Consider the following 72089-nt stretch of genomic DNA (forward strand, 5'->3'; position numbering starts at 1 on the left):
CATATTCATGGGTTAAGGTCTGCTTTAATCTTTACTCTAAAATATTTTTCTTTAAAGAGATGAAAGGTATCTACTAAAAAATGTTTTTATAAAATCAAGGCTGAGAAGAGTTATGAAAAATTGCAAATTCAAAATGCAAACAATTTGTGAAGATAGATAATTTGAATTTTTACATGATATTAATCTGGCTTTGACTGGATTTATGATTATCATCCCCTGCCAACCTGGATCTTAAAAAAATAGATTACAGTAACCCTGAAGAATATAAAATGATAAACACTTGCAGCGTATTTATCCTTTCATTGCCAATATAATTGTATTTCATAAACAGTGTAATAGCAGCATTTGTACTTAGGGTACTTGTATTTCCATTTAGGGGAGCTGGAACTCTTCTCTATAAATTAAGTTTACTTGAGGCCTGGATGGAGAAAGACATCACAACATGGATAAAAATCAGTGTTCACAAGTTATAGATATTGGCAGCTAGGTTGAATAAATCACAGAATTAGTGGTGGCTCGTGTTTTTTTTTGGGGGGGGGGGGCGGCAATCAACAAATCCCCCCTGCCAGCTGACTCATCCAGTGAAGCCCCCCAGGGCGCGGCCAGGGACACGGACCCACACGGACACACACAGACACCCCAACCCCCCCTCACCCAGCACCCCTACCCGCTGTCTGCCCGGCACTTACCCCATCTTAGTGGCGGGTCAGGCAGCGGGTGAATGGCAGCAAGATATGTCCCGGGAGCGGCTCTGTTTCCTCTCATAGAGACGCCATGCATCTTACATGGTACATAGTTACATAGTAGGTGAGGTTGGAAAAAGAAACAAGTCCATCAAGTCCAACCTATTAGTGTGATTATTTGTCAGTATTACATTGTATTTCCCTGTATGTTGCGGTCGCTCAGGTGCTTATCTAATAGTCTTTTGAAACTATCGATGCCCCCCGCTGAAGCCAACGCCTGTGGAAGGGAATTCCACATCCTTGCCGCACTTACAGTAAAGAACCCTCTACGCAGTTTAAGGTTAAACCTCTTTTCTTCAAATTTTCAAGAGTGGTCACGTATCTTATTAAAATCCTTTCCGCAAAAAATGTATCCCTATTGTGGGGTCACCAGTATGGTATTTGTAAATTGAAATTATATCCCCCTCTCAAGCATCTCTTCTCCAGAGAGAATAAGTTCAGTGCTCGCAACCATTCTTCATAACTAATATCCTCCAGACCCTTTATTAGCTTTGTTGCCCTTCTTTGTTCTCGCTCCATTTCCAGTACATCCTTCCTGAGGAGTGGCGCCCACAACTGGAAAGCATACTCCAGGTAAGGCTGGACCAAAGTCTTGTGGAGTGGGGTAATTATCGCTTTATCCCTGGAGTTAATCCCCTTTTTAATGCATGCCATTATTATTTTTGCTTTGTTAGCAGCAGCAGCTTGGCATTGCATGCCATTGCTGAGCCTATCATCTACTAGGACCCCCAGGTCCTTTTCCATCCTAGATTCCCCCAGAGGTTCACGTCCCTAGTGAATAGATTGCATTTATTTATGCCACCCATTTATTCACATTAAACCTCATTTGCCATGTAGTTGCCCACCCCATTAATTTGTTCAGATCTTCTTGCAAGGTTTCCACTTTCTGCAGAGAAGGTATTGCCCTGCTTAGCTTAGTGTCATCGCTTAGTGTCATCCACAAATATAGAGATTGAGAAGTTTACCCCATCCTCCAGGTCATTTATGATCAATTAAACAGGATTGAACTCGCCCTTTGAGACAGTTTTTAATCCAGTACTCACCCTATGGTCCATGCCAATGCCTTACTTTGTACAGTAAATGTTTATGGGGAACACGTCTATGGCCCTTCCCTTATCTGGATGGCAGTTCACCTACTCATAGAAAGTTAATAGATTGGTTTGGCAAGAATTATTCTTCATAAATCCATGCTGATTACTGCTAATGATACTGTTTTCATTACTAAAATCTTGTATATCTTATCATCCCCTCCAAGAGCTTGCATACTATTGATGTTAGGCTATCTGGTCTGTAATGCCAAGGGATGTATTTTGGCCCTTTTAAAATATTGGTGCTACATTGGCTTTTCTCCAAGCAGCTGCTACCATTCCAGTCAGTAGACTGTCAGTAAAAATTAGGAACAATTGTTTGGCAATTACTTGACTGAGCTCCCTAAATACCCTCGGGTGCAAGCCATCTAGTCCCGATGATTTATTAATGTTAAGTTTCCCAAGTCTATTTCTAATTCTGTCCCCTGTTAGCCATGAGGGTGCTTCCTGTGATGTGTCATGAGGACAAACACTGCAACTTTGGTTACTGAAGCCCCCCGATTCCATTGTAAAGACTGAGAAGAAAAAAAAAATTCAATGCCTTTGCCATCTCTCCATCCTTTATAACCAGATGTCCTTCCTCATTCTTTATTGGGCCAATATGGTCTGTCCTACCTTTTTTACCGTTCATATACTTGTTTGCTCTTCTCTGCTATGTGTCTTTCGTGTTACAGTCATGGGGGTCTAGTCCAGTCTTGGGGGGGTCCATCCCCCCACTGCCGCTCTGGGGGGTGGGGTCTGGTCCTCTGCCCGCTGCTCCCTCTCACTCCACGCTGTACCCAGCAAAGACTTCCATGACAAAAAAACTCTGCAACAGCACCACCATCTCTTCTCTCCACCTTGCAAGGCGTCCAATAGGATAGCCTGTGTTGTCAGCCAATTGGGTGATGGGTACCAGACCCACCTCCCAATTGGCCGGGAGGAGGATCAGTGTTGCAACAGCGAATATTTATTCGTTGTTGCAACACACCTCGGTGGGCTCAGAGTGCCCGGTGACCCAAAAGGGGCTGAACACATGAATTGGGGGGCGGCTTCAGCGGCCGTGGATAGATTCATGCTATGCATGAATCTATCCACTGCATATAGGGGGTGGAGAGGAGAGAGGGGACGGCGCCTGGGCACCCCTAATGGACAGGCTGCCACTGCACAGTATGGCATTAGCAGTAGAGTATGTCAGCAGGTGCCACATTTAAAAGTAGCAGAGTCATATGGCTTGTTGGCTTAGAGGTGTTTGTAGCGCAACCCCTGTAGGAGCTGCTGGATAGCATGGGTCTTCTCTTCTTTGCCTTGACTTTCTCAAGAACCTCAGCCCCACTGACACACCAGGATGTGTGTACAAACTATACTGCAAGAGCACATTTATGGCGGCAATGCAAGTCCTTGACCAATTGGGTATGCACTGCTCAAAATAAAAACAAGATGGTAGCGGAGGGGGCAGTAAAAAAAAAAAGGGGGATTTGCAAAATACTTATTACGGGAGGTGCAGTCCTTTGGGATGTTCTTCTGCCGACTATCATTGGGGCCCTTTAGGAGTGTCTTTGCTTCCCAGATAACCTGTATAGGTACAGTATAGATATGGTATAGTCTCGGCACAGGTGCAAGGTAAATGTTGTGCACTGTGCGATGTAAAGATTAAGGGCCAGATTCTCAGTGGAGATACGACGGCGTATCTCCAGATACGACGGCGTATCTCCAGATACGCCGTCGTATCTCTGCGTTGCGCCGTCGTATCTATGCGCCTGATTCTTAGAATCAGTTACGCATAGATATCTGTTAGATCCGACAGGCGTAAGTCTCTTACGCCGTCGGATCGTAACTGCATATTTACGCTGGCCGCTAGGTGGCGCTTCCGTCGAATTCCCGAACATACGCCCGGCCAACGCAGTAAAGTTACGCCGTTTACGTTAGGCTTTTCCCGGTGTATAGTTACCCCTGCTATATGGTGGCGTAAGTGCGGCGTAACAATGTTAAGTATGGCCGTCGTTCCCGCGTCGAAATTTGAAAAAGTTACGTCGTTTGCGTAAGTCGTCCGTGAATAGGGCTGGACGTCATTTACGTTCACGTCGAAACCAATGATGTCCTTGTGGCGTACTTTGGAGCAATGCACACTGCATGCGCCGTTCGGGAAAAACGTCAATCACGTCGGGTCACAGTACATTTACATAAAACACGCCCACCTGATCCGAATTTGAATTAGGCAGGCTTACGCCGGCCCATTTACCCTACGCCGCCGCAACTTACGGAGCAAGTGCTTTGAGAATACAGCACTTGCCTGTCTAAGTTGCGGCGGCGTAACGTAAATCGTATACGTTACGCCGCCGCAAAGATACGCGGTTCTATGTGAATCTAGCCCTAAGTCTAGGTTTTGAATAAGTGCAGTATGGGTGCAGTATACATTGGGTATGCTTGGTGTCCTAGTCACAGTGGCTCAGTCCCTGCTACCAGTATCAGCAATGGGCGATTTGCCCTCTCCCAAGTCCCTGGGATGCTGCGGTGACCTTCTGCTGTAGAAGAGGGGGGCACTTTTGGTCTCTTCCCGAAAGCCTCCAGTGATTAACGGTGGAAAGCAGGGAGTGAGAGGATGATCCAGTCTCTCTGCTACAGTGGTGGTGCAGGCTCTGTGGAATGGGCGGGTGCTGCTCTGCCATAGGTGTCCTCACTCAGGCTTGGATCATTGCTGGTACGATCACCCACTGGCAGGTGAATATCTAGACAGAGGTGCTCTCTCTCTCTAACTTCCTCAGTGCCAAGAGGAAGAGATTTCTTGGCAGTTTATTAAAAATCATCTCTCCACTTTTTCTACGACACAGTGCCTATTGGGATCTTTAGTGTAACCATTACAGTGTAGCCATTATACAGTATGGCTGTGGTCTCAAACTATGGCCTTGCTTATCTTTAGCTAAGATGGTGCAGCATAAAATATAAAATAATATAATATTATCACAGTAACGGGAGCAAGGCAAATTAAGAGCAATGTTGTTGTTGTCTAGCACCTGGCTACATGTGCTTAAGGAGAAATGCCTTATTATATTGAGACAGATCTCCTGGATCCTTCTGTGGGCAATCACAGAATTTAAAGGTCTCCAAAGTAATAGCGAGTAACTGTGGAAACTTGGCAAAAGGAGAAGTTAATTGTGCTACCAAAATAGAGGTTCATGTGACCAAAGTTGAAGTTGGCTCAGAAGTGTGGTTGTGGAGAGATATCTTACTGCCTAAAGCCCCATCTCCAAGATCATGGCATGCACGCTGACAGAAATGTGAGTAACTATGCAAACTTAGAAAAAGGAGGGGTTATTTGAGTTACCGAAGTAAACAGCTTCACCTGAGACGAGGAACATATTTTTTCTAAATGCTTCCTGTGGAAACAGTTATGTTGTATTCTTTAATACATATTAAAGGTCTACACAAAATTGAGGCATCAGACTTTTATATTGTCTAAAGAAATGGTGTAATAGATGTATTAATTTCCTGACACAATTTCAGGATTAAACCCATTCTGCCGCTTGTCCAAATTATAAAGTGAGAGCATGCAAACCAGAGAGAGATTTCACATCCTCACCTTTCTCAGCTCAGTCCCAACAGAGAGCCCAAACCCATTTATTGGTCTTTTTATAAACAATATGACATCACACACACAAGCACATTTGATAGGTTCACATTATACATTTTACTCCCAGTTTACCCTCCCACTCACCCACCCCCTCTGTGACGTCTGTAGCACATGGCACATATTGCTAAAGTCCAGGAGCCATCTTGATTTCAGACGTTGGCAGGGGCCATGGGAGCAAGGAGATGGAAGTCCATGTTTGGGCATGCTGCCCACATCATCCAGTGTAAAAAAGTTCATTCAGCTCTGCTAGTTTTCTTCCAAGCGTCACACAAGCTTTCAGGAGGTCTGAGTGAACAGAAGGGGAGGGGAAGGCTTTCCTGTTACAATTGAGGAATTTAGAAGGGAGGAGGGATGGAGTGAAGAAGGTCTGAACACATTTGTAACATGAGGGGAAAATGGAGGATGACAGAATCTGCTCTTAATAATAACCCTTTGTATTTTCAATGCTGAGTTCATTACTTATATACAATATCTGATATAAAATCCTCAAGGAAAATAAGCAGTATTGATCGTTCCCATACATACATATGCATAATGCGTATAAAAACAAATAAACAGTATAAGGAATATAGGAAAGAGAAACATTTCAGTGATTCTAGTCATAAAAAGAATTAGCCTAATTTGAAAATAGGGATTTTAGAATCATCCACCACAATGGTCTACACACTAATGCCGCGTACACACCATCACTTTATGTGATGAAAAAAACCAACGTTTTTAAAAACGTCAATTTAAATGACCGTGTGTGGGGGAAAACGTCGTTTTATGTCTTGTGAAAAACGACAAAAAAAATTGAAGCATGCTTCAATTTTTTGTGTTGTTTTTCAAAACATTGTTTTTTGTTTCACAAAAAATCACCGTGTGTAGCAAAAACGACGTTTAAAACAACGTTTTTAAACCAGTGCATGCCCAGAAGTTAGTTATGAAGCGAGCTTTAATGGAAAAAAGTGCTGAACGTAACCTCGCTTTGCTAGAGCATTGTGAAAAAACGATGGCAACGTCGTTTTTGAAAATTGAAGTTTCCAAAGCGTCGTTTTTTACTTCACAAAAAAATGACATTTTTTTTCATCACATAAAGTGATGGTGTGTACGCGGCATTATCCCCAACATACACATATTTTTCAAAGGAAAGTCCAGCTATGGCAGGTTTTTATTATTATTATTATCATACTATAGGATTTATATAGCGCCACCAGTTTGTGTATATAGGTGAGTGAGTCTGGAAGCAGCATTCGTGATGGACTGAATAGCCTATTTAATTATAAGCTAATGAGGAGGGAGTTGCAGTAGCCAATGCAAGAGATAACCAGGGAGTGGATTAGAAGTTTTGTGGTGTCATTGATTAAGAAGGGGAGTATTCTGGAGATGTTGCGGAGGTTGAGGAGGCAAGCTTCGTATTTTTTCTCTATACAGATTTTCTTTAAACATTTTAGAATAGATGAAAAACAGGGTATTTGGGGAATTTTCAAGGTCATATTCTTATAACTTGTAAATGCCAATATTTTAGAATATATTTTCAAATGTTTTAATCATTTTAGACATTTTCATGCCTTCTTTGAGTTTCTAGATCAATAGAAACTTTACTTTATTTAATGTGATGTTGAGCTTTTGCTGATAGAAAGCGGAGCTAATGAAGCAGTTCACAGGGCTAATGAACTCTCAGTCCTCTAATGAACCTAATACCTGTTTTTCTATCAGAAAATAAGGAGAATGTGTTATTTTGAACAGGGAAAATGGTTTCACAATTTATTGAAAGCCCTAGTGATATGAAATGTTGTATCTTAGTCATCATTAATTGTTTGAAGATCAGGTTTAATAATAAATCCTTTATATGATGACACTATAGGGTTTATAATAAAAGTACCTCATTCTTACCAAATATACAGAATGCATATATAGATGCATATATAGCATTCAGATGCTTAAACAGCAGTTTGGGTTTAGCAAGTTCAGGGTGAGTGCAAAAAGTTTTTTTTATCTATTTCCTTAATATTAAATTGGCCAAAGGGAGAACAGGATTGTGCGTCACAGTGGCAATGAGGCCTGGGCTGTGCCCAGGGCTGGCCCTACCATGGGTCCCGCTGGGTCCATTGGACCCAGGCGACACTTTGAGGGGCAACAAATTGACACCCAAGATTTTCTTTACAGCAGTTTTGTGTGTCATTCAGGGGCGGACTGGACTCCGCTACCCTGTAAAAAGGCCGCCATGCTGCCCTCAACACACATACTCACAGTCTAACACCAGCTGGTAAACACCCGTGCATACATGAACTGTGTGTGATGCACAGGAGACAGAGAGCAATAAAAGATCCCTTCCCCACTGGCCCCCGGAAGGAGCCCATGTTCGGGCGCAGCTTGTGAGGCTTGCATTTCAATTGGGTGGAACTGGAGGAGGGGGTGAAGCCGGCCTCATGCCAGCCCGGCTTCTTCTGCTTTGGTGCATGCGTGAGGCTAGGCACTGAAGACTGTGGGAGCACTGAGAGATAGCAACAGAGAGGTAATATATAACATAAGCTAGTTCTTTGTGACAGGACACAAAGGGTGTCCATCATTTTTTCTAGTAGTGGCTGCTGATTTGCTGGATGGCCAAATGTTGCATAACCTGTCATGCTTGAGAAAATACTATCCTACCCTGCCCCTGTCTATATACTTCCCTGGCCTATCTATATACTACCCTAGCCTGTCTATATACTACCCTAGCCTGCCCCTATACTGCCCTAGCCTGTCCATTTACTAACCTAGCCTGTCTATTTAATACCCTAGCCTGCCCCTTATACTGCTCTAGCCGCCCCTTGGAAATTAACTCAATGATATGTCATATAATTTTGCATATAGACAAGGTGCTGTTGCATGTAAATCTGACTTCTTGATAAATTGAATTTGAGTTTTAATTATTATTATTATATAAATAAATGGATGTTGGGGTCTTTTGGTGGGCATGATTGTTTTATTGGGGAGGGCAGCATTTCATTCTTGGACCCAGGCAGCACAATGTCTTGGGCAAGCCCTGGCTGTGCCCCAACCACCCCTTAAAGGGGTCACTGGCCAAAACTACACAAGCTATCACCTAGGTGGGCTGGACTGCTTGGTTCTTGGCCATTAAAAGCGTCATAGGTACTGGAAGTCGACCGCAACTCCTCCATTGTCACGCTGGGTCTCTATTATGAACGATACCATGAGAATGGAGGAGATGCTGGCTCTTGACAACGACACTTTTGATAAGTATACAATGCTATGGCTCGTCTGGCTCCACTTCTCTTCCTCTGACACCCTGGCGAACATGTTGTCCACCCAACCATGATCACCCCTGACTGCCTACGTCTGTGTCACCCCCTTAAGATAAACTAGGTCCCCCCTCCCACCTTATTCACATTGTTTCTCCCATTTGCCCCCTCAGCAACTCTCACACTCCCCCATGATCCCCCTCTGGTTTTCTTTCCTCTCTCCTCCTTTCCTTATATTCTCTCTCTCTCTCTTCTCTCCTTCCCCCTTCCTCTCCGCCCTCTCATGCCCCTGATTCTTACCCCCCCCCCTATTTTTGTGGGTTTTTTTTTTGTTTTTTTTTTGTTTGTTTTTTCGGCCTTGGTTCTTTTTTGTCCTATGTGTCATTTTTTTTTCTGTTGATTTTATTGTTTCCTTCTTGGAGACTCTGGTTACAATGTTGTCACCTACCAAGAGGCCATTTTGGCCGCTCACAATTTTTTGTTTCGGGTTCCTGTCATAATTGTTCCTGTTGAGTTATATGCTGGTGGGAGTCCTGCTGTGGGCAATAGCCATTGGGCTGACTCTCCACCACTACGTATTCATGACTGTACCCTGACTGTGACACCTTATGCTGTTCATGTATAACTTGTTAAAATTCTAATAAATATATTTTCAACTCTAAAAGCGTCATAGGTGTTTCATACCATCAAAGACTGCAGTACGTTTATTGCTCTTTCCCCTTAGTGGCCCCCAGAGGGTGCGCGCACCACCGGCCACATGCAATCACGTGCAGTCGTGCACGATTGCCAGCACAGGGATTTGTGTGTGTAAACACACAAATCCCTGTGCTGTCAGGGCAGAGGGGACATCTTGTTTCTTCCTACTAAGTAAGAACAGCAATATGTCTCCTGACCTAGTAAGTTAGATCACCATACCACTTAGAACACACAAGGGAACACACATTTAACCCCTTAATTGCCACCTAGTGTTAACCCCTTCCCTACCAGTGACATTTACACAGTAATCAGTACATTTTTATAGCACTGATCGCTGTATAAATGTCAATGGTCCAAAAATGTGTCCGATTTGTTCGCCACAATGTCACAATACTGCTAAAAAGATCAAAATTGTCACTCTTTTTTTTTTTATAGCACAAAACAATTAAACCGCAGAGGTGATCAAATGACTGTTTCCTACTGCGCATGCGCGAGACGCACAGTGCTTTGTGAATAGCTGGCTGTCTTCTGGGACACACACATGTCCCAGAAGACAGTGTGCCATATTCCCCAGAAGACAACGCGAGGAGCACGAAAAATAAGTTATCCACGGTATAGGAAGTGGCAGATTAGCAAGACTGCCTAGCAACATCCATTTCTGGTAAGTAAAAAAACATTTTTTTCTTCAATTTGTTTTATGTATTTTAAGGAGTCTTTTTATGTTTTTTTTTTTGTTTTTTTTTAGGATGAACCTCCGCTTTAAGTGGTTTAGCTGGCCAATTGGGTCAAAATAATGCCTCTATGGCCAGACCATATTCTGCTCTGCAAAATACAAATGATCCATGTGATATAGTATAGTATAGTGATATTGTAGACAGCTACAAGGTTCAGGTCTGGCCACTGACCTGCAATACAATAGAAGTTAGATATACCTGTGCTCAAAGCCCAATAGCTTCTATATGAATTGTATATAATCCATCAGGTGTGATCACATCTTAACACTAAAAATTCGGGAGGAACCTTTTGCATTTTGCAGAGCAGAGTAGGGAATGGTCATAGAGAGATTCCTTTGATGCAGTTGGCCAGCTTAAACATGTTTTGCAATATATTTGAAATAAAAATCCTTGTTTTTATTTCATTTTTTAAGTTTGCTAGAAACTGTAAATAGCAGTGTGCGGAGGGTTCACCCAGAATTTTTTATGTTAACATGTGGTCACATCCCTTTAACACTTGAATTATATACATGTAAAATCTATCGGGATTTGAGCACAGGTACATCTTACTTCTATTGCATTGCTGGTCAGTGGCCAGACCTGAACCTTGTAGCTCTCCTACAACTTGGAACTATATCCACTGGAGCATTTGCATTTTGCAGAGCAGAGTAGGACTGGCTATAGAGGGATTATTTTGATGCAATTGGCCAGCTCAAACATGTATTGGAATATACTGTATGTGAACAAAAAATAAATTCTTGCAACGTTTGCTGCAAAGGGTTGTATGCAGAGGGTTGTTCCAAAATGTTTAGTGTTAACCTGTGGTCATGACCCTTTAGTACCTGCTAAGTTACAAAATATACATGTAGAAGCTATTGGGATTTGAGCACAGGTATCTCTTACTTCTGTATGATTCCTTACAGGAAACATTTCAACTATTTTATTAGTCTAATGAGTTAGCTTTCAAGGTGGTAAAGTCTACTTTTTCCGTCAGATTTGCTAAGGCAATTTTGTACAGAAATTAGCCAACAAGTTCCTGAAAGCATTCAACCTTATGTTTTTGTCACTTTTCTCACTTTGAATAGGAAAGGTATCAAAAAGACTAATTGATTTTTATTTCAATGTGTTATTTCTTCAGAGTGAAAATATTCGATTAAGCTCCACAATGGATTGACTACTGAGTTGTAATTTTCCTAAGATTTTGCTTTAAGGGCAGCACTATCTCTTTGTACCCAAGAAGTGCTAGAATTAAACTGACATATTTCTCTTTGCTGTCATTAACTTGAGGGTATATTAGTAAAAGAGACTTTTTATTCTGTTCCACATAATCTGTATTCACTTGGTGCACGAATTCAAAGAATAGCTGTCACAAACCCAGTCAATGCAATCCAAACATGAAATGAAAAAAAATAAAAAATACACAGATGTTATGTTTCAGTGAGTGAATTTTGGTGTTCTCTCCTTTCTCTAGGGTTAAAAGTTGGTATCAAATAAACAGAGAGGACTATTAAAAGTTATATCTAAAAAGATAGATTTGAGAAACAATATATTGGACATAGTATGTAGAGCTAAAATGTAATAATAAGTAACGAAACGCGTAGGCGTGGCCTAGCTTGTGACGTCATCACGCACTATCCGGAGACATACGGCGATGGAGTGCTGAGCAGACGGAGGAAAACATAGAGGAGACGCCACTCCAAACAAACCCCCCCCCCCCCTATTTTATCTACATGCTGTTTGATGCTCTACTCATTGTAAGTGTGCATTTTTTACCTCATTAAACCCTGTACATTATATGGATTTACACTATGTGGCTCTTTATTGTTTCTCATTGCATGGGAGCCTGAAGGGATTACATTTGGTGGTACGCACTTAGCTCATGAGACCTATTCCAGCATCTGAGTCAGTCTTTTGGGAGGACTTTTAAATATCCCTGGGCCCTATAAGACCTCTGCAATACTGGTCTTACCATCTGGTAAGGAGACTACATCTATATTTTTATCGGGTGTCTTCTACGGTGGAGGATTTCTACTTTCAAATATCACTTGGAAAAGAGGATAGGATCTGGCTGGTCTAGACTGGGAATTTTTTTTTTATATTAACACAAGCACCTCATCCCAAATTTATATATGGGAAAGTAGAGCAATGGCGGGACTATGGCGGTGCATACAATAATAAAGCAAAATAGAGAAATAATATAAATTTTAATAATTTATTAAAAAAGAACAGAATAGCATCAGGCTACATAGCACACTACAGACCCAACATGGGCCCACTAGGCAACTCAATAACCTGATCGATAATACAATGTTAATTTAAAAATTCCCGTAATAGACAACCAATACTGTAACAGAGATCGCAACCCGGTTGGCAAACCCTATATATTTCGCCCGGTCAGGCTTCTTCAGGGGTGGTTGAGATCAGGGTTTCGATTCTGATGATGACATACAGAGAAATAAAAAGTTTACAAACATTCAGAAAAATATTAAACATACATAAATAATAAAGTCGCTCTGCCAGTGTATATCACATAATGCCAACCTGCTGGTCCGTAGTGGGAGTAAAAAGACAACAGGGTGCATGTACGCCCTGGTTCCATCACATGCCTGAAGAGTCAGGCCGGATGAGCACAAGTTGACAGCCACAAGGATATCTTAGGCAGGGAAAAATGGGGAGCTGCTGCAGATGGAGGTCACACATTCCCCAACCATCGGAGAGGCAAGGGGCGGCACCTAAGGACAGAGTGACCAGCTGTGAAGAAGAATAGTAATATCAGTATCTGTTAAGGAAGTACTTAACAAAGGATAAATGTACAAAGTAATAAGTGGAATGTACACTCACAGTGCTTAAATAAGCGGATATAGCATCTGTGGAGGGATCCACCTACACTTGAGGCAAATGGCTTATCAGATCTATGAGAAGCTGATCCAAAAAATAATGTCAAAAACTTGGAAAAAAGAACTTGGAAAAAAGAAACAGCCAGGAAAAAGAAATAAAGCAGACAGTTTTCTTATATATATAAATTTAAATGTAGCGATCCTGGGGACCTTCAGCATACAGCTGGTCCATATTAGGATAGAAAAGGTCCACTCATAAAGAGAGAATTTGCCAATAGATAGCAGCAAGCCAGAAGATTATATATAGTATACTTTTGAACAGGGGAAAAACATTTAGTAAAGGGCAAGAGAATTACTATTAAACATCAGAAGGACACACTAAGAATATATATGAAAGACAGAGGTATAGTTCAGGCATTGTGTAATAGGCAGCTTTCACGCTGGCAAAGAAGTACCTGGTCAATCAGTGTCAGCAGCATAGGTTGGCTCCACAGGAGTGTACAGCACACTGACGCTCCACAGCAGAGCAGGGTCCTGATATACCCCTAAACCCCTCCCACACGTCCGCGCGTCAGAGGGGGCACGGTTGGACGTGGGCGGACACAAAGTGTCAGTGCGCAGGCGCCCGTACTGGCGCTGGACATAAGCCTACAATCCCCAGCAACCCCTGGGTTGGAAAGCGAGGAAAGCCGAAGAATCGGCCAATCACAGCGCGCCGGGGGAGGGACAACGCCGCAAAGCGGGGCATCCCAAAGGCACAAAGGAAGGACCAATGGCCGAGGGCGGTGAGGGGCCGAGCCGCCGATGGAATGGGCAGGGAGCCAGCGATCAGGGGGAAAAAGAACACTGACATAAAACAGGCTCACAAAGTGAAGCCCTTGGGTGTCCGAATGGAAGGGGAAAAAATGTGGGGGACCAAACAGCCGCAGCAGCATCACGATGGACAGGTCCTGCAGAGTGGTATAAAGATATCCATGTGGCAGGAAAGTACACAACTTGGTATATAAGGATATTGACCCATACATTAACAAAAGGCAGGGACAAAGAAAAACCAGCAAGGATAAAGGCAGGGTGGCAAAGGCACATACACAATGGCAGAGCGATTCACATCAAAGTTCTCACAAACAAGCAATGTATACATGGTCAGAATAGTAGTCAAGGTACGACATAATTATTATAGCATAAGGCACTTATATAGTAAGTATCGTTTGTACAAATGTATTAATTAACAAAAAAAAAAACTCCTCTCTTTACCGTAAGCCATCTGCAGGCAATACTATTCTGCATGCCTCCAGTGGCCATCCTCAGTCGCTTGTAAAAAGTATACCCTACAGCCAGTACATTAGATTAAAAAGGAATTGTGTCCTCAATAAAGATTATGAAATAGCTGCTAGAAACCTATACTCTCGTCTGAAGGATAGAGGTTACAGTCACAATACCCTGAAGAAGGCCTATAATCGAGCCGCTAGTATTGACCGCAGGGATTTGATTTTTCCCCCTAGAAGGGTCAACTCCCTGCAACCAATACGCCTGCTTACTCAATACTCTACTTGCCATGTACAGTTTAAGGAAATTTTGGATAGGTATTGGCCGTTGCTATTGGCTGACAATACCGTAAGCAAATTTATTAAGGATCGACCTGAAGTCACTTACCGCAGAGCACCATCTTTACGGGACAAACTTGTCCAGAGTCATCATAATCCCTTAGAAAATTCAGCATACACGATCAATGGCACTTTTTCATGCAAGGGATGCCATATGTGCCCCTTTATCTTGAGTGGATCTATAGTCGTGTTGCCTGGTGGACGCACCCACACCATTCGGCATCGGGTCACATGCCAAACCGTCGGCGTGGTATATCTGGCCAAATGTATGTGTGGGTGCTTCTACGTGGGCAAGACGAAAAGACCATTCTATAAGCGTATATCGGACCATATAGGACCTATACGAAAAAAGGTGTCTACCACTGCCATTAGCCGGCATGTGGGACATGAGCACAATTTTGAGCCTACTATGGTCAAATTCACTGCCCTGGAACATGTGCCCACACATGTCAGGGGTGGGGGCATTGATCGCAGTCTTCTGCAACTTGAAACCAAATGGATACAAACTCTGAATGCCACCCAATACCCAGGGCTGAACGAATATATCAGCTTCAAATCTTTCTTATAAGGGCTATCTATTTTATGTTCCTCAGTTCCATCGTCCCTGGGCTCCATCGATTGGGTCGCCACGCTGTCTTCAAACGACCGCCTGGGGTGCCCCAGCATGAAATACATGATGCCTGTCACTCTGCATCATTTGTCTGTATTGTCTCCCTTTCCCCTCCCTTTTGGTATCTTTATGGTCTTCCTGACATGCTCTTCCTTTTGCTCCCCCCTTTCTCCCTTTTTTTCCTTTTTTATCTTTTTTCTTCTTTATTCTGCCTTCTTCCTCTGTCCCCCTCTCTCTCCCCCCCCCTTTCCTTTCCTTCTTCATGTGTGCTCCCCTTTTCTCCCCTTCCCTTGTATGTCTTATCTCTCCTCTTCTTTTTTCTTTCTGTCTGCTTTCCACCTTTGGCTATTTTGGCATTTTGTTAATTAATACATTTGTACAAACGATACTTACTATATAAGTGCCTTATGCTATAATAATTATGTCGTACCTTGACTACTATTCTGACCATGTATACATTGCTTGTTTGTGAGAACTTTGATGTGAATCGCTCTGCCATTGTGTATGTGCCTTTGCCACCCTGCCTTTATCCTTGTTGGTTTTTCTTTGTCCCTGCCTTTTGTTAATGTATGGGTCAATATCCTTATATACCAAGTTGTGTACTTTCCTGCCACATGGATATCTTTATACCACTCTGCAGGACCTGTCCATCGTGATGCTGCTGCGGCTGTTTGGTCCCCCACATTTTTTCCCCTTCCATTCGGACACCCAAGGGCTTCACTTTGTGAGCCCGTTTTATGTCAGTGTTCTTTTTCCCCCCTGATCACTGGCTCCCTGCCTATTCCATCGGCGGCTCGGCCCCTCCCCGCCCTCGGCCATTGGTCCTTCCTTTGTGCCTTTGGGATGCCCCGCTTTGCGGCGTTGTCCCTCCCCCGGCGCGCTGTGATTGGCCGATTCTTCGGCTTTCCTCGCTTTCCAACCCAGGGGTTGCTGGGGATTGTAGGCTTATGTCCAGCGCCAGTACGGGCGCCTGCGCACTGACACTTTGTGTCCGCCCACGTCCGACCGCGCCCCCTCTGACGCGCGGACGTGTGGGAGGGGTTTAGGGGTATATCAGGACCCTGCTCTGCTGTGGAGCGTCAGTGTGCTGTACACTCCTGTGGAGCCAACCTATGCTGCTGACACTGATTGACCAGGTACTTCTTTGCCAGCGTGAAAGCTGCCTATTACACAATGCCTGAACTATACCTCTGTCTTTCATATATATTCTTAGTGTGTCCTTCTGATGTTTAATAGTAATTCTCTTGCCCTTTACTAAATGTCTTTCCCCTGTTCAAAAGTATACTATATATAATCTTCTGGCTTGCTGCTATCTATTGGCAAATTCTCTCTTTATGAGTGGACCTTTTCTATCCTAATATGGACCAGCTGTATGCTGAAGGTCCCCAGGATCGCTACATTTAAATTTATATATATAAGAAAACTGTCTGCTTTATTTCTTTTTCCTGGCTGTTTCTTTTTTCCAAGTTCTTTTTTCCAAGTTTTTGACATTATTTTTTGGATCAGCTTCTCATAGATCTGATAAGCCATTTGCCTCAAGTGTAGGTGGATCCCTCCACAGATGCTATATCCGCTTATTTAAGCACTGTGAGTGTACATTCCACTTATTACTTTGTACATTTATCCTTTGTTAAGTACTTCCTTAACAGATACTGATATTACTATTCTTCTTCACAGCTGGTCACTCTGTCCTTAGGTGCCGCCCCTTGCCTCTCCGATGGTTGGGGAATGTGTGACCTCCATCTGCAGCAGCTCCCCATTTTTCCCTGCCTAAGATATCCTTGTGGCTGTCAACTTGTGCTCATCCGGCCTGACTCTTCAGGCATGTGATGGAACCAGGGCGTACATGCACCCTGTTGTCTTTTTACTCCCACTACGGACCAGCAGGTTGGCATTATGTGATATACACTGGCAGAGCGACTTTATTATTTATGTATGTTTAATATTTTTCTGAATGTTTGTAAACTTTTTATTTCTCTGTATGTCATCATCAGAATCGAAACCCTGATCTCAACCACCCCTGAAGAAGCCTGACCGGGCAAAATATATAGGGTTTGCCAACCGGGTTGCGATCTCTGTTACAGTATTGGTTGTCTGTTACGGGAATTTTTAAATTAACATTGTATTATCGATCAGGTTATTGAGTTGCCTAGTGGGCCCATGTTGGGTCTGTAGTGTGCTATGTAGCCTAATGCTATTCTGTTCTTTTTTAATAAATTATTAAAATTTATATTATTTCTCTATTTTGCTTTATTATTGTATGCACCGCCATAGTCCCGCCATTGCTCTACTTTCCCATTTCAAATATCACTGTTTACATACGAATTGTGGACTCAATTGATTCTTTGAGTCTTTCTATGGACTTTTATTGAACTTTTGTTCTTTCATTCACTTATTATTTATCTTTTTGGTGATCATATATACACTTAGCGCTGTACCTTTTTGTATTTTTTAATAATAAGTAACAGTTGAAAGAAAGCTTTTGACAGGGTAGACTGGGGGCTCATGATTCAAACGCTAGAAGATATAGGCATTGGTCCGAGGATGGTGAGGCGGATTAAAACGCTTTACCATCATCCGTACGCCAGGATCAAAATCAATGGGTCCCTATCTACTCCCTTAGAGATGAGGAATGGGACCAGGCAGGGGTGCCCATTGTCCCCTCTCCTTTTTGTTCTTGGAAACCCTACTGGCAATGATACGTAACAATTCCGAGATTATGGGACCCAAAGTCAGGGAAGAAGAGCACAAATTGGCCGCCTTTGCGGATTATATTCTATTTTTCATAAGTAGCCCTAGAGACACACTCCCGAATCTAATGAGAAATATTATACAGTACGGTGAGGTCTCAAATTTTAAAATGAATGTATCCAAGACGGAGATCCTGAATGTCAATATTCCTAAGGAGGAAAAACGATACCTCCAAAAGACATTCAATTTCTCCTGGAAAAAAGAAATAAATTACCTCGGCATTAAACTCGTAAACTTAAAGAAAATGTATAGAGTGAACTATATCCCTCTGTTAAACGAAATTAAACGAGAAATTAAAACTATTTATTATCGGCCAATCTCATGGTTTGTCAGGATAAATGTTGTAAAAATGGTTCTAATCCCAAAAATAATTTATAAATTTCAAATGGTCCCAGTAGCACTGCCACAGACGTACATTAAAATATTAAACTCCCTCCTGATGAATTACATCTGGAAAAACAAAAAACAGAGGATTTCCGCTCAAGTACTAAAACAGAATAAGAAAATGGGCGGACTGGCGGTCCCAGATATCAGAAAATATTACGTTGCAACGGTTCTCGCACGGGCCATAGAGTGGGCCAAAGAAAATCCAGACAAAAGATGGATCAATATTGAATGCGCACTTGCACGGGCACAATTGGGACGAATAATTTGGAACCCACCACAATATAGAACATTAGACACTTCTGCACATGAAATAACATTTAATGCATTACGGGTATGGGATAGACTACACAAACAATTGAAATTAAAATTTAACTCCCCATTAATGGACCTTAAAGACAATGAATACTTTGCACCCGGGACGGAAGGGGTGGGTGGGAATTGGATTAAAAATAGAATTCAGGTTAGGGATATAATACACAAGGGTAAGATATTGACACACCACAAGATTAAAGCAAAGATAGAATCCATGAGGCTGGGTGAATGGCGATACATGCAGTTGGCGCTTTTTATTAAGCGTCTCCCGTTACCCCTCCGACCATGCGAGGAGTATACATCGATTGAAAATCTCTGCATTACCGATAGCTCAAAAGGTAATATCTCTAAAATCTATAGTTTTTTGTTCAAAAGGGATGAGCTAGAGACCCCAAAATACATCCTAAAATGGGAAAGAGAACTGGATGCACCCAGAGGAAACACGTCAGTAACAAGAATAATAAAAATGATCCATTCCTCTGCAATCGATGTTAGGACTGCTGAGATGAATTTTAAATGCTTAACAGGGTGGTATGCCACCCCAGATAAAACTAGCAAATATAGAGAAGGGCAGTCAGCAGACTGTTGGAGAGGGTGTACAGTAAGGGGGACAATGGCCCACCTATGGTGGGACTGCCCGGTAATAAAAAACTTTTGGAAAAAAATTCTGCCACTGATTAAGGAAATAACCAAGAAAGAGATAATAGAAGATCCATGGGTAGTTCTGTTCCATGGGGGGGAAGAGAGTCTAAAAGAATATAAAAGATTGCTACTCAACGCAGCCAAACGTTTGATTCCAAAAAAGTGGAGGGAAGTAGAAAGCCCACAAGTTTGGGAGTGGATGGAGTCAGTGGAGGAGACCTACAGGAGGGAGGAGTGGAAGGATTGGACAGACGAGGAAAATGCCGACTTTAGGGGTAAATGGGCAAATTGGTTCAAATTCAAAAAAACTAGGGGATACATGGAAAATCTGAGGGAGATATAGAAGGTTCAAGCAGCATCCGGGACAAACTAGTAAAGTGGAGTCACGAGATGGTGGGGTCGGGGGGGGGGGTTAGGAGGGAGGGAGGGGGAGGCTCGCTGGGTCCAACTTATGTATCCCCTTATATTCATCTTCTATTGAAAAATATAAAAAAAAATTATAAAAATAGATAACATATATTTAAATATAATAATAAAAAATAAATAAATAAAAAAAAAAGAATTAGCATGAAAAACCAAAATAAAAAGGAATCATATATCCGCAGATGATGCTAAAACTTCTTCGGAGACGATGGGGGACCATCTTCCATGAGAAAGTCACCAAGAAAGTTATTGACTGAGCGGGAAAAAAAAAAAACAGTTGAAAGAGATGTAGGTGTGGAGCTCTTCCTCTAGGATCTATAATGTTAGCCATATGGTTGTAAATAACCAGGATGCTTTTAGAAAGGTTTGGGGTGATTTAGTGACAAGTGTTGGTACTAAAAAAAGAACAAACCATGTGATGTGTGTACTATTCGTAAACCTATTAAAATGATGTGCTTCTGGTGGATGTCTGTTACATCCCCTGTAGTGTGTCTCACTGGAAATGAATATTAAAGTGATAAGTGCTTCAGGTATGTGTGCATTACACCCCCTGCAATATATGCCACTGAAAAAAACTTTTAAAGTGACATGTGCTTCTGGTATGTGTGGGTTACACCCCCTGCATCAAGTGCAAAAACCTTTAAGCATTCCAATACATGCAGTAATCTGTCACACGAAAAATACAAATAAACATAAAAAGAAAAAAGAAACAGTCCTTATAAAACTGTGTGCACAAAATAGACAGAGTGACTAGTGCTCTTCAGAGTGACTGCTGCTCTTCAGAAAAATGACTTTTCCTGCCCTCCTGATTGTGGTGATGCTAGTGCTGGTGCTCTTATCCATGCTCCTATTGTAAATACACTCACTGGATTCCCTTAACCCACACGGGTGTTGCGCAGTCACAGTATATGCCACTGTGCATTCGTTTTCGTCCGAATGCATTTTCACATTCGTTTTACACACAGTATATGCCACTGTGCAGCACTCTGTGGATCCTCGATCTAAATTATTCCTAGTGCGATCCTCCGTTTTTATCATGTGTGGAAGAAGAGAAGGCCCATAGCATAATACCGCTTTTAAAACTTATATCAGAAAACAGTGGAGATATACTCTAATTTGTTTGGGAAATGACAGGCACGTTTAAAACACAGGCACCGAGACGATATCCTATTCACAGTCCTAAATGGAAGTGACGCAAAGACGTTAAGTAACTTTGCCCTACGTGTTTCGTCATTGAAGGCGTCATCTGGAGCATCCATCTTGCTACACCTCCTATCCTTTTATAGTGTGTGGTATCCCGAAGAAACTTAAAGGAAAAATGGAATACGAGAAAAAAACTAAAAACTTTTATAAAACAAGGCGAGGGAAGAGAAATTCGGACAAAAAAATAAGCCAGATTTTTATTCCCCAAAGCAGCAAAAAAAACGTATCTATTATTTTCCAAAAATCCACAAGAATCAAAAAAATCCTCCAGGCAGACCGATAATAAGTAGAATAGATTCACTCTTTTCTCGACTTGGAGCATATATTGATGGATATTTACAGCTGATGGTATCAGAGGGAAAATCTTACCTGAAGGACAGCAGGCAATTGATTTCGGGAGTACATGAAGAAGATATCCTGGTAACGATAGACATTAAGTCGTTACCGTATTTATCGGCGTATATCGCGCACTATTTTCCCCTTAAAATAAGGGGAAAATCGTGGGTGCGCGATATACGCCGATAGCCGCTTCCCGCGCTCAGTTTGAAATCCTGCGCTGACATATACCGAGTGCAGTACACTCAGGTACATTCGTCCAGGCTCGGCTTCGCTCGTGCTCACGCATAAACGTCACAGAGCGTGAGCGCGAGCGACGCCGAGCCTTGCCGAATGTACCCGAGTGTACTGCACTCGGTATATGTCGGCGGAGGCGTTCGAACTGAGCTCGGGAAGCGGGGACTCGACGTGAGGCGCGCGCTGGAGAAGCCGGGAGGACACCATCGAGGCCGCAGACGGACGCCGGACCGGACGATGGATGCTGGGAAGACACCAAAAGTGTAAGTAATGCAATCATATAACATTTTTTTTTACAGGAATTTCGGGGGCACTTTAGGGGTGCGCGGTATACGCGGGAGCGCGTTATACCGCGCTAAATACGGTATATAGTAACATCATACAAGAAGATGGAATAAGTAGTGTGGAATGGGCATTATACAGACAGACTGATCTAAAGGAAGAACAAATTAAATACATTTTAGAAGGACTAAGAATAGCAACGAGACACAATTTTTTCTGGCATAAAGGGGAACACTACACCCAGACAAAAGGGGTAGCCATGGGAGCAAAATATGCTCCCAGTGTAGAAAATTTGTTCCTCAACTGATGGGAAGAAGAACAAATATATAGTGTACAAAGAGAAAACCTTAAACTATATTGCAGGTACATAGATGACATTGTCATAGTATGGAGAGGTACACAGAACTACAGACATTTTTTAAAGACATAAATCAAAACATCTATGGAATAGAGCAGAAAAACACATTGACTACTTGGACCTGCAGGTATATAAAAACAATGGGTACTTAAGCACCAGAACGTTCTTCAAGACCACGGACAGAAATGGATATATACCCACCAAAAGTTGTCACCACCCATAGTGGATTGGGAATATACCGAAAGGCCAACTTATCCGTTTATATAGAAATTGTAGCAATCAAAAGGATTATGAAGAACAACTGCTGGTTTTAAAAGAGAAAGTCAAGTTAATGAATAGAGACATGATGATAGAAGGAAAGACAGAAAATAAGAAAAAGAAGAAGAATAAATATATTGACATGGCTTTCCTTACATGATACAATAATAAAAAAACATCGGCCAATCTTGCAGTCTGATAAAGTTCTAAAATCTATATTACCGCCTAGACCTACCTTCATCTATAGAAAAGTGTCTTCTTTGAGAAACAGATTGGTGCATAATGCCATAGATCCACCAAAACAGATACAAATATTTAAAGACCTAAAAGGATTCTACAAATGTGGAGGGCATGCCTTCCATGCAGGGTCAGTAAGAAAGCTAACAGGAAATTTTGCTTCTCCAACAACAGGGAAAGAATACGGCATCAGAGAATTAAAAACATGTAACGGTACCCATGTAACATACATCATACAATGTCCATGTCACAAACAATACGTAGGTAGAACAACAAGACCACTTTTTGTCAGAATCCGGGAACATATTAATAATATAAAAAATGGTTTCAATAAACATAGAGGGCCATATTCTGAGTAAAGTTACGATGGAGTAACTCAGGATACTCCATCGTAACTCCCTTTTTTGACCCGTGTATCTATGCTCCTGATTCTCAGAATCAGTTTTGCATAGATACACTTAAGATCCGCCATCTGTAAGTCACTTACACTGGCGGATCTTAAATGCAATGACGCCGGCCGCCGCTAGATGGCATTTAAGTGAAGGAGTCATTTGCGTATGCAAATGATCCTTCTACGCCGATTCACGAACGAGTTCGCGTCGCGTAACCGTTGCTAACGTCGTTTGCGTAAGCGGAAACTTACCCCTGCTATATGAGGGGTACGTTTCCGCAAGTCTCGCCGTAGGCCATGTTACGGATGGCGTCGGGTCCCCGTCGTGTTTTTTCGTCGGATACGTCGTTTACGTAAGTCGTTCTTGAATACGACTTTACGTCAATGACGCACACGTCGGCGTCATTGACGTTTTCCGCCGAGAACTGGAGCATGCGCACTGGGCTTTTTGCAGCCCGGCGCATGCCCAGTTCTTTTGTATCGGGGGCGCTTTCATTTGAATAGAAGCCGCCCCCTTGGAGATCCGCCAGGCTACGCCGGGACACTTACACTCCGCTGTCCCAACTTATGGAGCAAGTGGTTGGGGAATACAACACCTGCTCCAGTAAGTTGGGACAGCGGAGTGTAAGTGCCCTAAGCGAAGCTGGCGGAGATTTACTCAGAATATGGCCCAGAGTCTCTAGGCACTTCAGAGACCACCATAGGAGAGATCCTAATGCATGGTCTTCTATGCTATAGATAAAATAAAAGGCCATTTCAGAGGAGAAAACGAGAAAATGAAAATCTCACAAAATGGGGAATAACTTTACGCCGGACGTACAACTTACGCGCATCTCGCGTAGCATGCGCCGGGCAGACACGCACGTTCGTGAATCAGCGTATTTCCCTCATTTGCATGTTTGAATGGCTAATCAATGGGAGCAGCACCATGCGCCCAGCCCATATGTGCGCCCACCCTACGCCGGTGTGTGCAAGCTATGTCGAATAATCTTGGACTGATAGAGTTAGGTTAGGCACATTCAACCCCAGATTCAATAGACACATTTCGCATTCGAAAATGCATTCGGACGAAAATGAATGCACATGTCTACTGCACAGTGGAATATCCTGTGACTGCGCAACACCCCTGTGTGGGGTAAGGGAATCTGGTGAGTATATTTCCAATAGAAGCATGGATAAGAGGACCAGCATTAGCATTAGTGTTGAGCAGAATACGCCATATTCGATTTCGCGATACATCTCGAATATATAGTCGAATATTCGAGATATATTCGCTAAATTCGAATATTCGTGATATTTTATCGAAATGAAATGATTGCGAATTTTCGCTATTGCGAATGCGAAAATAATTGCGAAATTTCGATAACTGCGGTAGGAGCACTCTGATTGGCTCAGAATATTCTTGATATTTTTTCGAAATTTCGCAAAATGCGAATGCGATATTTACTGCGCAATTTCGACAAATGCTGTAGGAGCACTCTGATTGGCTCAAAATATTCGTGATATTTTATCGAAATTTCGCAAAATGCGAATGCGATATTGATGGTGAAATTTCGACAACAGCGCTAGGAGCACTCTGATTGGCTCAGAATATTTGTGATATTTTACAATACAAAATAATTGCGAATATTCGGCAAATGCGGAAGGAGCACTCTGATTGGCTCAGAATATTCTTGATATTTTACAATACAAAATAATTGCGAATATTCGGCAAATGCGGAAGGAGCACTCTGATTGGCTCAGAATATTCTTGATATTTTACAATACAAAATAATTGCGAATATTCGGCAAATGCGGAAGGAGCACTCTGATTGGCTCAGAATATTCGTGATATTTTACAATAGAAAATAAAAAGTGTTTTGCATTGGTGGTGATTCTTTACTCTATCCATCTGTCACAGCCGTTTGTCAATCAAACACCTTGAAGATTGAACACGTTCATGCTGCATGCTTTGGACTTTTTTTCACTTCACATATCAAAGACATTTTTATGAAAGATTATTTTTCTATTATTGGGACTATATTTCTTTATATTTTTGTTTCACTGTGTATTTCACAAGTTATTTGCGCTTGCTTATTTTATAATTTGCCCACATGTCTTGTCACTAGACATATTTTTTATTCTTGTAGAGCGACTCCATTTTCTGTCTTGTATTAATTTATGTTGTATAACATTTTTGAGTTGCTGCTGTATTCTCTCCTTTTTTTAAGGTATGCGCAATTTTTTCCTTCTTACAAAAAAAAATAATATCAAACATACAAATATTCATAACAGAAACATACACAAAGCCCCCCCTTTTGCATCAGAGACAATCAGAGTTCTCCTACCACAGTTATCGAAAATTCGCAATCATTTTCGCATTCGCGAAAATTTGCGATTTTTTTTTTTTATATTCGGCAACATAAAAGGATCGCCTCAGCTTAGCTACTCGGCCCAGGGTCTCTAATCATACCAGCAATGCTTTTAGACGTCGATAGGATGTGATCTGTTTTAAAAATAAAATTGAAAAAATGCGAATATTCGGAATAGCGAATATTCACCGCGAAATTCGAAATATATCGCGAATACTCGAATATGCCATATTCGAGCCGAATATTCGCAATACGAATATTCGTGAGCAACACTAATTAGCATCACCACAATCAAGAGGGCAGGAAAATATTTTTTTTTTCTGAAGAGCACCAGTCACTTTGAAGAGCACTAGTCACGTTGTCTATTTTGTGCACACAGTTTTATAAGGACTGTTTCTTTTTTCTTTTTATGTTTATTTGTATTTTTTTGTGTGACAGATTACTGCATGTATTGGAATGCTTAAAGTTTTTTGCACTTGATGCAGGGGGTGTAACCCACACATACCAGAAGCATGTGTCACTTTAAAAGTTTTTTCAGTGGCATATATTGCACGGGGTGTAATGCACACATACCTGAAGCACTTATCACTTTAATATTCATTTCCAGTGAGACACACTACAGAGGGTGTAACACACATCCACCAGAAGCACATCATTTTAATAGGTTTACGAATAGTACACACATCACATGGTTTGTTCTGCTTTTATTACCAACACTTGTCACTTTAAATCACCCCAAACTTTTCTAAAAGCATCCTGGTCATTTACAACAATACAGCTAACGTTATAGATTCTAGAGGACAGTGGCGGCTGGTGCTCAAAATTTTGGGGGGGGCGCAAACAAACGAAAAAAAACAATTGCAGCCTCACTGTGTCCATCAAACACAGCCACTGTGCCCATCAAACGTAGCCACTGTGCCTTTAATTGTCGCCACTTTGCAATGCCATCAAATGCAGCCACTGTGACATCAATTGTCGCCACTGTGCCATCAATTGTCGCCACTGTGCCATGCCATCAATTGTCGCCACTGTGCCTTTAATTGTCGCCACTTTGCAATGCCATCAAATGCATCCACTGTGCCATTCCATCAAACGCAGCCACTGTGCCATCATTTATCGCCACTGTGCCCATCAATTGTCATCACTGTGCCATGCCATCAAATGCAGCCACTGTGCCATCTATTGTCTCCACTGTGCCCATCAATTGTCGCCACTGTGCCCATCAATTGTCTCCATTGTGCCCTGTAAAATGCTGCCAGACTGCCCCCCCTCCCCCCGCCTGGCACTTACCTTTCTGGGGTCAGCCAACCTCCTTCCACGGTCCCTCGATGTCTTCTCCCGCCCTCGATGGCGCTTCAGCCAGTGAACCTAATTGGCTGAGATGCCTGTCAGTGTTAACCAGGGAACACACACCCCGTGCGTCCCCTGGTTAACTATTTGGAAGCCGAATACAGCCCTTAGGCCAACCAGCTGCCGTTATTCAGATGGCCGGTGCTCACCAGGGGGCCGGCCATCTGAATAGTGGGCGACAATACATAGATTCATGCAATGCATGAATCTGTGTATTGTATTCAGTGGCGGTGCAGGAGCGAGAGGAGGCGGCGCTCCTGCGCCCTCTATGGACGCACCGCCACTGCTACAGGAACAGCTCCACACCTTCATCTCTTTCAACTAATTATCTGTACTCCACTCAGGTGGCTGTATCTGTGGGGCAGCAGTTCTTTTGTGTTTTGTCTATTCCTTTGCGCGGAATCATTTACAACCACTTTTATCAATAAGTAACAGTTGACTAAGTATCCTAGAAAACAATACTTAGTGCTATTGAATGGCACAAAGGGGGTCATTTACTAAAGGCTAATCCACTTTGCGCTACAAATGCACTTGAAATTGCACTGAAATCATGGGAATATCCCTGGTCCCAGGAATTCAGCCTACGTGAAGCCAGACTACTAGTTATGTGTAGTTAGTTGGGCATCCCTCCATCCCCCCTCTTCATTCCTTACTTCTCCTGATCTTTCCCTTTTTTCTGTCTTTGTTTGCTGTCCCTTTTTCCTTCAGAGTGACTGCTTTCTGACGTTGGTGAGTTCCCTGAGGTCAGTCTGGGGGTTAATGAGTCTTTCTTGGGCATTTCTCTGGGGTGGGGGGGTTGGTGGGTTGGGCTTCAGCCCTTCGGCACAGCACGTCTGCTGGAGGGTTTGGGACATCTGTGGCTGTCCTGGGGTTCACTGATACTGCAGTTTATGACATGTCTTGAGGGGGATTTGCATCCCTTCTATATACTGGTTATCCACTCATTTCTTTTATTTTGTTTTTCCTGTGAGGTCTATATTCAGTGTTTGGATGGCCTGTATACATTGCTTTTTTTTGTATAATTTATGTCTGTTTTATCCTATTTTGTAATTGGGCTTTAAGACGATGTCTCGTCTCTGCAGTTACATTTTTTTTTGTCACTCTGTATCTTGTTCTTTGAAAATAAAATCTTTTGAAAGTAAAAAAAAAATAAATGCACTGAAAGTGCACTTGGAAGTGCAGTCGCTGTAGATCCGAGGAGGACATGCAAGGAAAATAAAAAACAGCATTTTACCTTGCACATGATTGGATGATAAAATCAGCAGAGCTTCCCCTAATTTTAGATCTACCCCTCAGATTTATAGCGACTGCAATTCCAAGTGCACTTTCAGTGCAATTTCAAGTACACTTTGCACTTGTAGTTTGCACTTGTATACAAATAACCCCCATTTCCATTCTAAATCTATGAAAAACATTATATCACCAAAGAAAATAGCCTAATAATTCGGGATTTTCCTAGCTAAAGTGACGGAAAATCTAGGTTATATGATGACAGGAGGCGCGTATCTTGCATTAATCTTTCTTTTTAATGCTCATAGCAGAAAACAGAACATACATTTGTTTTAATAGAGAAAAACTTCTTTAGAACTACAATACCCAGCAGCCCCGGGGCCCCTCCCCTAGGTCATAGTTCCTATATAAGGGGCTGTCTGGGTCTCCTCCTCCTCTTTCTTTGTGCGAACTTTGAACTTCACATAACCCCGTCGTTGTGGAATTCGTTCCTCGGTGAGTGGGAACTCCTCCTCCGCCGTTGGAAGTCGGGCCAACTGGGCCATTCAATTGATCGCTGGCTATTCGCTTGGAACCGTGTTCAACTGGAACAAAAATAGAATAACCGTCATTCGGGAACTCCAGAACGTTTCCTCATCGTCCGAACAGTCGTAGACTCCACCCTTCAATAACCCGAGAACGAGAAACATAACATGATATGGGTGGGTAGGGTGGGAAGATACTCGCCTCCTGTCATCATATAACCCAGATTTTCCGTCACTTTAGCTAGGAAAATCCCGAATTATATTTCAGACAGGAGGCCTCGTATCTTGCAAGTTTAAAGCTAACTTATGCACAGTATATGGCATGCAATTATACAATATCAAAGTACAGTAGTAGAGACATGGTCTATCGGTTTGAAATAGTAATGGCGAAAAGTCGATTCTGATGACCAATCCGCCACCAGTAAAAGGTCTGAGAGTGAACCTCCTGATGAGACCACTTTGGAAGCCATGGCGCCTCTAGATGAGTGGGCTCCAAAGAGTGAGATGTCGATTCCGGCCATTTCCATGGCTGCCCGCACCCACCTGGCTAGCGTGGCTGAGGATACCGGAAGGTGAGGCTTCACGTAGGAGATCAACAGTTGGTTAGACGTGGCTGCCCGCAGGCCTGCAGTTCGCGTCTCATATTGTTGCAAGCATCGAACCACACAGATGTGGGGGTGATCGGGAAAGAAGGGATAAAACACCGTTTGAATCCGTGTTTTCGTTCTACGCACCACGGAGAACCGAACCCCTTCCGGCGAGAATTGACGCCGAGAGACGTCCAGCGCTTTCACGTCTGAAACTCTTTTTATGGAGACCAGGCATAAAAGGGTGGTGAGTTTGATGGAAAGGTTCTTTAAAGAGAGGACGTCATTGTCCTCCCAAGTGGAAAAAAGTTCTAGAACACGGGATACATCCCATGTGGATTGGTACCTAGGACGAGGAGGGCGTTTGAATTTCACTCCTCGGAGAAGCCTACATACCAAAGGGTGTCTACCTACCGGTAAAGTATCTACTGGGCAGTGAGAAGCCGAGATGGCTGACCTATAAATATTCAGTGAACTATAGGATTTTCCAGCCTCATAAGAATCGGCTAGATAGTTCACTACTGCTGATACAGGTGCCTGAACGGCATCAATTTGCCGTTGATCACACCAACGAACCCACATGGCCCAGGCAGATCGGTACGCCGATCTAGTCCCTGGGGCCCAGGCCACGGCGAGGAGATCTCTAGCTGATTGTGAAATAGTGCTATCGGCGTCATCAATCGTGGATAATCGATCGACATCCCTAGGAGGAAAGGGAACAACGGTTGTGTTGGCCACCATGGGGTGATCAGCACCACCGTCGCCGTCTGGCTCGCCACTTGAAGAAGGACTCTGGTGATCATGTTGAACGGGGGAAACGCATAGTGCGTCCCGCGTGTCCAGATTTGCCGGAAAGCATCGACCGCTGACGCTTCCGGATCCGGCCTCCAGCTGTAAAGGCGGGGTAATTTCCGGTTGAGGCGAGAGGCGAAGAGGTCTGTACGGAAAGGACCCCACAGGTTCTGTAACGTAAGGAAGACCGAACGGTCCAGCATCCAGTCGCTGGAATCCGTAAGGTAGCGAGAATTCCAGTCTGCTACTGCATTGGAAATCCCTGGGAGGTATTCCGCTACCGGGATGGTATTTATGGACAGACAAAACTGCCAAAATTCGGACGCAATGTCCGCCAGGACTTTGGATTTCGTGCCCCCTAAGCGGTTGACATACTGGACCGCTGCCACGTTGTCCATGCGTAGGAGTATGCATCTGTTGGAAGTGAGGGGGAGGAAACTTCTGATAGCAAAGTATGCCGCTAGTAGTTCTAGGGCATTGATATGGAGGAGCGATTCCTCTGCGGACCATTTCCCTCCGGTGGTAAGTAGCCCGCAACGCGCACCCCAGCCCTGGCGGCTCGCGTCGGATTCTAAGATCACGTCGGGGTAGGAATTGAAAATCGTTCTGCCGTTCCATGCAACGGCGTGACGAAGCCACCACAGCAACTCTTCTATTGCTTCGGGGCACAACTGAACCTCGTCCGCGTATCGGAGTCCCTGGCGTAAATGAAGCGCCTTGAGCCTCTGTAGAGCTCAATAGTGCAAGGGGGCTGGAAATATTGCCTGGATAGAGGCTGACAAAAGGCCTACTATGCGTGCAAGCATGCGTAAGGAAACCTGACCTTTGCGTAATGTGGCTCTGATTTCCTTGCGAATCAAAGCCAATTTCGATTTTGGTAATAGTAGTATAGCCTTCTTGGTATCTACTAGGAACCCCAGGAATTCCATCACCTGAGAGGGTTCCAGGACGGATTTCTTGTAATTGATGAGGAAACCCAGTTCCACCAGTAAAGAAACCGCCCATTGGCTGTGTAATAATGCCTGTGTTCTGGACTGAGCCAAAATAAGAAGGTCGTCCAAATAGATGATGAGGCGTACACCTCTGCTCCTCAGTGCGGCCACTACTGGTTTGAGTAGTTTGGTGAAGCACCAAGGGGTTGATGATAATCCGAACGGGAGGCAGGTGAACTGCCACATTCGGTCCTTCCACTGAAATCTTAGGAAAGATTGAGATTCGTGGTGAATAAGGACGGTGAGATATGCGTCCTTTAAGTCTATTTTTACTAGCCAGTCCCCTGGGCAGAGAAGGTCGCGTAAGAGATGGATACCTTCCATCTTGAAATGGTGGTAAACCACGTGCTGGTTTAGATCTCTCAAATTTATGACAGGGCGGTAGCCGCCGTCTTTCTTCTTCACTAAGAAGATGTTGCTGATAAAGCCGGGCGAGAGGGGATCTACTTCCTGAACCGCCCCTTTGGACAGCAGCTCCCTGAGTTCGTCGTCTATCAGACCCATGTTTTGTGAAGAAAAACGGATGGGATGGGGTAATATATTTAGGGTCGGAAGAGAAAACAACTCTATCCGGTAGCCGGTCACCGTGTGGTGGATCCATGCGTCTGCCGAAATCGTGGACCAGACGTGGGAAAAATACATTAGTCTGCCCCCCACCAATGTATGTGGAACTGAGTGTGGGACTGTACTCACCGGTCGGTGGTCTAGATCTAGGGAATCCACGACTTCCGCATCCTCTCCAGGGGCGTCCTCGGGGAGGGAAGAAGGGTGCTGGCTGAGCCATGGGCCAGGCATATGGTTGCGGAGCAGGAGTGAACTGCTGGCTTGGCGGTCTTGCATAGGGCCTGTATGAGGTAGCGCGGCCGGTAGAACGCCCTCTACCTCTACCGGCCTTTCCAAAAACCTTGCCAGGTTGGGATTTCCTCAGAGAGGTTTGTGCCTTATCTAGACTCGAGAAGAGGCTAACAAACTTATTGATGTTCTTAATCAGGTCGTCTCCGAAAAGGAGCCCCTCGGCGGATGGACCTGGTTCATTCTCAGCTAGATGGGTAAGTTGGGGTTCTAGTTTCATTAAGATGGAGCGGCGACGCTCCACCGAGCAGGTCGTATTTGCGGAACCCAGCATGCATATAGCCCGTTGGGCCTAGCCCCTAAGTTGTGTCAGATCAATAGGTTGGGCCGAGGAGGCCGCCTGCTCCGCTAGATTCAATATTTTTGTGAGTGGGCCCAAAAGGTAGAGTATGCGGTCCTGAATGGCCTTAAACGACCTTTCGATACCCTTTTTGGCATATTTCCCGGACCTTGTGAGGTACTTAAGGAGCACCGGGTCTATTTCAGGAGTGACTGCCACCTTGTTCGCCACAAGTGGTCTAGGGCATTCCGCACGTAGCTTGTTGCGGTTCACTCTGTCTAGGGGCCGTCTAGTCCAGAGTTCTAAGTACTGAGCTACGTGGGGCAGCGGAGCCCAATCCCCCGAGCGAGGATGGGAGATTTCGTCCGGGTTAAATAAAGGTTGACCCTGCGAGTCTAGGACGGCTTCTCGTGGCACCTCAGTGCTGGCGTCATGATAATCCGCCAATAACCCCGCATCTTCCTCGCCATCCAGGTCTGACTCAGAGGTTTCTGCCTCGTCAGACTCGCCGGACTCGTCAGACGTATCAAAGGAATCCGGTTTTATCCGCCTGGCGGATTTTTGCCCTTTTTTGTACTCCTTGGGGCCCAAGGGTCGAGCTAAATCGGGTACATGCGGGGTGTGGCAGACCGGGTCGGGTGCTGCCTGGGGCATGTTGTAAACTTCCCCTGCCGGGGAGTCGGATTGCACTGCTAAGTGCTTGCGTTTTTGGGACGCTTTTCCCCTGATAGGGGCATTCACAGAGGTGGCTGGTGAAGGTATTTTAGCCTGAGTAGTAGCAGCAAGGGCTGCCTGGATTGATTTGGTAATAAGGTCCTGGATTTGGACCGTGGACAGTAGGTGAGAGGCATCTAAGTCCACTTCTCTATCAGCCAGACCAGTGAGTCCTGACTCATTAATAATATCATCAGTCATGATGCCCAGAGTTTAGAAATTAATTTGGTATTATAGACAGGGATAAATCACTGCCTATGACTTGAGGTAACTGAAATTTAAACTGTTGTAATCAGCCAAGGACAGATTCTCTAGGCAGCAGGCAAAACAGCACACTGACAAACGCCCACTATGCAGGATCACCTCAGAGGGGAATCTAATAGTACCTGAGGAAAAAAGCTTGTGCCTCTAGTAGCCAGCAGTTACTCCTTCCATGCAGGGATCGTTGTGTTGAGAAGGAGTAACGGCTGGCAGAGACCCCGGCCGTAATATCGCAAGATTACGTCCGGGATCAACGTGATAGGTCGCCTGGGGACTGCAGGGCGTATACCGGCTGGCGCGACCTAAGCCGCGCCCCTTTCTAGTCAGAAGCCCGCGAAGAGCGGTGTTGCTAGAGTGAGGGGAACGGAGCAAGATGGTGACCGCAGTACCTCACACTGTATACAAGTGCAGGCACTCGGCGGCCAGGAATAAGCAACGGAATAGCGAATGGGGGAAAAACAGGGGGGGCGGGAGGGAACCACGGAACCGAACAAGGAGAACGATCCCTTAATGACATGCGATAAAATATATATATAATAAATATATAAATATAAATAATATAAGGAATAAATATACAATAAATAAATAATAAATATATATATAATAAAATACACAATTGGGCTAGTGAATCGCAACTAGCCCAGGAATAAAATGATATACAAGAAATATATGTCAATGAAAATCAATACTCATCTGTGCCATGAGCAGAAAGAAAGAGGAGGAGGAGACCCAGACAGCCCCTTATATAGGAACTATGACCTAGGGGAGGGGCCCCCAGGGCTGCTGGGTATTGTAGCTCTAAAGAAGTTTTTCTCTATTAAAACAAATGTATGTTCTGTTTTCTGCTATGAGCATTAAAAAGAAAGATTAATGCAAGATACGAGGCCACCTGTCTGAAATATAACTATTGTTATTTACTCCAATTCACCAAAACCGATGTAAATGTTTTTTTCCTTTGCAAATTGCTATGCACATATTTTATAATTACACCCTTAACTGCTTGCCGACTGCATACTGTACACACACATATATATATATATATATATATATATATATATATATATATATATATATATATATATATATATATGGTGGCAAGGTGTCTCTCCTGCGCATGATCAGGTACTTAGTACGTGATCCTGCACTTCTGGGTCTGGGGAGCGCACACGCGCCGCCACTGGCCCGCTCTTGTTGTGAGTAGACACATCGGGAGATGATCGACGGGTACGACGGACTCGATGTAAACAGGGCAGATCGCTGTTCTTTTAGTACCAAAGGCATGTATCCCGTGTCTCTGCTAAGCAGGGGCACTGATCCATGCCTTCCTCTGGGTACAAGCACCTCCCCCTGGGTACAAGCACCTCCCCCACAGTAGTAAAACACTGATCAAGCAGAAATGTTACCCTTTGATAGCCCCTGATGTTAACCCCTTTCCAGCCAGTGTCATTAGTAAAGTGACAGTCATATTTCTTAGCACTCATAATTGTATTAGTGTCACTGGTCCCCAAAAAGTGTCAGTTAGTGTCCAAGTTGTCTGTAACAATCTCGCAGTCCCGCTATAAGTATATAGTGCAAAAAATAAAAACCGCAGATGTGATCATATACCACCAGAAGAAAGCTCTATTTTTGGGAAAAAAGGACATACTTTTTTTTAGCCGTTTCTCGACCTGATCCTGTACATTTACGTCGCCCCTGACGCGAGCTCCGTGACCATGCCCGTCAGTGTCACGCGAGCTCCGTGACCATTTACGTCACCCCTGACGCGAGATCGGGGACCATGTCCTCCGGTGTCTCGCAAACGGGTCACAGAGCTGCAAAACGGGGAGAGGCAAGTGTAAACATGCATCTACCCGTTCTGCCTAGTGACACGGTCACTGATTGTCTGTTCCCTCTCATCGGGAACAGCGATCAGTGATGTGTCACTCATAGCCACGCCCCCTAAATTAAGAATCACTCCCTAGGACACACTTAACCTAGTGGTTAACCCCTTCACTGCCAGTGTAATTTTCATAGTAATCAATGCATTTTTATAGCACTGATTGCTGTAAAAATGACAATGGTCCCATAAAATAGATTTTTTGGGGGATATTTATTATAGCAAAAAGTAAAAAATATTCGAAATTGTCGCTCTATTTTTGTTTATAGCGCAAAAAATAAAAACTGCAGAGGTGATCAAATACCACCAAAAAAAATCTCTATTTGTGGGAAAAAAAGGATGTCAATTTTGTTTGGGAGCCACGTCGCACGACCGCGCAATTGTCAGTTAAAACGAAGCAGTACTGAATCGCAAAAAATGCTCTGGTCTTTGGCCAGCGAAATGATCCGGGGCTTAAGTGGTTAGGTACATCTGCTCATGACGGCGCAATTGTCAGTAAAAGTAACGCAGTGCCATATCGCAAATAAATGGCCTGGTCATAAAGGGGGGTAAATCTTCCGGAGGTCAAGTGGTTAAATATATGATTGGGGATAGTCCTGTTGGTCATTTAGTATTTGGTGAAGTGTAGTGTTACGTAGTGGCCTAAATTCTTATACGCAATAGATGAATCATAAAGAGATAAGTATACATACAATACCAGTCAAAAGTTTTTGAACACCCCTATTTTTCATTTTTTTTTTAAATGTAAACAGTTCAAGTACAGTTAATAACCTGAAATGGTGCAAAGGTAAGCAGTAAACTACTAGAGGTGAAAAAAATGTTTAGATTAACCAAAAATAATGTACATTTCAAACTTACACAAACAAATGAATTTTTTCATGGAAGAAGTAATAGGTTAAATTCACCAGATAAAACTAAAAGAAAGAAATACTAAAAACGGAAACTACCGTAATTGCCGGCGTATAAGACGACTGGGCGTATAAGACGACCCCCTAATTTTCCAGGAAAAATTTTGGTTTCGGGATATACTCGCCATATAAGACTACCCCCTTCCTACTAGTCTTTCTGGAAGCTGAGGGGTAGCCAGAACAACCGCTGACAGAAACAGGCTTTTTTCAAATCTCACTGTGCCATTACATTACATTACATGCCTCACTGTGCCATTACATAACATGCCCCCACTGTGCCATCACTTGTCCCCACTGTGCCATCACTTGCCTCCACTGTGCCATCACTTGCCTCCACTGTGCCATCACTTGCCCCCACTGTGCCATCACTTGCCCCCACTGTGCCATCACTTGCCCTCACTGTGCTATCACTTGCCCCCACTGTGCCATCACTTTCCCCCCACTGTGCCATCACTTTCCCCCCACTGTGCCATCACTTTCCCCCACTGTGCCAACACTCACGTTTTGCTGATTCTGACTTCCAGGCCGGTGACAGTCTCCGTCTACTGCGAGCGTCCATAATTTGAAAGTCGCGCCTTCTCCTCAGACTGTCCTGTGATAGGCGGAACACAAATTTTCCCAGCAGCGCCTCTGTTCTGTGTTCCACCTATCACGGACGTCCTCTCGTCCGCCGGAATGTCACCGGCGTATAAGACGACCCCCGACTTTGGATGCATTTTTTTGCATCCAAAAAGTCAAAATGGCAATAAAACAGCAATTACCAAAGGAAGACAAACATAACATAATAACACTTAAAAGTGTAATGCCCCGTACACACGATCAGGCTTTTGCCCGACCAAACTAACATCGGAATTCCAGCAGAATTCCATTGGAGTAAAAAAGAACATGTTCTCTATCTGAACTCCGATGGAATTCCTCGGAAAAAAAGTCAGATGGGGCATACACATGATCGGAATTTCCAATGGAAAAAGTCTGTCTGGCTTTTTTCATCGAAAATTCCGATCGTGTGTACGAGGCTTATGGGCCCTGTCCGTGTTCACCCGATCCGATCCACAGACAGATGGAAAAATAGGGTTTTCCTCCATCTGCAGAATCGGAGGAATGCGGACCCGGATGAAAGGGGCCTAAGTCTTTCCATTCGAGAAATTGCAAAGAAAGTCAACGTGTCAGTGAGTACAGTTTACTACACCATCAAAAGGCACTCTGAAACTGGAGAAAACTGAGAGGAGGAGGTTTGGCAGACCCAACCACAACAGAATCAGAAGACAAGTTTCTGAGAATCAACAGCTTACTTGACAGGAGGCTCACAGGACAACTTTGAGCACACTTTTAGGTAGATTCAGTAAGAGTTAGGCCGACTTATCAGTAGATAAGCCGACCTAACTCAGAATCTATGCCGACTTATGTTTAAGCGTATGCTCAAACAGAGATACGCTTAAACATATCTAAGATAAGACGGCTTGCGCCGTCCTATCTTAGGTTGCAATTTTTCGGATGGCCGCTAGGTGGCGTTTCCATTGCGGTCGGCGTAGAATATGTAAATGAGTTGATACGCCGATTCACGAACGTACGCCCAGCCGCCACAGTAGTTTTACGCCGTTTCCGTAAGGCATTATCAGGCCTAAAGTTATTCCATCTATTAGGTGGAATAACAATGTTAAAGTATGGCAGCCGTTCCCGCCGCGAGATTCAATTTTTTTACGTCGTTTGCGTAAGTCGTCCGCGAATCGGGATTTACGCCGTTTACGTCCACGTCGAAATCAATAGGCCCGTGCGGCGTACTTAGCCGCAATGCACACTGGGAAATGTAGGCGCCCGGCGCATGCGCATTGAAAAAAAAACAAAAAAAAACATGAGGTCAAGCCTCATTACCATAAAACACGCCCCCCTCCAACACATTTGAATTTGGCGCCCTTACACCCACCCGCTTTAGGCTACGCCGCCGTATATTAGCAGGCAAGTACATTGAGAATCATGTACTTGCCTAGCTAACTTACGGCGGCGTAGCCTAAACACGCTAAGCTACGCCGCCGTAACTATAGGCTTCTCTACCTGAATCTACCTACTTAAAACTGATCAAAATAAGCAAGTTTCAACTGTGAAGAGAAGACTTTGAGCTGCAGGTTTGATGGGTCAATTGACTGTAAGAAATCCATTGCTAAGATGGCAAAATAAGAAAAATAGGCCTGCCTGGGTCATGAAGCACAGCCAATGGACTACTGAAGACTGGAAGAAAGTCTTGTGGACTAAGGCATCAAAATTTTATGATTTTCAGTTCATCACGCAGGGTTTTTTACGCCATCGAGTAGGTGTGTGACACCAACTGTCAAACAGTATGATGGTCTAGGGCTGAGTAAGTGGCATCCAAAACTATTACCACAGCATTTTGCAATGTCATGCAATGCTTTCCGAAAAACGCCAAGTTGGTCAGGAGTTCATTCTACAGCACGATGACCAAAAACATACCTCCAGCTTATGTCAGAACTACCTTGGAAGAGGAAAACAAGAAGGCAGACTTCATATCATGGAATAACCAGCACAGTCTTCAGACTATAACCCCACAAAGACATGGATGAGCGAGTTTGGGGTGGAGGAACTTGACTGGCCTGTACAGAGTCCTGATCTCAACCTGATAGAACACCTTTGGGATGAATTAGAGCATAGACTGTGAGCCAGGCCTTCTCATCCACATCAGTGCCTGACCTCACAAATGTGCTTCTGGAAGAATGGTTAAACATTCTCATAGACACACTCCTAAACCTTGCCAAAAGAATTAAGCCGCGTACACACGACCATTTTTCTTGTCATGGGAAAAACTACATTTTTCTCGACGTGATTCTTGTCAAGCCTGCCTTGCATACACAATCGTGAAAAAAAAATGCTCGAGCAAAGCGCGGTGACGTACAACGCGTATTACCGCACTATAAAGGGGAAGTTCCATTCGGATGGTGCCTCCCTTTGGGCTGCTTTTGCCATTTTTTGTGTTAGTAAAAGTTTGATGAGAGACGATTTGCGCTTTTCAATCTTTGTGCTTTTTAGTCTGTTACAGCGTGACGAATGTGCTGTCTCCATTACAAATGCTAGTTTTACCAGAACGAGTTCTCCCGTCTCATAACTTGCTACTGAGCATGCCGGTTTTTTCCCAGTCGTTAAAGCCTACACACGACCATTTTTTCACGTCATGAAAAACGACGTCGTGAAAAACGACGAGAAAAATTAGAGCATGTTCTAAATTTTCAATGCCCATTTTTCTCGTCAAGAAAAATGCTCTGGAGCCTACACACGATCGTTTTTAATGACCAATTAAAAAAATGGCATTTTTCACGTCATGAAAAACAGTCGTGTGTACGCGGCATTAAAGCTGTTATAGCTGCAAAGGGTGTGCCAACTCAATATGGAACCTACGGACTAAGACTGGGATGCCATTAAAGTTCAAGTGTGTGTAAAGACAGGTGTCCAATACTGTTGACAATATAGTGTATATACAGTTGTGCTCATAGGTTTACATACCCTGGCAGAATTTATGGCCCAGATTCTCAAAAGAGATACGACAGCGCATCTCCAGATACGCCGTCGTATCTCTGCCTAGCGCCGTCATATCTATGCGACTGATTCTTGGAATCAGTTACGCATAGATATTCATTAGATCCGACAGGCGTAAGTCTCTTACGCCGTCGGATCTTAACTGCAATTTTTTTTTGCCCGCTAGGTGGCGCTTCGGTCGAGTATGCAAATTAGCTAGAAACGTGAATTCCTGAACGTATGCACGGCCGACGCAGTAAAGTTACGACGTTTACGTTAGGCTTTTCCCGGCGTAAAGTTGCCCCTGGGTCTATGAGGCGCAGCCAATGTTCAGTATGGCCGTCGTTCCCGCGTTATTTAAATTTAAAAATTTACGTCGTTTGCGTAAGTCGTCCGTGAATGGGGCTGTACATCATTTACGTCCACGTCAAAACCAATACGTCCTTGCGGCGTATTAGGAGCAATGCACACGGATGTGCCGTTCGTGAAAAACATCAATCACGTCGGGTCACAGTTGATTAACATAAAACACGCCCCCCCTTTCACATTTGAATTAGGCGGGCTTAGGCCGGCCGATTTACGCTACGCCGCCGCAACTTACGGAGCAAGTGCTTTGAGAATACAGCACTTGCCCATGTAAGTTGCGGCGGCGTAATGTAAATGAGATACGTTACGCCGCCGCGAAGATACGCCAGTCTACGAGAATCTGGACCTATGATTTCTTGGCCATTTTTCAGAAATATGAATGATAACACAAAAACTTTTCTTTCACTCATGGTTAGTGTTTGGCTGAAGCCATTTATTATCAATCAACTGTGTTCACTCTTCATAATCACAACAGAAACTGCCCAAATGACCCTGATCAAAAATGTACATACCCCAGTTCTTAATACCGTGTACCGTGTAAAGCTGCCCATTCCTCTTGGCAAAAAGCCTCCAGTTCCTGTAAATTCTTGGGCTGTCTTGCATGAACTGCATGTTAGAGATCTCCCAAAGTGGCTCAATGATATTGAGATATTGTGCTTCAGTTCCAATTTTAATAGAGCCACCAACAGCCATTTTTAAAGTTAATCAACATTACAGTATAATTTATTCCCAGAAAAAAACACCCCAAATTTTCTAATGTGTACATATATTCCAAGATCAATTTTGTTTGGTGCTCGAATTCCATTTTGAATACAGTCAATTGTAACTGTGAAAATCAACTACACTATCATTTTATTCCAGAAAAAAAAAATAGTGTAGTGAGCATGTTCCCAGCATTAATTTCTTTGAGCACAAGCCCCAGTTTTACAAGAACCCCCAACAGACATTTGTTTAATTGTACAAATTACCATTACAGTATCATCTATTTCCTGAACAAACGCTCCAAATATTGTAGTTCTTTTTTTTTTTTTTTTATCAATGAGCAATGAGCAGTGAGCCTAACATTCCCTATCCTTTGTATCTTTCCCTTAAGAAGGCCGTAGAAGGTTCACATCTTGGCCAGTTCAGCAGGAACTAGCCGAGATTCAAACCATGTATGGGGAGGCTGAATGTACCCAAGTTGGTTTATCAACTTTCAGAAAAAAAAAAAACACTTAAGCCTCATACACACGATCCGATTGTTAGCAAGGGATTGTCTGTTTACAGACTGTTGTCCTCAAATCTGACTTTCGGCCAACAAATGTTGGCTGGCAGGCTAGTAAATTTTCTGTCAACAACGGTCTGTTTTCTGATTTTCGTATGGTCAGTACACAAGTCCTTCATACAAATGTCGGAAGTACAAACACGCATGCTCGGAATCAGTGCTCACCAAACACAAAATTAGCAGAAGGGGACCAAAGGGTGGCGCTCAAAAGCTGGAATTCCTTGTAGTACGTCACTACATTTCTGTTTGTGGCATAACAATTGTGTACCATTAGTATGCAAGACAAGATCCTGACACACGCCCTTTTGACAAAAATCAGGCGCTCGGTTGGCCAACAATCGTACCATGTGTACAAGGCTTATGTTGTTGGCTAAACTGGCTTAATTGCCCCATATCTGTTGCAACACACAATAAACAAAAGCTCTTGGGAGCAATGGTGTTGATTTACTATAACTGGAGAGTGCAAAATCTGGTGCAGCTCTGTATAGTAACCAATCAGCCTTGCACTTTTTTTTTTTTTTGTCAAAGCTTAATTAAACAAGCTGAAGTTAGAAGCTGATTGGCTACCATGCACAGCTGTGCCACATTTTGCAATCTCCAGTTTTAGTAAATCAACCCCACTCAAGCCTTGTACACACAATCAGATTTTCGGATGACCGTTTGTCCTTTTTTGTTGCATGCTAGTCTCATGTCGAAAGTGAAGAGGTTACTCACCATACGGAAATTCTCAAAAATTCTCAAACTCAACTTCAGAAGTGGCGTAATGTGTAATGTGTAACAGCTTTGTATGTATTATTTTGTTTCTGAGCATGCGTAGTCTTGCTCTTACGATCTTTTTTATACAAAAACCGTACTAATTAACGAAAATCGGATGTGGAGTTCACGTACAACAAAAATGTTATAGTCTGCACATAAAGCTTTTGTTTGACGAAAAACTGGAATCGGCTGTTGAAAAAAATCGGCAGATCGTTCGTCTGACGAAATTTTATTTCTGATTTTCGTATCTTGTGTATGGGCCTTAACTTTTATAGGGAAAGGGTAGACATTTTGCAAAACCTCATGATTGGCCCTTCCAAGTCACCTGAGCACAGCTCAGAAGCCAGAAAGTGCATGATTAGTGCTGCTGAATGATTGCAATAGTTTGCCATTTTCCGAAACTGCGAACAGCTAGAAGTTGTGTCAAGTTCATGCTTGACCCAATCTTGAAGCTCATCACTAATTATTATTTAATACCACAAGCTCTATACCTTACCACATCCATGCTTATAACAAAATTCTAGGGCTATAGTATATTTTATTTCATAACAACAAGCAGCACAGGAGGATTTATTGTAAGATTTGTAATTTATTTTTTCACTTTCCTAAGTTCTTCACTATTGTTTTCTTTTACATTTGGGCTTACTATGTAATCCCTTAAAGCTACTGTCGCAGTATACGTTGTCAGTGTAATCTTTTCTGAACAGCCGGTACGGGTGGGAAAGACAGCGACAGTATTAGGCTTGTTTTTTAACTTTTAAATTTATCAAGATAATATTAGCTGAGACCTCAAGCTTGTTTTAGATAAGTCCTAAGAATGATATGGCATCTGTCCTGCCTTTATTATGTGTCAGCATTACAAATATGGCTCAAATAAATTCTATAGGGGCTGAAGTACGGTATATTGCAAGCACATAACATAACAAGTGCTACAGGGTATTTCTCTGAGCATTTTACAGTGCAAATCTAGAGAAATATTTAAATACACATTTTAACTATCTTACCTGTCCAAATCCATGACATGAGAAGGGCAGATAACCTCCAGCCTTGCCCAAACCTGCTAGACCATAACCTCCAACCCCCCAATTACCCAATAAAAGACGCGACAAAGATTTTTTGGAGTAAAATGGCCATAGCAGCCTTTTATTTAACAATATACATAACTTCAAATAAATAACATACTTAACATAACCATCAGCCAAAATTGTTATACTAAATCTTGCAGACGATACTTCTCATCAGCAGTGACCTACATGTTACCTATTCCTAGTTAAACCCCTCGTTACCCAAGAACCCCATACTTGAGATGGGTCCCGACCATTTTATATTTCAGACTTTTTCTCCTCCTCCAAAGACCCACCACTGACAAGCTGCCATGACAGCGGCATTGGAACACCAAAAAAACATAGGGAGGGTGGGTGGTAAGTGGCTTCTTCTCCTTCAACTCCCGACTGGCCCCCTCACTGATAACCCCTCCCCCTAAACTTCCCAGGACCCCTGCAGCCCCTAGCCACACCACCTGCCTTAAAAAGCTACCGACCCTATTCTTTTCCTGACTGTCTTACTGTCCACCCCTGTCATGCTGTCCCTCCACTAATTTTCCTTCTTTCCTTTTGCTCCGGGACTCCCTTTCAACTAATTTTCTAATCCAGACTCTCCTGTCAGGCACTATACAAAATCTTGACTATTAACCCTTCTACCCTGCTATCAAAGCAATACAGCATGTAATAGACAGTAAGGATGAGCCGAACACCCCCGGTTCGGTTTGCACCAGAACTTGCCAAACAGGCAAAAAATTGGTTCGAACACGCAAACACCGTTAAAGTCTAAGGACACGAACATGAAAAATCAAAAGTGCTAATTTTAAAGGCTTATATGCATGGTATTGTCATAAAAAGTGTTTGGGGACCCGGGTCCTGCCCCAGGGGACATGTATTAATGCAAAAAAAGTTTTAAAAACTGATTTTTTTCGGGAGCAGTGATTTTAATAATGCTTAAAGTGAAATAATAAAAGTGAAATATTCCTTTAAACTTCATACCTGGAGGGTGTCTATAGTATGCCTGTAAAGTGGCGCATGTTTTGAGTGTTTAGAACAGTCCTTGCACAAAATTACATTTCTAAAGGAAAATAATAATGTAAAACTACTTGGCTATAATGATAAAAGTAATTGAAAAATACGGCATGGGTTTCCCCCCACAGTTTATTACCAGGCCCTTTGGGTCTGGTATGAATATTAAGGGGAACTCCGAACCAAAATAAAAAATGGCGTAGGGGTCCCCCCAATATCCATACTAGACCCTTATCTGAGCACGCAACCTGGCAGGCCGCAGTAAAAGAGGGGGGTGATAGAGCGCCCCCCCTCCTGAACCATACAAGGCCACATGCCATCAACATGGGGAGGATGCTTCGTTGATGGGGACAAGGGCCTCATTCCCACAACCCTTGCCCGATGGTTGTGGGGGTCTGCTGGCAGGGGGCTTATCGGAATCTGAAAGCCCCCTTTAACAAGGGGACCCCCAGATCCCAGCCCCCCCTATGTGAATTGGTAACGGGGTACATTGTGGTGCTTTGAGTTCCAGACCCAGTGGTGAGATGATTTGAGCTTTGTGACATGCTGTATTATCCTGCTGGAAGTAGCCATCAGAATATGGGTACACTGTAGTCAAAAGGGATGGACATAATAAGCCCAAAGTGTGCCAAGAAAATATCCCCCAAACCATTACACCAACAGCCTGAACCGTTGATACAAGGCAGGATATATCCATGCTTTCATGGTGTTTACGCCACATTCTGACCCTACCATCCGAATGTCGCAGCTGAAATCGAGACTCATCTGCCCCTTCTCCTCTAACCTCTGACATCAACAAGGCATTTTTCTCCACACAACTGCCGCTTGCTTAATATTTTCTGTTTTTGCCACCATTCTCTGTAAACCCTAGAGATGGTAGTGTGTGATAATCCCAATAGATCAGCATTTTTTTAAATACTCAGACCAGCCCGTCTGGCACCAACAACATGTCATGTTCAAATTCACTTAAATCCTCTTTATTCCCCATTCTGATGCTCAGTTTGAACTTCAACAAGTTGTCTTCACCACGTCTAGATGCCTAAATGCATTGAGTTGCTGCCATGTGATTGGCTGATTAGCAATTTGTGTTCCCAAGCATTTGAACAGGTGTACCCAATAACGTGCCTGGTGAGTGTATATGGCAACCTGGGAGTATTCTGTGCACAGTTGGGGTTTCTATTGCCCCCTCAGAACAGTTATTTTCTGCTTGTGTGATTGGCTGATTTTCCCAGACGTCTGCACTACCATACATGTCAAATTTTAGGCATCCTCTTTTTTGGGAGATGGCCCTAAAGGGTTAATCACATTTAACGGGACACAGACATTGTAGCTTTCCTCATTAGAGCCATGCAAGTGTATTAGCTGATCAATAATGAAAAAGTCACTCCCATTCAGGATGAGTATCCAAAAGACATAGAACAAACAGCTTTTTCTTCTGAGCAGAAACAGGTAGGAATCTGCAACACAGTTTGTTAAAATCCCTGCAATGTACATTGATCACTCAGATTGCTTTTTTCTTCTACAACAAATGTGAAGTTAATTTTTTATTGTTTACATAACTGGAATACCAGACAAAAAAACAACTACAGGTTTGGACTTTAAAGGCAATTTGGACCACATGGATTGTAAAAAAAATATATTTTATTTGTTCATAACAATATAAAATATTGCAAGAGCAAGACGCAGAGACATAAATATTAAAAACATGCCATCAAATTTGCATAGAATATAGGCCTAAATTACCAAATATTGTTTTTTACACTACACCAGATGAGTGAGCCCCTGTACGTCAACGCGTTTCACTGGTTTGCTTCATCAGGACATACGGAGGGGTGATGTAAGTAAATAACAGGTCTGAATTATCTAAATGTGAATATACATGCATGCAAAAGAACTCCATGGGCAGGCACCAGAGCAACAGGATAAGCAAAATGGTCTGAATCCCATATATTTTAGTGTAAGCATGCTATACAAAGTTTGTTGTATATGGAAGAAATCTTCCACCACTTATTTCAATGGCATATGCATTAGAGCTTCATAAAACTATCTGTGCCTGCTTTTGGAAGAAGGGGACTATAAACATTATGGTAGGCAGCCCGACATCACTTCAAAAATGAATCACCAAACAAGGGACATATTCCCCTATAAACCAACCACGGCCAATACATGCTTCCAAACAGGTAATCCCAGGAGATAATGCTCCGAGCATTATCTTCTACAGATATCAGCAGACACTTCTACATAACTTCATAAAAAAGCTTGGCTTGAGGTCAAATGTAACTTTAACTTATGAACAGAACATCAGGAGCATTTGAGGCACTATGCTGATCTACAAAGCCACAAGTTTGGCAACAAAGCTGCTAAGCTTTTGGCCAGGTTAAGTAAGGGACCTCATCCACTCACCCACATTATTACTCCTTTAGATCCCCAAGGCAACCTTACCTCATCCTCAGAACAAAAATAACCTGTACAAACTCCGCCAATTCAGACAGAACATATGATAAAAATATATTAAAATGATGGTTGTCTTGAGTGTAATTCACCAGGAAATTTAGATATAGAATGCATCTGAATGTTATGCATTTCCTGTAAAAGACAGGCTTGTCCCTTACCACTTCATGAGCATTCTTGTGAGGGGGGGGACACTAGTAAAGGGAAGCTCAGAAGTCATGCAGGCTGCAATTTTAAACATTTTACATATGTATTTTTTACAGCAGAAACATATTTTCAATAGGGTGGAAAAGGGTTCCAACTAGGCATGAAGCTCAGGTTCGCTGCTACCTTGGGTGCAATGTAAATCCTGCAGGTTCAGGATTCAAAGTCCTGGCAAACTGTGCTTTCATTCTGATTGTTAGCAATTTGGGCAACCTTTTTTTAATTATTATTATTGGGGGGCTTTTTGTTTTTTATTTTATTTTGTTGTTGATTTGAGATCAACAGTCAGAGGGTGGTCTTTTGCAGCAAATCTTTGTTGCTGCAAGGTAGCCATTTAAATCCCTGGGAGAGATATATTAACATTTTAATTTCTTTTGTAGGTTTTTATTTTTATTTTATATTGATAAAAGTTTTTTTTTTTATGTCTGGGGTGCTCAAGGTGGACTTTTTTGTAGCAGGCCATTGTATCTTTAAAAAAAAAAAAAAAAGGGAAACAAATGTATATAAAAATGTAGTACAAAAACAGTGTGCACATAGACCCCATCACATTATGTCATTCACATACACCACACGCCCACATTCCCTTACATAAAATGCATGTTTGACACTTATCAGTTAGTCCTACTATCCCTAATTAAACTGCCGTGCTACTGGCTAATTTTACACTGCTACGCACTCTACAGCCTCAGGCTGTGCTCTTTGTCCATAGTAAATTTAGGCGTAGCCTTGCTCTTTAAAACGGTCTTGCTGCTGGCTTATGTTTCGCAGATGTATTTCCAGCTGCAGTAAAACCCCAGCCTGTACTTTTTTCTAATACATTTCAACCTGTTCTGGCTCATAAAAACATCCTGCTGCTAGCCAATTTATCACTATTGTATCATCTGTGGTTTCCTAATTCTTCATGAGAACCTGATTGAAATTGACCTTCCAAAAGAACAGTTTTGCATCAGTAAGAAAAGAGACAGCCATAGCAAAATACTAGCCAGTTTCTATCCACCCATCAAAGCAGGCCTATTACCGTTTGATGAAAAAGCAGGTGTCGCTGCTAAAGCTACCTGAAAACATATATTTTCAATGTTGCCCTCAATGTCACATGAAAAGACTTTTCTTTTTGCATTGATGCCTCATATGGCAGTGCCCAGCTTCACATACCATTTGTGCAAGTAATTTGCCTATTAGCCTTAAAATTGTCAGAATTTACCATTAACATTTGTCCCTTAATGAATGTAATTCGCCTCTAAATTCAGTTTTGCTAAATATCCAACAAAATCTACAAAACTCTTGGGGATTGAATCTGGGCATATTCTCCCTTTACTAGTTACAACCGTTGTTAGATGCTTTTTGCTGCCTGTGTCCTCTTTGAAGATGTTTCCCCTCACGTTTTGTCTCTGTAGGCAGACATGAAATTAGAGAAATGTGCTCAAGAGAATACAGACAGCAACCCATCTTCACTATGCTCTAGAGCAGGGGTGTAAAACTAAATTTCATTGTGGGCCGCATCAGCATTATGGTTGCCCTCAAATGGCCGGTAGTATCTATAAGACTAGATGTCCAGAGCACCCCACCCCCTTACATCAGATGTCAAGAGCCCACCCACATCCCAATACAAGAGTCCCCCACCCTCCCTTACATCACAGTGCACCCCCTTCCCTGTAATGCTGCGGAAAAGAAGAAAGTGCAGGGTCTGAAGGATGACTAGAGGAGGACTGGAGTCCGATGACATGATGAGACTAGGGGAAGCGAAGACAAGAGTGTGTTGTGGTAGCACAGAGAGACACATGACTTGGTGGAGGAGTTCTGTCATCCTCTCTGCTGCTGACTGATGAGACAATGTGGGGTTAGAAACAAGAGGGTTGCTGTAAAGTTAGGAGGGGAGCGAGGGCCACATGAAGTGGCATAGAGGGCCGAATTTGGCCTGCGGGCCTTGTGCAATTTAGACAGGCCTGGCTGGTAGTCAGGCCTGTTTGTTTTGTCTGATTTGGGCTGGGAGTGGCTCAGGGTAGCAGCTGTTGACTCACAGGCAGCATTACTGAGACCTCCCTTTTATTTCCAGAGCTGGTGAGAAAGATCTGGAAGGAGAGGAGGAGAGGAGAGGTGGAGCTGTTTGGGGTGTTTGGGGAGCCCTCAACAATCCCCAACCTGGATTGGCAGGGGTCAGGCCTCCTTAAATACTCAGGGTCAGCGTAGCTGGGGAGGAGTTGTCAGGTGGAAGAGCTGGAGTGAGAGTGTGGAGGCTGTCAGGGCCTTTGAGGGAGCTTCCCAGTCTGGGGGGGGGGGTGTGACCTTGGTCCTGGGTTTGGGTGCAGTTGGGACAACTTTCAGGAACACATGAAGAGGTCCTGGATCGGAGGCACAAGAGAGAGCAAGGAGAGGACAGAGGGAGAGAGCACTACTAAGAGTCTCCAGGGAGGACAACTGTTCGCAGCCAGGAGGGCTGGTGAGTGAGGCACAGTCAGGGGGACTGGGGAGGCATGCCTGAGAGGACTAGGAGCTTGCAGTCTGAGATGGGTGCAGAACCAGGACTGTGGGGGAAAAGGGGCAGCTGCAGCCAGGAGGGCCAGCAGGGCCTGAAGAGGGCTAACTGGGATCAGTAGCCACAGATCGGACAGCTAGCACAAGGACTTTTTCTCTGCTACATTAAGGCATTTGCTGAGGCCTGGCTCAGCCAGTGTCAAGCCTACCCATACAAATGTGCTAGCTGGTCCTGGGAATTAAGTGATAAGCTTAAGGAGTGAGGAGAGGTAACTTCAATCAAGAGTGTGCAGGAGGAAGTTGAAGGATTATGTACAGGGAGTGTACATAGTTTGTCCCAAGTTAATTGCGGTAAACCAATTGCTATTGATTTACTGGACATCCCATATACCACATCCCCATCCAAGTTATATCCCTGAATAAAAAAAAAATAAAAAAAATCAGTGACTGTTTCATGACTTAGAGTGCCTGAAGTGAATGCAGGGCTGCCAGGGTGACAGACAATCCAAAAATGTCAGCAGTCCCTACGAGGGTACCACTACAATTACATATTCACATTCATCTTCTGAAGAAATTGGCCTGCCTGTGATGCGCTCTTTTTTAACATAAAGACACAACTGTACTATTAACAAGATACTTATGTAAGCATGTATATGAAAAACTTAAAATGCACCGAATAAACAGAACATTGATTTGGAAACATGCTGAGTGTATCTTTTTGTTGTTTTGTTCCCTACTGCAGTAGTTGCTATTAATTTGGAACCACTGATCAATATGAGGATAGGAGTTGCCTATCTTTAAAATTTCAAGAGCAGAATTTCATAACCGAAATTAAAATAAAAGTTCTTTCCAGAATTTGAACTTTAAAGTAAATTTCTTAGAAGATCAACAGGTAATGTTTTGCAATTATTAAACAAATATAACAAAAGTTTTTCATGGTATATTGAACACATAAAATAAAGCAAAATGGATCAGATAAAAGACGCTCATTGTCAGAATAAACGTTGGTTACCTGATCCCTCTTAGCCCTTTTTTGTGAAATGTACTATTGAAAGCTTTTGTTATATATTTTTGCTTTTTGATGATTGTAAAAAAAAAAAAAAAAAAACCCCATCGATTGTGTCAGAAATTCAGAGCTGTCCTATGTCTTGTGCATATGTCCCCTGCCATCTCAACGAGTTAATTAGCCCTCTCAGTTCTCAACTGAAAAATTATTCTATTTGTTGCAGGGAAGAAGAGAGAGAGAGAGAGAGATTCAGTAGTTTAGCAAAAAGTCAACTCAACTCTATTTCTTGTCAATTTCAAAAACACAGGGAAATGCATACAAGCACCGCACTGCATTTTTTTTTTGATAATGAAAGGTACATATTCAATTGCTAAAATCCAACACTTTCTCTTATATAGGTCTTGAATATATTCACCATGAAAATTAACAACATTTAGAAAAGCTGGATTTTTTAAGGACAGTTATCTAGGCACACGTTTAAGTAACATTTTACAATAATGTACAAAAATAAGATGTTAATTCATTTCTTGCACTGAAAAGCTAGATGCTATTGTCATATAACATTTCATATTAAGGTGGAAAGCCAGTATACATTTTGGATACAGTGCAAGGAATTTTTTTTTTTTTTTTTTGCTGTGTACCATTTGTGAACAGAAAGTGAAAGGGAAATCTCACTATTTAAGCCTAGGCTCACACTGACAGTGGGAATGAAATTGTGCGAGTTCAGCTGAACTCGAACAATTTCATTCCCGCAGGTCAGTCCTGACTTCGGGGACAATATCAGAGACATTTGTGTGGATTTCTGCACAGATGTCTATTGAAATCGTACCCCAAAGTCACCAAAAGTAGTACAGAAACTTTTGGGAATTGGTGCCACGCTGCACCGATTCAGACAGTGCCATCGCCATCAATAGCCACCGATTTGGCATGCAATTTGCCATGTTAAATTGCATGCCAAGTCTCTGCAATGTGAACCAGGGCTAAAACCAATAAAAAACAAACAGGGTGTTGACAAAACAAAATAATTGTTTTTGTTGGAGTTCTACTTAATTCTTTCAGAGGCTTTTTTTTCTAACTAATGGGAATATTTTGCCAACTACACTATTGTGTAAAATTGTAAATATATAACCCTGCCTGCTAAAATGAGGATTATTGGAAAGTTTAAAAAACAAATTTCTACATTTTCATATGGTTGGATTTCCTGTAAAGTGAGTTATTTTTATGAGCTAGGTAAAAAAAAATACATTAAATACATTGTATGCCAGTAGAGTATTAATTAAACACAAAACCTGCCTATGGTGAGATCTAAAACCTAAGGTTGGCACTCCAAATGTCAGTTCCAGCTATATATATTCCAAATATAAAGGTAAAAGGATATCTAATTGCTTCAAAGGGCAGCTTCTGACTGTGAGATCTTCACTAATTAAGGCAGAAGCTAGTTCATTCCAAGAATAATGAGGGTGAGCAAGCATCCATCACATAGAAACTAAATATAACACCCCCAAACAGGATAATAATAATGTAATAAGCATATGTGCTTGAAGGTTTTGTTGTATGCTTTGATATTTAGTTAGTGATGCTTTAACACATTCTCCACCTTTGTTTCATCCTTCTGGTAAAACGTAACTTGTGCGTCTCCTAACTTAGAATTTAGACAGCAATCCAGAGCTAACAAATAATCTGATTGCTATAGATCTTCTCTGATTAACCTCTTGCCGACCAGCCGCCGTCATAATACAGCGGCTGGCTCTCCAGGGCCAATCGTTGTAGGTATACGTCGGCCCCATGGCGCGTGACGCTGAAGCCCATGCGTACGCCCAGCGGCCGCGATGTTAATCCACGTTTGCCCCACAGAGAGCCAGAACACAGATCCCCCTTCTGACAGGGGAGTAGAGAGAGATCCACTGTTCCTAGTGATCAGGAACAGCGATCTCTCTCTACTCCCAGGCAGTCCACTCCCCCCCGCAATTAGAAACACCTCCCAGGGAACACATTTGACCTCTTGATCGCCCCCTAGTGTTAATTCCTTACCTGCCAGTGACATTTACACAGTAATCAGAGCACAGATCGATGTATAAATGTCAATGGTCCCAAAAAAGTGTCAAAAGTGTCCAATCTGTACGGCAAAATGTTGCAGTCCTGCTAAAAATTGCAGATCGCCGCCATTACTAGAAACAAATATAATAATAATAAAAATGCCATAAATGTATCCCCTATTTTGTAGACACTATAACTTTCAGGCAAACCCTATGTCCCTCCTGAAATCATGGAAGTCATTGAGAACTCCGGGGAGAGTGGGAGGGTGACCTAGTGTGGGAGTATATACACATCGCCACACCTCTGCGGATGCCAGATTGTGAGGAGACCTGGGCCCGGTTTAGGGACATTCAGAAGGAATGGAGGCTGGTGAGAGCAATCCACAAAGATAGAGTGGTGATCGTGAAAGCAGGATAGCCTGGTTGGAGCCACTTTGTCTCCATCAGGAAAGCTACTGGCAGTATTAAGCGACTGCCTGACCTTTACTTCTATGCCTGAAGGACTGTTGGAGAGTACAGCCTAGGAGTGGGGAGTGACACAGGGACAGCTGGAGATGGCTGTCTGTCTTCTTTGGCTTTTTCTTACTACATTCGGGACTAGGTCGGCATGCTACCCTGTGCCAGCTGGATGAACAATTACACTGATGAACTTTGGGATGAGGCCTGAGTCCTGACTTGGCTCTTTCAAGTAGCCTGATAGTCCAGGGAGGCGCCTCTTCCACCAGGAATTTCAAAGAGAACTATTCATTGTCATACCTTTTGCTTTTCTGTTAGCAGAATAGTAACCTCCTTTTGACAGAACCTAGGAGAAAAAAATTGTGTGTGATTTTGATGTTGGCTTCCTCCTGTAAGCAAGATAGTAAGCCCTTTCTGACAGAAAATATGTACAGTTAGTTGTTAGTGGTAGGATGGGGTTCCTTATATCTTTCGCTGCAGGTTTTTAGCATGGACGGCTGTTTATCCTGCTCCGGACGGATTCAAGAACTTCTGTGGGCAGAGGGCTTCCCTTGAGGGGGGTGCTCTGGCTCTTTGTGTACAATGTTGCTATTGCTTGTGTTAGCTACAGGGACCTGTAGTCAGGATGTGTATAAGGGGAATTTTATACATGGCTATGTAAACCAAATGTCTATGTTTCTACTGATATTTCTTAGTCATATAGTCAGTGGTGGCTGTGCTCAAAATTTTTGGGGGGCACAAACAAACTGAAAAAAAAACCATCAAATGCAGCCACTGTGCCATAAATCACAGCTACTGTAACGTCCAATTGTTGCCAGTGTTGCCAGTGTGCCCTATCAATTATTTCCAGTGTTTGCCCATCAATTGCTACTAGTGTACTGCCAGTGTGCTTCATCAATTGCAGCCAGTGTGCTGCCAGTGTGTCAATCAATTGCTGCCAGTATGCTGCCAGTGTGCCCATCAATTGCCGCCAGTTTGCTGCCAGTTTGCCCCATCAATTACCACCAGTGTGCTACCAGTTTGCCCCATCAAATGCTGCCAATGTGCTGCCAGTTTGCCCCATCAATTGCTGCCAGTTTAACCCATCAAATGCCACCAGTGTGCTGCCAGTTTGTCCCATCAAATGCCGCCAGTGTGCTTCCAGTGTGCCCATCAATTGCCGCCAGTGTGCTGCCAGTTTGCCCTGTCAATTGCCGACAGTGTGCTGCCAGTTTGTCCCATCAAATGCTGCCAATGTGCTGCCAGATTTGCCCCATCAAATTCTGCTAGTGTGCTCGAAGTCCTCGTTGTCTTCTCCCGTCCTCTTCCGTCTTCTGCTATAACACAGTGACACTGTGATTGGAAGCCTGATAGACATCCAATCACAGCTCCTGTTGCTTCAGTCAATCAGGTGACAGGTAACCAGACCCGGTGCACCTGATTGGCTGAGAGGCGGATTTGTTTTAGGGAAGCGATGTATTCGCTTCCTTAATTCTATGCATTAAGGTGAAAAAACTTTTGTTCTGCAGATGCCCCCCAGAGCCGCCCTTTTTCTTACCTGAACCGAATCGTTCCAGTGACAAGCACAAGCCCAGCAGCTCCACTCAGCGATTCATGAGTGATTCACTTTAAAGTATTGATAGTTATGTAGCGCCTGTGTACTTTATGGTACCGGTGCTAGTTAAATTTAGAGTGTAGTTAAACTCTGATCCAGATTGTTAAATGCAAAACAGGGTCTCTGTCTGAGCTGGGCTGTGCTGTGGGCTATTCTGTTGCACTGGGATGTTCTTCCAACCCCGGTGCTGCAGGTGGCACAGTGGAGTCAAGGTTTGGGTGCTCTTTCCCAGCAGCCAATCAGGAGGGTTTGACCTCGCTGTGCATGCTGGGGAGGGGTATTTATGAGGCAGACGCCATTGGTTCTGGGTCTTCTTCTTCGAGTGTGGCATCCACCTTTAGGGTGACCACATCACGGCGCCCCGGCATTATGGCCTATCTGGCCAGGGGGATGCGTGCCACGCGGTGTTCCTGTTTCCGGGACCATGTTGGCCCGAAGCATCTGAACAGCGATGGGGACCCAGTGAGCGACTGGGTTCCCACCTTTAAGGATCCCAAGCTGTACTGCTGTTCGGTGGGGAGTCCATCTGAGGAGCACTATTGAGAGGCTGGCAATCCAAAAGGGCCTCGACAAACCACCGGGGATCAAGGTAGCCGGACACTGAGGGATTGATCACCTGTCAGTCGGTACCTGGGCGACAAGTTGAAGGAGATCAGGCGTAATTTATCTAAGGAGGATTATCTCCGTAACTACCATCCAGAGAGGGCCTGTGGCAGAGGTGTCTTTCTGAGGCTCACCAGAGACCTTTCCTCAAGTTCAAGTTCACCAAGGAGGGTCTGTGGCAGAGACTTTATCCTACAATTGTCCGAGTGATACTCCGGCTGCCAGGTCAGTAAGAGAGGCCTGTCCGGGTACACTAAACCCACTCAGGCAGGAGTGGCGCAGAGAAGTGTTACGTTTGGGAGCAGGACTGTTTCCCTATCATAAAGCCTGAATCTGCTGTTTACCTTTTCTTCTTCAATTTTACTTTCCTCACCACAAGTTTATTGTTTTTACCCGGCTGGGTAATAAAGAGCACAGCAAAGAACACCTGTTTCGGACATTCCTTTACTTCTACCAAATGCAATATGCATCATTCACCCCTAGGAATTTGGGGGAGTCATGAGGTAAATGTGCCACCTAAAACAACCAGCAGCTCCTCCGGGGGTAGTGCTACAGTTAAATAGAGTCAGAGACTAGGGAGCTGCGGTGGCTCAACGCGATTGGCACTGCGCTGACAAGCCATTCACCTCTGCAGCTAGAGGTTCGGATCCCGGTCTCGGCTTCATGTGAATTGAGTTTGGTGGTCTCAGCCCGGCTCCCGGTGGGTGTGCTATGCAAGGTAAGCCTGTGCTTAGTACGCCCACCCCCCTCCCACAAAAACTACCACACCTACACGCACTCGAAATTGGGTTAACACACGCACATTGACCACGCGGTCTCTAAAGAGAGGCGAAGGACTAATGGGGCTGGTTGAGCGGGCTAATCCTCTCACTCCCTTATAGGGAGTCCCTCTGCCCCGTTGGGCTTCAAAGCGGAGCAGGTAGGGCGGGCTGTGTGGGAGGACCCCCTCACACACCCGCCATTGCCACCCGGGGCATGGAGAAAGGTGGCAGATTGCCTCTGGGGGAGGCCTGCCTACTCCCAACTCCTGCAGTCCAGCTCCTCTCTCGAGTACACGCACAAAAATACACTTATAAAAGAAAAAAAAAAAATAGAGTCAGAGACCACTCACCTTATACACTGGACACATATGCCACCCACAAAATACTCATTACTAAAGCCCCATACACACTATTAGAGTTTCTGCAGATTTTTGTCTTCAGATTTACCAAAACCATGTAATATGTGGCCAAACCTTAAGGGTTTCAATTTGTATGTAATCAGGCAGGCCCTTACACTACAGTAGATGTTGCTGAGAATGTATTTCTAGCACGACAGCATCGCACTGATTCTCGGCGACATGGTGCCGACATCTCGCACTCGCTGGAATAGACAAAGCACATTCCAGCGAGCGCGTCATAGAAGCGACGGGGATCCGACTTGGATTCCCGCCAATTCTAGCGTCGGCATTTGGTATGCATTCCTGAGAGGGAGAACTCCACGCCAATTTTTAAATAAAAAACCGACATGGGTTCCCCCCCCAGGAGCATACCAGGCCCTTAGGTCTGGTATGGGTTGTAAGGAGACCCCCCCTACGTCGTTTTTTCGGCGTAGGGGGGGTCTCCTTACAACCCATACCAGACCTAAGGGCCTGGTATGCTCCTGGGGGGGGGAACCCATGTCAGTTTTTTATTTAAATATAAGTCGGATGCAAGCCGCGCACCTGTCATTGCAGCGAGAAGCGGCGTCGGGTCAACATCGGAAGAAGGGAGAAGAAGAGTAGAGAAGAAGAAGACGTCACAGAACAGCGGGCTGGCCGCCTGCTAGTAATTGAGCTAACACATGAAGATAGCGGGCGGCCAGCGCTGAAGGAGAAGGCACCGGACAGCGCGAGAAGAACCGGGGTGCGCCGAGTCAACACCGGAGAGCGGAGAAGATAGGAGAAGACCCCCCAGAGCGGAGAAGACCCCCCCGGAGAGCGGAGAAGACCCCCGAGAGTGGAGAAGACCCCCAGGAGAGCAGAAGACCCCCCCGGAGAGCGGAAGAAGAAGCCCCCCCTGCTAAAAGAGCTAAAGAAGACAGGGGGGCCCCCGGAGCAGACTAATAAATTATTTTAACCACTTGACACCCGCACGCCGTCATATGACATCCAAAACGAGGACCTGTTATCCTGGGTGGACGTCATATGACGTGATGGGCTTTGCGGGGGGATATCTCAATGATGCCTGCACCCGGAGGCATCATTGAGATATCATTTTTTAGCGGCGGCGATCCTGCGCACCGTAAGAATGATCATAGCGGCGGTTCCGCCGCTAGATCGTTCTTACAGGCGGCAGGAGGGGACATCCCCCCCTCCCGCCGCCATCCGGTGCTTCTCTGGGCTCTCCCGTCCCACCGGGGGCCCGGAGAGATGATCGCCGTCCGCCGGATGTTTGCCATAGAGAAGACTGGTGACCATCTGGTCACCAGTCATCTCTATGACCGTCGGAGGCCCGGGCGCGATGTGATGACGTCACGCCCGGGTCCCCGTAAGTAAACAAACCGCAATTGCGGCTAGTTTGAATGAGATCTGTGAATTTTTTTTCACGATCTCATTCTTTCCAGCCTGCAGGAGAGATGTGGGGTCTTATTGACCCCGCATCTCTCCTTAAAGAGGACCTGTCACACACATTCCTATTACAAGGGATGTTTACATTCCTTGTAATAGGAATAAAAGCGATTGAAAAAAAAAAAAGTGTAAAAAAAGTGTGAAAAATAAAGAAATAAGTAAAATAAAAAAGAAAAAATAATAATAAAAAAATTAAAATGCCCCTGTCCCCGGTAGCTCGCGCTCAGAAGCGTACGCACACGTAAGTCCCGCCCACGTATGTAAACGTCGTTCAAACCACACATGTGAGGTGTCGCCGCGTGCGTTAGAGCGTGTGCAACAATTCTAGCACTAGACCTCCTCTGTAACTCTAAACTGGCAACCTGTAAAAATTTTAAAGTGTCGCCTATGGAGATTTTAAAGTAACGAAGTTTGGCGCCATTCCATGAGTGTACGCAATTTTAAAGCGTGACATGTTAGGTATCTAGTTACTCGGCGTAACATCATCTTTCATATTTTACCAAAAAATTGGGCTAACGTTACTGTTTTGTTATTTTTTAATTTATGAAACCATTTTTTTTACAAAAAAAAGCCGTTTAAAAAATTATTGCGCAAATACGGTGCAAGATAAAAAGTTGCAATGACCGCCATTTTATTCCCTAGGATGTCTGCTAAAAAAACATATATAATGTTTGGGGGTTCTGAGTAATTTTCTAGCAAAAGAATGAGGATTTGTACATGTAGGAAAGAAGTGCCAGAATAGGCCCGGGAAGGAGGTGGGTTTTAAAGCCCGGTATTGAAGTGGTTAAAAACCCTGTGTCGTGTGTTTATTAACTTTAACACTTTGCCTCCAGGTGAATGGGTACGATGTACCCCATATCTATTCACTTAGGGTGGGGGGCCGGTATCTGGGGGCCCCCTTATTTGAGGGGGCTCCCAGATTCCGATAAGCCCCCCGCCCGCAGACCCCGACAACCAACGGCCAGGGTTGTCGGGAAGAGGCCCTGTCCTTATCAACATGGAGACAGGGTACTCTGGGGTGGGGGGGGGCCCGCAGTGCGCCCCCCTGCCCCAGAGCACCCAACCCCCCCATGTTGAGGGCATGTGGCCTGGTACGGCTCAGGAGGGGGGGCGCTCGCTCGTCCCCACTCCTTTCCTGGCCGGCCGGGTAGCCTGCTTTGGATACGGGTCTGGTATGGACTGTAGGGGGACCCCCTACGTCGGTTTTTCGGCGTAGGGGGGGGTCTCCTTACAACCCATACCAGACCTAAGGGCCTGGTATGCTCCTGGGGGGGGAACCCATGTCGTTTTTTTATTTAAAAATTGGCGTGGAGTTCTCCCTCAGGAATGCATACCAAATGCCGCACCTAGAATTGGCGGGAATCCAAGTCGGATCTCCCGTCGCTTCTATGACGGCTTTGTCTCCATCGCGGCAAGCCAGCTCGGCGCTGGCTCCCGCCATGGGGCTCGTAGGTGGTCAATCTTGCCGAGAAAGGGAGCGAGATTGACACAATATCGCGGTCACCCACTGTACATGGTTTTGTTAAATCCGAAGACAAAAATCTGCAGAAAATCTAATAGTGTGTATGGGGTCTTATTCTGCAAGAGTCTCAGGCCTCGTACACACGACCAGTTTCCTCGGCAGAATTCAGCTTCCGACCGAGTTTCTGGCTGAATTCTGCCGAGAAACCCGGCCGTGTGTACACTTTCGGCCGAGGAAGCCGACGAGGAGCTTGGCGAGGAAATAGAGAACATGTTCTCTATTTCCTCGTTGTTCTATGGGAGCTCTCGCCCCGCCGAGCTCCTCGGCGGCTTCAGTGCTGAACTGGCCGAGGAACTCGATGTGTTTGGCACGTCGAGTTCCTCGGCCGTGTGTACGAGGCCTTACAGTCACACATAAACCTCAGTACAAAGGATAATTTTTAAGCTGAACTCTGGACACAAAATCGCTCATTCAAATATATCTCTTAATAGTCATAAAGGATATGAATCCAACAGAATGCCTTTGTAAACCCAGTTATTACCTTTAAAATGTAATGGTGACATTATGACTGTACGGCAGAAAGCAGAGCTGTGAGCGGGGCTTAGCAGGTCCACCCACTATAGAGTGCCTGCAGAAAACTGCTGTAAAGGGAGCAGATAAAAGACCAGTCACCCTGCATAAGGAGAGACAGAGGAGAAGTAACTTGTCTTTTTAGTTTTGGACAGAGTGGAGAGAGATTATTATGCTTGTCAGTTTTTATTGTTGTCTGTCTGGGGATTCACCCTTTCTGTATCCTGTTTACCATTATCATTGAAAGTGAAAGGAAAATAAAATGGGCCAGATTCACCAAAGAGATATGACATCGTTTCTCCTGATACGCCGTCGTATCTCTGTTTTTATCTATGCGACTCATTCATAGAATCAGTTACGCATAGATATCCATAAGATCCGACAGGTGTAATTGTTTTACACTGTCGGATCTTAGGATGCAATACCGCGGCCGCCGCTGGGTGGAGTTCGCGTCGTAAACCAGCGTCGGGTATGCAAATTAGCAGTTACGGCGGATCCCCGACGGATTTTCGCGTTCGCTACGTCGTCCGTAGTCAAGTTTCCCATTGCAATTTTAGTCGTTATTTGACCTGCCCTAACTTTAGTCAGCAATCGTATTGTATGCGCAGTAGGTCCGGCGCGAGAGCGCGCCTAATTTAAATGGCACATGCCCATTTGAATTGGCCCGCCTTGCGCCGGAGGCCGCCGGCGTAGTTTTCATCGCAAGTGCTTTGTGAATCAGGCACTTGCGATGAAAACTTGCGGCGGTGTAACGTATCCACGATACGTTACGCCGCCGCAGTTCTATGCGAATCTGGCCCAATGTCCCCAGGAAAGTAATAGAGGGGAAATATTCCAATGGTGATATTAGTTCTGGTACTTGGGGGTTCCCAAGGAATTCCCTTAATTTGCAAAAATCCTCTCATGTCCTGTGGGTACGTGACAGGAAGTGAAGGGAAATCTCTGCAATGGGGCACAGATGGGAAAAAACATCTGCCAGGGGTTATAATCCTCCTTTATGCCCTGTACACACGATAGAAATTTCCTATGGGCTAAAATCTGATGGAATTTTCTGTCAGAATTCCGTTCAAGCTGTCTTCCATCAGTCTTGCATACACACTGTCAGACTAAATTCCAACCGTCCAAAACGCGGTGACGTAAAACACTACGATGAGCCGAGAAAAATGAAGTTCAATGCTTCTGATCATGTTTTTTTCTCCGTCGGAGTTCCACACAGACTATCGGAATTTCCCATAGGATTTTTTTCCATAAGAAAAAAATAAAACATGTTCTATTCCCAAACTCAGACGAAAAAAATCCTATGGGGCCCACACACGATAGGAATTTCTGATGAACAAATTCCATCAGCCTTTTTTAATCAGGAATTCCTATTATGTGTACAAGGCATTACTCTTGAAAAAAAAAGTTTTGCCTATATAATAATAATAACACAATTTAAGAGATATTCACCCTGCATAAAGACGCTGACATACTGCGCCGGACCTTCAGAGATTCTTGCCGGAACCAAGGGCTCCAGTGCATCTGCGGGAGTGACATCCTCATGGCTCCCTTGGAGCCTGCAAACCTGGAAGAAATTGGCTGGGGAAGATGTTAGCCCTCTCAGCGGTGACCTGGTGCTGCTGGAAGGGTTTAGTTCTAAGGTAAGTATTTTAGAATGTGCTAGTATGCAATGCATAGTAACACGTTATTATGGCATTGTTTTTTTCTGCAATGGTTTACTACCAATTTAACCACCTCAGCTCTGGAAAGGTTTTACCCCCTTCATGACCAAGCCATTTTTTTCGCTAATAAGCACTGTTCTCCTTTAACTGGCAATTGCAATGTCATGCAACACTATTCAAATGAAATTTATATAGATTTTTCACACAAAGAGAGCTTTAATTTGGTGGTATTTGATCACCTCTGGGTTTTTTATTCTTTGCGTTATGAATTAAAAAAGAGCGAAAATTTGCCAGTGGTGGATTACAGCTAGCAAAAGTATTTTGAGTGTTGCCAATTGCAGCATAGCTGATCACAGGCAATGCCAGCATTCCAGCATTGCTGGTCACAGGCAGCACCAGTTTTTTCAGCATTGCTGATTGCACCCAGCGTCAGTTTTTCTAACAGTGCTGATCATACCCAGTGCCAGTTTTTCCAGCATTGCTGGCTGCAACTAGCAATGCTAAAAATACTGGTTCTGGAACTGGCATGCAGGTAGCCAGGCCGGAACCTAATAGTGTGTAGCTTCTCTGGATGACTTAGCTACTTCCACAACTGTTACTCTTACTACAGTTCCAGTAGGGTGGGCATATGACCTTGCAGGGCCTGTCTGTGTCACCAAACTTCACTGAAAAGGATACTGTTTATATAAATAATTGCAAGTAGTTATGTTCTGTCTTGCTGAAGTAGTTTGATAGTCCTGTTCCTGACTCCTGTCCCTCAGATCCGCAAACAAGGCTCTGACTACTGACTCTAGTTGGCTGCCTTGCACAATGACATCACACGTCACTCTCAGGCACTACCTCCACCAGTCCTGTCCCCTGCCGGCACTGACTGAACACACTGTAGAAGGTACTTGGCTGGTCTCGAGTGTCACAGCCATATTTTTTACTGGCAACCTTTTCCTCTTACTGCCATTTACTGGCAGAAGAAAATCGCCCATTTTTTACTGGCTGCCAGTAAAAATTCTGACGATTGGCAACACTGAGCAAGAGGTGCGTGTTACTGGTGTAAACCTGTCCATATGGTTCCTGGAAGCTGATATGTGGACCAGGTGTATGAGAGTTTCCAGGGGCACAAGGGCTCAGAGGATGGAAAGCTTAGGCCTCATATCGCAATCTGTGTATGGGACAGTATTGGTTTGGGCTGAATAAACTGTGACACCCTGCATCCTGCACCTAAAGACTGGCTCCTGGCTACACATGGGATCCACGCGAGGATAATCTCTGGCCTTGCTATACAAGCGATTCTCAGTTTAACTCTCTGTTGTCTTAGGCCTCGTACAGACGAGGGGACAGTCCGCTGAAAACGGTCCACCGGACCGTTTTCAGCGGACATGTCCCCTCAGAGATTTCTGTCTGATGGTTGTACACACCATCAGACAGAAATCCGCGCGGACAGACAGCGCGGTGACGTGTCCGCGCCGTCGCCGCGACGATGACGTGGCGACGTGCACGACGCTGGAAGGTCAATGCTTCCACGCATGCTTCGAAGTGATTCGACGCATGCGAGGGATGGCGGCCGGTCAGACATGTACGGCGAGTCTGTACAGACGACCGAACATGTCCGACGGACAGGATTCCAGCGGACATGTTTCTTAGCATGCTAAGAAACATTTGTCCACTGCAAAACGGTCGGCTGGACAAATGTCAGCTGGAAACCTGTCCGGTCGGCCGTACACACGACCGAACATGTCTGCTGAAACTGGTCCGCGGACCAGTTTCAGCAGACATGTTCGGTCGTTTTTTACGAGGCCTTAGAGAGACTATGCTATACAGTCACACTTTACATTGACAGAGCCACAGAGAGGTTGCTTTGAAGAGTACATGTGTGTGCAACTTTTAAATCTGTTTTGTATTATTCTGCAGTATATGCTTGTACTTTGCTATTCTGACCCTGTTTTGCATTCATGATTCTACTGCACCTGTTTAGTTAACTGCAAGTTACTATTCTTTGTTTATTTGGCCAATTATTCATCTTGTCACAGATATAATAAAACATATAAAATCAGTTTAAAAACTGACCCAAGACCTATATAGATTCTTTTGATCACCGTGTAAAGATTTGCTGAATGTGGTTATGAATCGTTGTCATAGGGAAATACATAATGCTTTATTCTGGGGGCTTCCAAAAAAGCCAGTGCTTGAATTTGCTTATCTCTTACATTGACCACAAAGCAGCATTTTCAGGCAATTATAGATCAGTACAACCTACTGTCAACAGTTTCTATTCAAATTCTGAAAATAAAAAAAACGTTGGTAGACTGCCTTGATTCATTTGGTCATTTATACCACCCTAAGCTGGCTGAAAGTGGTGTAATTTCCCAGAAATGTCCAAATGTATAGCCAGCATTACATTCTTATATTTTCCTGTGCATCACCAACACTAGAGCATATGATCTTCTCTATTTTATGTTCTTATGCCCTGTACACACGATCGGTTCATCCGATGAAAGCGGTCTGATGGATTTTTTCATCAGATATCCGATGAAGCTGACTTTCATTAGTGGTGCCTACACACCATCGGTTAAAAAAACGATAGTTTCAAAACGCGGTGACGTAAAACACAACGACGTGCTGAGAAAAATGAAGTTCAATGCATGGATTTTTAACCAATTGACGTGCCCACAGACAATCGTTTTTTTCTATTGGTTAGTTAACCATCAGATAATTTTAAAACAAGTTCCTAGTTTTTTAACCGATGGATAAATAACCGATGGGGCCCACACACGATCGGTTAGTCTGATGAAAACGGTCCATCAGACCGTTTTCATCAGACAAACCGATCGTGTGTACACGGCATTATACGGCATTATACTCTTTACAGCAAAGCAGCTGTGCTCAAACCAAAACTTTGGGGTATTTTCTTTCTTTGAGTGACCAGAATCCACATATATCAGAGATCCAGCAAAGCTTGTAGTGAGATTAAGAAAGCAACAAAAACAGAGATATAGTAAAAGAACTCATAAACAATGTTTTTATTACAAGCTAGATTCAAATTGATTACATTGTTTTCAGCTATCGGTCAATTGTCTGGCGTTCATGTGACTGACCATCATGTTAAACAATAATCCATACAGGCTTACAAGTAGGCTCCTCAATTTTTCATTTTAACCACTTAAGCCCCGGACCATTTGGCTGGTTAAAGACCAGGCTACTTTTTGCAATTTGGCACTGTGTCGCTTTAACTGACAATTGTGCAGTTGTGCGACGTGGCTCCCAAACAACATTGGGTGGTATTTGATCACCTCTGCGGTTTTAATTTTTTGCGCTATAAACAAAAATAGTGCCAATTTTGAAAAAAAAGCAATATTTTGTACTTTTTGCTATAATAAATATCCCCATTTTTTTTTTTTTTTTTTTTAAAGGGAATTTTTTTTCTCAGTTTAGGCCGATATGTATTCTTCTACATGTTTTGGGTAAAAAAAAATCGCAATAAGCGTATATTGATTGCGCAACAAAATAGTTTTATGGCATTTTTATTAATATCATTTTTTCTACTAGTAATGGCGGGAATCTGTGATTTTTTATCATGACTGCGACTTTATGGTGGACACATCGGACAATTTTGACACATTTTTGGGACCATTGTCATTTTTACAGCGATCAGTGCTATAAAAATGCACTGATTACTGTGAAAATAACACTGGCAGTGAAGGGGTTAACCACTAGGTGGCGCTGAAGGGGTTAAGTGTGTCCTAGGGAGTGATTCTAACTGTTAGGGGGAGGAGCTACCAGGGGGAGGATCACAGGGAACAGTAGATCAGTAGCAGGTCACTAGGCAGAACAGGGGAATGCCTTGTTTACAAGCAGGACAGTTTTTTTTTTAGGGATAATAGGGTTAACCGAGGGAAGTGTAAATTTAACCTGTGTGCATAGGGGAATGCAGTGAATGTGAGGGATATTATGTGAGATGGTTTCGGAGCACACTGGTTTTCCATTATTATTTTTTATTTCTTTCAAACAAAGTAGAGGCATGCTGGGAATAAAAGGCAACTCCAAGAATAGATGGTAGGTAGTGGCAAATCCTAACCTCATCCCTAGAATTGGTCTGCTATAAGACAATGAGGTTAATTTACTAAAACTGGAGATTGCAAAATCGGGTGCAGCTCTGCACAGAATCCAATAAGAGTCTAGGTTTTAATGTCAATGTTTAATTGAACAAGCTAAAGTTAGAAGCTGATTGGCTACCATGCGTAGCTACACCAGGATTCTGAGTTCTCCAATTTTAGTAAATCTCCCCCAATGTTCATAAACTGACAAAAATGTAACATGCATGCACGCAAAGGTGTGAATAGAGCATAAATGTACATGGTGTTCTTTAGCAAAGCAGCAGCACCAAAACATAATAGAAGAATAGAAATAGAAGACAACCTGTCTATACTTAGGTAGTTTTTCAAGCAAATTAAGTATATTTGTTGATTTTTATAATTACTTTTGCCTAAAACTATATACTGTGCTAAAAGATATACCAAATGGCAGATGGTATGCATAAAATTATTGCGCCTGTAAGGCTCATTTGAATGAAAGTATCACAGATTTACACTTCAGAAAATATGTTATGTGAAAATCCTCAAAAAAAAACTAGCTGTCATAAACAAATTGGTAAAATCTTTGACACCAGGTCCCATAAACATGCCTTGCTCAATATATCTGGAGGCTTCAAAAGCAGCACATTTACTTTATGTCAGATTGCTAGTAAGGAAGACGCATACTGTACATACAGTCTATACTGTACATTTAATAATGAATACATGTCAAGAAGACAGACATCTAAACTCTACAGCTTTCCATTTTGTACACCTATTTGATTTATTTGTTTGCCTAAGGACAGCCTGAATTGTTTGAAGCATGATTTCTAGTTGTTTGAAAGACTCCTATGGGATCAGGCAAATCTCATCTCAAAGGATTAATGCTATGAATATAAGATTCTATCCCTAACATTTGCACAATGCAGAAGAAATCAACATATAGTGGGTATAGAATAGAATCACCCCCTTTAAAATATTCACATTGTGTTGCTTTACAGCCTGAAATGAAGACAGACACAGCTTTTTTTTTTTATCCAGCTGCATTTACTCAGTGCATCATATAACATTCAAGTGAAAGATATAATACCAACATGTCAGAAAAAATAGAAATACAAAACAGAATCAGAAGAGTTGGAAAAAAGGATCACCCTCTTGTGTCGGTATTTTGTTGAACCAGCTTTTTCTTTAATTACAGACTTTAGTCCCTACTAACTTTGCACATCTGAACTCTGAAAAATGTACCCACTCTTCTCTGCAGAACTGCTCAAGATAAGTTAAATGTGATGGTGACCATTTGTGGACTGCAGCCTTTACGTCATTCCTCAGGTTTTCAATGGGGTTTAAGTCTGGGCTCTGGACATTAACCTTTTTCTCCTTCAACCACTGTGTGGCCATTTTTGCTGTGTGCATTGGGCCATTGTCATGTTGGAAACTTTTTTCCCATTGACAGCTTTCTGGCAAAGGGGGCAGCAGATTTTCCTCGAGAATATGATGGTATTTTGTGCCATTCATTTTTGCTTCTATCTTGACAAGTGCTTCAGTCCCTACTGCAAAGAAACACCTCATAACAAGATATTACCACCTCCATGGTCTACAGTAGGAATGGTGTTATTTGGATGGTGAGCTGTATTGGATTTCCACCAGATATATTGTTTAGTGTTGAGGCCAAATTATAAAATTTTACTCACATTTGACCATAACACCTTTTCCATGTGGCCTCAGAATCTTCAAGGTGCATTTTGGCAAAGCTCACTCGTGACTGTGTGTGGCCTTTCTGGAGGAGTGGCTTTTTTCTTGCAACCCACCCATACAAGTCACATTTGCGGAGAATTCGTGTTATTGTTGTCATGAGCACATAATGACCACTCTTTGTCATAAATTCTTGAAACTTCTACAGAGTTTGTGTATGCCTCTTGGTAGCCTTTCTGACCAGTTTCCTCCTGGCTCTTTCATCCAGTTTGTAACCACGTCCTGATCAGGGGTGGGTCTGTGTTGTGCCAAATACCTTTCACGTCTTAATAATAGACTTCACTGTGCTTCTAGGCATTGATACAGCCTTTGATTTTTTTTTGTATCTATCTCCTGACTTGTGCCTGTCCACAACTTTATCCCAGAGATCTTCCGACAGTGCCTTTCCACCCATAGTTGATTGTTTTCTTCAGTTGCACTACCAGGGACTGAAATGCTCCAGGAAAGCTGAACTAATCAAAATGACCACAGCTGATCACAGTTTAAAGTCAAAGGGCCTTGTGTACCATTGAGAAAAAGGTGATTAGCTAAAGATGATTGAGTTTACAAGTAATTTTTAGAAGGAGGGTGATCCTTTTTCCAACTCAGTGATTATGTTCTTTATTTTTATAAAATAAATTCTGACATGGTGTTATATCTTTCACTTGGATGTTGTAGTGAATGCAGCTGGATAAAACAAAAACTGTCTGTCTTAATTTCAGGTTGCAAAACACAAAAATGTGAGTATTTAAAAAAGTGGGGGGGGGGTTTATTTTCTATACCCACTGTATGTCAGACTAGGCAACAATGTTCCATTTGTTATTTGTCCAGTGTTGGTGATCCCTGTGACAATTTAGCCTAATTTTCCTAATAATTTTTAGATGATGCATTTTCACTATTCTATTGTTCAGTGAAGTAAAAAGTGAATCTCTCCAGTATATGTGTTCAAATTATGTAGGTATTAGCCACATGAATCACTGGCTATTTGCATTAACCTCCAGGTGTAACTAACAAATTCTACACTAAGTGACAGTTGTCTTTTACACAAACGAATGAAAGGAATACGCATACTGACTGGCTGTCTGCGAAAGCACAGACTGTACTTCTCTACCCCATTATGATTTTTTAAATTCTGGTTTACTCTTTTTTATGTTTTTCCTATAGGCTATCCCAGTAGTCAGGTTCTCTTACCTGTGGCTATTTAGGAGCACTGTCTTTACCAGCCAGTACAGGTAATTGTTGCATGTATCTCTGCTACAGAGGATCACCCCGCTCTTCACATTCTAGTGCTTCTGACAATCCACAAATGTGCCCATGGGCAGAAATAATAAAGTTGATTAGGTTTAAACCCTTCCCCGGTCTATCCAAACAAAAACAAAAATGTTTTGGCTGGAGTTAAGCCTTAAACATAGGTTAAGTCATGTATATCCAGATTTTTCTGCGGTTCTTGCTAATTCACTTTTACTTAGCACCCTAGCCTGCAATTATTTAAACAACATTTTTGCTTCTGTGTTATAACACCACAGTACAGCCATGCATACTAAACATCTCATAAAATCCCATTACAGGCACTAACGTTAGGTACTTGAAAACACAATTATGTTATCCAGTGGCACTCACTGTAAATAGACCTGAAAAACTCTTCAAGTTTATTTGAATCTGGCATACCAACATTGTAGTATATTTATATAGCTACTCACACAAGAACCTATGCTTTGTTCTTCTTTTTATACATTATATCTGGTTATGTTAGGTTATTTAATAATGCCAAATAGCATTTGATTTAAATGCAAGATTGACTAGTTCCTGTGCTCGGGTTTAAAACTCCAAAATCTCCAGTTAACAATGATACTACTTTTGAATATAGTTGTTTTGGGAGAGTCAAGTTATGGCTGAGATCACATAGTCTGCAACTATAAGGCCTCGTACACACAACCGAGAATCTCGTTGTAAAAGAAACGTTGTTTTCCTTGACGAGGTTCTTGTCAAGTTTGACGAGATTCTTGTCAAGCTTTCCTTGCATTCACACTGTCGAGACAAAATCTTGTCGTTCTCAAACGTGGTGACGTACAAGGGCACTATAAAGGGGACTCCACTGGCGCCACTCTTGGGGCTGTTTTTGCTAATCTCATGTTACTGCGTGATAAGTAAAAGTTTGGTGAGAGACGATTCGCGCTTTTCAGTCTGTTACAGCATGACGAATTTGCTATCTACATTACGGATGCTACTTTTACCGAAGGTGCGCTCCCGTCTTATACTTTATTCTGAGCATGCGCGGGTTTCTAAGCATACACAAGAGCATGTTCTCTTTTTTTCTCGTCGAGATCCACAACAGTTTTCTCGGCGAAAAACATACACACGATAGTTTTTCTCTGCAAAAATGCTCTGCCAGCAGTTGTCTTGATGGATTTTGCCGAGGAAAATGGTCATGTGTATGAGGCCTTACATGTAGTAACCTGAGAGATTTTCTATGCTACCTGTTGAGTAGGTATTCAGAAAAACTATTTCACTTTGTAAAACGGATATTTTTACATGTTATGTCCAAATCAATTGTTTACTATTTTATGCAGACTGCCTACAGCCACTAAAGGACACTCTGTTACTAACAGCTTGCCAGCAATATAGCTCAATGGACATTTCAAAATGGCTGCTGCAATTACATCTATAGGGTAGCTACAAAAATGAGGTACAAATTTACCAGCCTGTAGAGTGGATGTGATATCAAAGGGAGGAATATGCAGATGGTTTAAAAAGCTAGAGATTGGGGGGCGCATGCGCGAGGCTCTCGATGGAGGACGTGTCCCGTTAGAGCTCCGCACCCTCCGCCACATTATCGGGACTTCATAAGCGTTCTGGACCGATCTGCAACCCCGTTTTTTTGAGCACCCCCCTCCGGAATAGACCCCGATCCATCCGGGATGGTTTTAACCGGTCACCGCGGCAAAATGAAGCCGAAACCCATCAAAGAAGCTCTGGCCCGCGCCTCCTCTAAAATGGCGGCGAAGGCCCTAGCCAGACAACAGGCCGCATCCCCGGACGAATCTGCTCAGGCTGATAGTGGGGATGAAGACTGCGCGGAATCCTACACCAGCGGTTCCCCTACCCACCCGGCGCCAGGTATGTCTCAATCGGACTTCCTTAAACACATGGAATCCATGTTACAAAAGGCCCTTAAAGCCACATCAGACCAAATTACTAACAGACTATCCCGTGAAATCAGAGAGCTAGGCCAGAGGACATCTGACCTGGAGACCAGGGTGGACGATTTGGAACTCACCTTACAAGAACAGGCCCAGGAGCAGGCAGCCTTGCGTGATGAAAACGCCACACTCCTCTCACGTCTAGAAGATGCGGAAAATCGCTCCCGCAGGTCGAATCTACGCATACGTGGTATCCCTGAGACCATTGACGACCTGCAATCTTTTTCTACGGCCTTATTCCAAGAACTGTCAGCATCCTCTATACCGATCGAACGGCTGGAGTTCGATCGAATCCACCGGGCTCTTACCCGACGCCAACAGGACGGTCCCCCCCGGGACATCATAGTTAAACTACATTTTTTCCGCACTAAAGAACAGCTGCTTGCTGCTGCCCGCAATAAAGACACCCTCCTATTTCAGGGCCATACTTACCAGCTGTTTTCTGATCTGGCTCCCCTTACCATCGCTAAACGACGTGCCATGAAACCACAACTACAAGTACTAATGCAAAATCACCTGAAATACACCTGGCGCTTTCCCTTTGCTTTGCAGTTCTCATACCTGGGTCAACAACACTCATGCACAACTCCGGAATCCCTTCAACGTCTCTTGGAATCACTTCACCTGGTTGCTCCTGCACAATCCTCAGAGACTAACTTACCCCGCACACCAGCTCGAGACGCCGCTCGTCAATATGGATCCACCCCACAAAGACCCTACCCGGGTCCATCCTCTGTGCGGAAAGGAACCCCGGCTCATACTCCAAAATCCGGTTTGCCTGGTCGACAACTACACTCACCTCGCTGAGTTTATTCAACTAACTTTTTCTTATTGCAGATTTCTACAAGGCCCCCGTGATGTCTCAGATGGCCTTCTCGGCGGACGGGATTGAATCACATGGAACTTTTGCTCCATTTCGCTCTATCTATAGAAGATTCCCCTTCTGAGACGCCCGGGGCATGCTTGCTTTAGCTCCATTCCTCCACACTGAGGGGATTGTTACACTCTATCGTTACCCCCGGAGGTTGCTAAAGTCCAGTCCTACACTTTTCTAATATTTACTTTTAGTTTAAATTTTGTTATTTTTTTTGTTGGTTTCTTTTGTTTTTTATATTAAGATGATTTCGCAGACAGTCTGAGATGACTTACTCCTCTCTGCTCTCCAACTCTACCAAAGTGCTTGACACTTGGGATATAGCTGGGTTGATCTCCGCCCATACCACTTTTGGTGCGGGCTGACATTGACCCATGTCTGTCATAAGACATGGATAACCTCAAATGATATCTATAGCTTTGAGGGTGGGATACTGTTGTTTTGCTGCCGCTACATGCTTTTTTGCCCCCCTCTCCCCTCAGAAGCCCTCCTTCTCCCCCCTTTCTTCCCCCCCCTCCCTGACCCATTCCTCTTTACTCTCTCCCACTAAGCCTCATATCCCCCCACGCTCCTTCTCTTTCTCCCCCCTTTACCCAACCTTCCTTTCTATTCCCCCCTCCTTTTAACCCTCCTTACCATTCCCTAACTTTCCTTTCTGTTCCTCCTTCCCCATCCCACCCAGTCATTTCACCTCACCTTCCCTTCCCTTCCCTTCCCTAGCACACTCCCCCCCCCCACCCCATGATTTTGGCTTCTCTTATTGTTTACTGCATTCAAAGAGATTCCCCCAACCTGGGCTTCCTGTTAAAATATTCCATACAAGCTGAACGGTTATACTCAGCCCTGTTAGTTTTGTTGTTGCTTACACTGAATTCCTAGTCCTACTTGCAGAAACGTGACGCTGCACATATAGTTTTTATTGACTAGACTGTCTGTCATAACCTGATTTGTGTAATATACTATGCATCTCCCATTTGTGGCGGAGAGTCGTCACTGCTCCCCCCTTTTCACGGTTCACCCACCCACGGGCCAGCTGGCTTGCCCCTGTGTTGGTGTACTATTTAGTCGGGCAATAGTGCTATGCTCTCCCCCTTCCCTATGTCTACTTATTTGCCCTACATGATTACCTTTATTCTCTTCTCTCCCCTTTTTTCTTTCTCTTTCCCTCCTTTTCTTCTCTTTTCCTCAGGCCGGCTGGGTCGCGTGGCCCTGGAGACTTCATCAAGCTATCCTACAACTGCTCCCAAATGGCCCCCCTGAATGTGCTCTCATTAAATGTGAAAGGACTCAACTCGCCTAACAAGAGAGTCAAGGCCTTCCAGACTTTTGCTACTCTAAAAGCAGGTATAGTGGCTCTCCAAGAAACACATTTTTCAGCCCATAACACCCCCAAATTTTTTAGCTCGCGATATCCCCAGGTGTATACTGCCTCAGCCTCCACGAAACATCGTGGTGTCTTGATTGCATTACATCACACTCTCC

The sequence above is a fragment of the Rana temporaria genome, chromosome 2 (assembly GCF_905171775.1).
Source record: "Rana temporaria chromosome 2, aRanTem1.1, whole genome shotgun sequence".
In the NCBI taxonomy this organism is placed as follows: Eukaryota; Metazoa; Chordata; class Amphibia; order Anura; family Ranidae; genus Rana; species Rana temporaria.